This window comes from Lissotriton vulgaris, unplaced genomic scaffold (genome assembly GCF_964263255.1).
Source record: "Lissotriton vulgaris unplaced genomic scaffold, aLisVul1.2 SCAFFOLD_1518, whole genome shotgun sequence".
Lineage (NCBI taxonomy): Eukaryota > Metazoa > Chordata > Amphibia > Caudata > Salamandridae > Lissotriton > Lissotriton vulgaris.
In genome coordinates this window covers 79198-151286 of record NW_028244322.1, presented here as the reverse complement: position 1 = coordinate 151286, position 72089 = coordinate 79198, and the positions used below count along the sequence as shown (strand labels likewise).

Genomic DNA, 72089 nt, shown 5'->3' with positions numbered 1-72089 from the left:
TTACACATATGCCACAAAGGTCCTGAATTACAGCTAAGGGAGACAAGCAGGAGCCAGGCTGGAAGTTAAAATCCATTAATCAGCCCCTAATTCATTATTGTCAGTTGGGGCAGGGCAGGTGTTGTAACTAATTTTGCAACAATGAAAGCACTTAGCAAGTGCAAAAGATCACTAATCAGGGCGCACTAAGGAAGCAGGTGCCAGCTAAAAAAATATTCTGTGACACATTAATCAGCCCCAAATTAATTCAGGTCACTTGAGGCAGGGAAGGTGTGCTTTGCTTTGCCGAAAATAATGTACACTGGACAACCAGAGGGTGTGGTGATGAAACAGAGGGTGGCATGGGTGGGCCAGAGGGTGGCATGAGTAGTCAGAGAGTGGCAGTGGTGACAGAGAGTGGCAGTGATGAAGAAGAGTGTCCCAAACAGGCTGGACACGTAGAAACAACAAGTTCGCAAAACTTGCGACCCGACAGGTAAGTTCGCAAATTGCGAAATTGTAAAAACCCTCGCGAACTGGCAGAAACACGGGCGAACACAAAAAAAAAAAATCCGCAAATTTGCGGGAATTCGCGGATTTTGCGGATTGCGAATCCGCAAATCCGCAAAATTCGCGGATTGCCAATCCGCAAAATCCGCTCATGCTTACACCATACCCAAATTTTTGGAAATCAGTCACTGCATGTTGCAGAGTCTGTGAAACGTACCACCTGGCTTGACATCCAGTCCAAGGTCAATGCCATTGGGGTCATCCACAGGGACTTAGATGACCTCAAAAAAAGATGGTAGGATCTGCGGATCATCACAAAGAAAAAACTTGCAGCACAGAGAAAAGAAGCTGGAGCCACAGGTGGAGGGAAAAACAGAGCACCAAGACTGATAGACCTTGAGGAGCTGGTTGAATCCACCCTGGAGCCGGAAAGTATCCATGGGATTGGGGACGCTGACAGCTCCTCCAGAGCTGCAAGGAAACAAGGTAAGATGCATGGACATTAATCCCCACCCATTTCCCTGTCCCCCTTTCCCACTGTGTGTGTCTGCATCACACTCCAGAACAGGTTTTACTTATGTTCAGCAATGCATCATGGGAGATGTAGTCATAGGTACATACATCAATGCAGTCACCATAGAATTCAGCAAGGCATGCCACACACTACTTCCAGAAGCTGATGAAGACTTGGCAATTGTGTAATAGGAATGTGATTTAATTATGACACACAGGTGAACTACACCACTGACCCAATGTTCATATCTGTCCACAGGAGAGTCATCGCGCAGTACAGCACAGGAGAGGGAGGAGAGGGCACAGAGAACTGAGAGGAGGGAGAAGACAAAAGAAAGAGCAGGTCATAGCGCTGTTCAGCAAGACAAAACCACAGCGCAGGCAGCCACTACACCTGAGCGACCCACCACACCACAGCCTCAGTCACCTTTGTTGTTTGGGACACAAGAGTCGGAACCAGCAGCTCTTTCCCCCACACCAACATCACAGTCATCTGTGCAGGGAAGGGCAAGGAGGCTTGATGTGCCCCCTCTCAGGATTCTGGAAACGTCGGATGAGGAAGATGAGGAGGGTGTCATGCCAAGTAATCCACCTGTGTCTGACAACGCTTGGCAGCAGACTACTTCAGGAGCTGTGCGGGCCAGTGTCCGAGGCCTAAGGGCACGGGAAAGAGGCGAAGGCCAGGATGGTGAGGGGGTCTTCTGCGGCCTTGAGGCCACCATGGTAAAAGTCCAGCGCCTGCAGGCAAAGGCAATTTTAGCAGTTCACAGGCATGTTTGCAGTATAAATTGCAAGATGTCAAAAATAGACCAGGGTATTGGCAACATGACAGAGAGCATGCAGTCCATGGCAAAGGGGATGACGGACATGACCCAGTGCTTGAGTGCTCTCTGTGACAAATTAGATAGAGGCCACTCAGAGAGGCGCAGGGATCGTCAGTGTAAGTGGCAACAGACAAAAGCAATGAACCGCTTTGCTACTGCAACCTCCCTGCTGTGCCGGTGTTCTGTCGCCATGCAGGATGCAATTGTGCACTGTTGCACGGATTTGTCAAGGGGGATGGGGAGAGTCACCTCTGCCATGGAGCTGATGCTCACACAACAGGCAGCCACTGCTGGAGAGACAGGTGTCGGGGAAACAGAAGACTCCACCAGCAGGAGTGTCTCTAGCACTCCTGTCCCTGAAATGCGTAGGAGCAGCAGGCACCAATCTGCTGACCTAGGCACCACCGAAAGCTTTGAGACCCAGCCTTGTGCATCCCGCACTGTAGTGCGTGGACGCAAACATTGAAAATGCCCTCAACCCACAGGACAGGTCACGGTGAGGTTAACTGTGACCACCTAGTCATAATAATAGACATTGTAGTACCATAGTGCGGTATTATTTAAATGCCGTAGTGACAATTAAACTATGTACTTCAAATACTAAGCCTGTCTGTGTCTCCTTACTCACTTAGAAATATCGGCCTGTGATCTCTGCCTGTCTCAGTATCCCATCTGTTGCTGGTGCTGCTCCTGTTGCATAGGGCTCTGCCTGTTCTGTGTCATCATCAATGTCCTCATGATGTGTGATCTCCACCTCTGTGCCTTCCTTGGTGGCAAGATTGTGCAACATGGCACAGGTCGCTATCATTTTGCAGCACAGGATTTGAGTATACTGGTGTGCACCTCCGCTCTTGTGGAGGCAGCGGAACCTGCTCTTGAGGAGTCCAAATGTGCGTTCAACAACGTTGCACGTCGATCTGTGAGCCACATTGTAACGCCTCTCACTCCTTGTAGATGGATTGAGGTAGGGGGTGAGCACAAAGGACCGCAGGGCATATGCGCTAACGCCTAGGTGGAAAAGAGAGTGCCATTAGTTTCATACTCATGATACATTCATCTGCTATGACTATCAGGGTGTGTCACAGTCCTTTATCTAGCAGGTATCAGTCCACAAACTCTCCAGCAACAAGCGTGTGTAAATCCCACTGTTCTGGAATATGTATGAGTCGTGGGTACTCCCAGGGAATTTAGCCACAATGTCTGTAATGATGTTGCCAGCGTTGTATATCACCTGCACATTGATGGAGTGCGTTGACTTCCGGTTCCTGTATATGTGTTCTGTGGCTGCAGGTGGGCAGAGTGGGATGTGGGTGCCATCATTGCAGCCTATCACGTGAGGGAAGTGTGCCAGTTGATATAAATCTGTTTTGGTCTTCGCAAGTTCCGCCGGTGTGTCATCAAACCGAATATAATGATGCATACTCTGCATCATAGCCTCAAGGAACTTCCTGAAGAAACGGGATAGGCAGCTCTGGGACACACCACCTACTGCAGCAATCACACTCTGGTAACTACCAGAGGCAAGCAGGTGTAGGCTACACAGCACCTGCACATGGGGTGGGATGGCATGCGCCCTTGGCGTTGGGTGCTCTAGGAGTGGGTGTAGGTCCCTGATCAGGTCCAGGATGGTGTCGGGGTGTAGCCTGTACCTTTGCAGTATCTCTGGCTCAGTCAGTTGGAAGAGTGTTATCCTCTGCCTGTACACTTGTTCCTCCCTTCTCCATTCCCTCTCTCCTGCTGCCTGTAGCCGCCTTGCTATGATGTAGAATGCTGCCGTTCTGGTTACACTGTTGCCTTTTGGGGCCTTATTTTATAGCCTGCACCTGGTTACCGCCTGCTTTCAATCCATGGAAAATACCGACTCTTAAATACCGAATTTCATGAAATTCTGTATTTTTTTGGTTTCCTAAATCTACATAGACATTTTTTACCATTTCTTATTTACCGGTTCGGTAAATAAGAATTCGGTAACTAAGGATTCGATAAATTCCGATTCGGAAAAATACCGACTCATATTTTCCGAATCAGTAGATTTTTGACTCCTAGATCTCATTTTCAAAATACCGGTCGGTAACGGACGAAAATTACCGAATTTCGGCCGTTACCGACCGGCATTAGGCTACCTACATCTGGCCCTGAGTGTTCCCAGCAGCCGTTTGGTGAGCCTTATTTTGGGAGGCTGCCAAAGATCACTATTTTAGATTTTCCTTATGTTGGCAACCTGCTCATTCTGGGGGTTGTATTTAGCTAGTGCATTAGGAGCTTTTTGAAGTCCGCCTTTCGTGTGATCCATAAGGACTTGGGGCCAGATGTGGGTAGCCTAATACCGGTCGGTAATGGCCAAAATTCGGTAATTTCGGCCATTACCGACCAGTATTTTGAAAATGAGATGTTGGGCGTGCACTCTATGCCATTTATGGGGCAAACCCACCCCCCAATGTTCTCTGTGATACAAGTATAGGATTGTGTTGCACTTGATCTAGCCATCAACATACATAACGATAAACCAATGAAGGAACACTTTCTGTAAAATCCGTCCCATCTGCACCCCATTCAAACACCTTAATACACGGACCAACCGCAGAACTTGGTTTGACCAAACTATGATAACAAGACGCAATAATTCAAAACATAAATCATGTGCTACTGCAATGGGGACATGGCTGAAAGGAACTCCGGGAGCTGCCAATGCTCCAAAAAAAGGGGAACCATACATAAGCAAAGGAGAGAAGGAGCACTGCCGCCCCCGGGCCCCGGTTTCCCAACATTCGCGCCCCAAATCAAGTCTCTGCGGGAACAAGGGAGGGAGTGTGGACACCCGCCCCCACCTGGGGGACTATTATAACTTCCCTGACATATATGAGGTGCACAAGGTGTCCAATAAACAGTCTTACCGCCTTTGGCTGGAAAACCAATGTAATCTCCCCCATCAGAATTATGTTTACTTACAGAGTGTGGCACAGGAAGTCCGCCACAGCAGTATGGACTAACCCATTTCAATACACTGTAGTACAGTTCTTTTAATTGAGGAGTGTACTCCCCGCATGCGAGGACAATGAGGAAATCAGGGGTGGGCTATGTTCCAGTTCCGACTGAACCGCATCTCCTGTGGATGATTTCTTATCTGTCATTGTCCTTGTGTCTCTGAAGGTGGCAGCGGAGATAATAGCCCTTCTTTGCTCTTCCAGTGCTTGTACAGGTGTTGGAGTCGTGTCTTCCTCATATTGCCTAGTTTAGTACACTGTCGCTGAGATTGCTGCCGCCTGAATTGGGACTCCTTGGATTGCCAGCGAGCCGAGCCAATAGGAAAGTCCGGGACGGTGTGCTCGATCCACTCCCATGCTTCTGTTGGGGTATCAAAGAAGTGGCGTTTTTGTTCATGCATTATTATTCAAGTTTTGCTGGATATAAGAGTGCATACTTCACATTCATAGCCTGTAAATGTTGTATAACTCCACTATATTGCGCTCTCTGCTTCTGTACTTGGGGAGTGTAATCAGAAAATAGGGAGATGTGTACATTGTCTTTTATGATTGGTGCTTTTTCCCTTGCAACTTGAAGTATATGGTCCCGGTCCCGGTAATTGAGCACTCTAGCGACAACAGGACGGGGAGGCATACCTGGTACTCTTCTACGTGTAGGGTCCCTATGAGCTCTTTCGATACAAAAGGTGTCAGTCAAATGTCCTGGTGGTATTAGGGATTTGAGCCAGGTTTCAATGTAGAGCGTTGCATTTTGACCCTCTGCGTTCTCTGGTAGGCCAATAATGCTCTAGTTATTTCAACGCCATCGCCCCTCCCCATCTTTTACCCTCTCTTGCAGCACCACGATCTGGTGCTGCATCCGTTCCAGTTCCTTTGAGTTTTATTTTTGCCTTGAGAGTAGTTCCTGCACTGCTGTTTTGTTGGCAGACACCTTTTCAGCAAGTTTCTTGTGGTCATTGTGAATTATGGCAACGTCCGCTGTGGAACATCCTGTAGGATGAGATCCAGCTTGTCTGCTTGTGTGCTCTCCGCTGTGGGCGGCACCATCTCTGTAGAGGCGGCAGTTGAGGCCGAACCGGGCTCCCCGTGTCCCGGTTCTTGCCCTTTGTGTGTGCCATTTTGTTGCAGGTAACGTGACGAGATCTGCTGTAGAATTATCAAGGAAGTATATGTCAGCTGTTATCATCTGTGCCGCTTCAATTGCACAAGTACAGTTACGGTCCCTTAAGTAGTGATCTCTTAGGCCTCTCAAAAGTGAATACCATAAATACATCTGTCCTGATGTAAGGAACCTTCGGAATTGTCAGCCACGCTGTTGCAAGCAGCCGCCTAAGTGAGGAGAACGTCAAGAACCATCTAGGTATATATTTTGACCACTGGGTTCGAGCGCCAGAAATTTGTTTTCTGTAGATCCTGGGCTTTTACCAGCTCCGATCAGTATGTGCCGTAATTGCCAGCAAGGCCCCAGCGGGGGGCAGATCCCCAAATCCAGGCAGTTTCCCCAAACAACCTGTGTCACAGTTCCCCCTTAATATGTGGTCCGCAATTTTAAAGGAGCAGTGGAGGCCCACCGCAGACAGGGTCAAACACACTGCAACATGCCGCCCCTTTTAATAGTTAACCGCAGACCAGCCTGGACTCCCTTAGTCACTTGATCAGGTTGGGCTGCAGCACCTTAGAGTTCATACACCAGCATGCAATCCAGGTCTGCTACTCTCAGTCATCGCAGCACTCAATGGTGGACAGGGGTTGTATCATAGCCAGAGTCCCACGGGGCTGGAGTTCCCCTTTCATGTGTTGTCTGCTCCACCAGGGTTGACTCAGTCTTGGTAGCCTCATATAATCAGCGCCCAATGAACATAGCGAGCCTCAGTATGACTCGTATAATGATGCCTTATACGATTCTTCAATTGCGACCGGGGCAGCCTCGTGCATCAACTCACAGCGCCTGCCTCCGGCATGGAGCCCCCATGGAGCAACTACAACTAGTGGGGCCCGGAGTGCCACTCACATGATAAGCTTTGACAGAACGAAAGACTACCTCAAGAATGTATCCCCCGCCGAGGGCATCGCAGGTTCCACGCCCCAGAGCCGGCCTGGCCCCATGCGCCACCGCCCCACAGGAACTCTGCAGGCACCAGTGCCGGGGCACTCCGGTGCCTGGATCTGCCGCACACAGCACATCTCAGCTCACCTCGCCACCATGCTCATAAGGTACTCAGCTGGGCAGCAATTCCACAGCAGCGGATAGGAAATCTCTAGGGATGGCCTCAGGGCATCCCGAATTACACTGCCACTCCGGCTCGACCCTCCATCTCCCTTCAAGGGAAGATGATGAGGGCCCAGGCAGACCAGTGATCACAAAGCCGCCATGCATGGCGGTAAGCCATGCCCCTCCGTCTTCTCTGACTTGTTTTGAGACGATACGTATTGCTTATTTGCTGGGGCTAATATGTCTTGTAGGAGGCATGGACTCCTGAGCTCCCTTTTCTTCTTATGTTCTTCATGGGACTTATGAGAGAAGCGGGGGCGGTCATCGGCCCCAGCGCGGTTATGGCGGGGCACCAGCACCCCTCCCCCTCACCTGCTAACCATGGTGGGGCTGCCTCTGCATTATGACGCGGTGGGCGCACCTCCCCATCGATTGGCCCAAAGGGCTCCCAGGTGACCCGGAAGTGATTGGATTGCTTCAAGGTCACGGGGGAGCAGGGGTCAGGCTGGTTAGAACTGGCCTGACCAAACAGGGGGTTTAAAAGGGCCGGGGAACGTGGGAGGCGTTATCTTGCCCTGCGCTCCCACGCCTGCCCTCTCAACCTTATAGGTGGCTGTAATCTTTTTCCTTTTGCCCTTTTTGCTTCCTGTTGCAGGTTGGCCCGATGTTCAGAAGCGGAAGAAGACTCGACGGCGGTTGCGGGATCAGAACAGGAAGATGGCGGCTGCCTTTTTTCTGTTTTTTTATTTCCCCTGCAGGTTTCCGTCGTGTTGTGGACTGGGAGCGGAGCTACGGAACAAGGTTTCAGAGCGCCGAGGAGATTCTGGAAAAGGACGGGAGCGGGCGCGGTATCCTGCGTCCCTCGGTCGAGAGCGGTGCAGCGAAAGTGGGGTTTAGGCGCTCGCACGCGCCTCAGGTACTGTGGCCAAGAGGGGACTGTGTGCAGGGAGGCCAAGGAGGATACGCTAGTATATCGTGCATAGCGGTTTACGTTTTAAAGGGCCGGGGAGCCATCGGTGATCGTAAACGAGGTGCGCAGTAGTGTGCATTACACGCGGTTGCCCAGCAGAGGACGCAGTCTTTTATTTGCGCAAGGAACGAGGTGGGGGGGATTTTTCGAGCGATAGAGCTCAGCCACGCTGCACCGCTGTGAGTGCAGCCGCCTGCCGTTACTGAGGAGAAGGGTGGAGCGCGCTTCCCACTAGTCCAGGTGTTCTGTTCAGGCAGATACGAGTGAAGAAACACTGTAAATTAGAAAAGATTGCAGGAGGGCCTATTTGTGGGGCGGTATTACTGTCGCTAGTGCTGTAATATATCAGTGACAATTTGTTCCTCCCTAGTTTTTTTTTCAAAAAGCATCCTGTGATTCTGGGCAAATCTTCCATTAGTCAGTGTTAACAGTGGGGGAACGGGCAATAACTTATGGATGTAAAGAGGAGAATCAATTGAAGGTGGGAGCAGGGTCCGTTTCACGGCAACAACGTTGGCTGGGTTTTGAACAAACAACCCTTGCATCTTCCTCAGAGCTAGGGGGCATTTAAGTGGTGTATAGAGTGACATCATATAGCAGGATAATTGTGTGTGGCACCTAGTAGAGAATTCTGTGAAATATTGTGTTTGTTGGATTTGAACAAAGTTCCACGGTTTGTGTTTCCATATCATACTCTAAACTTGTTTTTTCATCATAGGAGTACATGAAGGGTGCTTTTCATACCAGCAAGAGACAAGGCAGAGGATATCGCACTAAGGGGACACGGATAGGCCTGCATTTCACTGCTTCTCTGGGCCGCCGGGCCAGAGTTCGCTCACCCAACACCAAGGCTAGCTGGTGTGGCACGGTCTCAGTTGCATTGTGGTGCTTACGGCCAGTCTGTGTACCCCCCAATGTCCGCAGATAAGGACCTTGATAGGTCCCATTTAGGTAACAAATAACATTGTGCTCGCAGTGTTATTGCTGGTCAGGTGTAGGTTACCTTTCAATTTGTTTGCTCAGACAAATATGGCCAGTAAATGTGGTGCAAAGCGTTCGCGCATGGAACATACGTTAAAATCTACGATGCGTAGGATGGCGACAATGGATAGGAGATGGGGAAAGGTAGAGCAAATGGGGCATAGTCTGGCGGAGCTCAGGCAGAAGGTAGATGGCCAGAGTGGCCCAGCAGGCAGGCCCAAGCGAACAATAGTGCCCCCAAAACCTAGAGGGGAATTGGACCCACTCCATAAGAGGGTCAGAAACATTAAGGGGAAGAATCAAGATCACACACCAAGGCAGCCGTTGGGGGGGGGGGGGGGGGGGGTTAAATCAGGGGAAGGTCCCTTAGGAGTTCCAGTGACACCAGCGAGTATTATACCTGAGATACGGACAAGTGTTCCAGTGATCCCTGCTCCTTCCAGGCCTGTGCCAACTCCGAGGGGGGGCTTCCAGCATCAATCCTGGTGGTACCAACGATAACCTCTGTAGTGCCCATAGCTAGCCCCATGCCAACCCCGGGTGTTCCGGTCCTGAATCCAGTGGCCCCCACCCCGGTCTTAGCACCATCAGTGGTTAATCCGGTACCACCAGAGTTAGTGGCTCAGATAGCGGCAGTTCTCCCGTGGTTAGGAAAGGGGGGTATGTTGTCGTCCTCAGTGGGAAAAAAGGAGGTAGGGGAAGATCCTTTAGCGGAGGCTCAGAGGATGGTTGCAAGGATTATGGCTGCTCCAAGCGGGGTGTCAGGCCCAGGGCCAAGTACTCTCAGTTTACCTCAAGCAGCGCAACAGGAGAGCGACACTGAAAAAGGCAAGATGGCGGAGCCAGCGGGAGCTGGGGTAATAGGTAAGGAGGTGGCATTGCCATTGCTAGGCGTGGGTGTATTACCCTCTAGGAGGGAGCATTTAGCAAGGCGTGTAACACAGGAGGTGAAGGAATAGATATGGTCTGGTGCGTATGTCAATATGTTTTCTTTGCTTGTGGATATTAGGGAAATGGAGTATGCCAGGAAGCAGAAGGATTGGATGTTACCCAGGGAATGGCGGGTTAAAATGTCTAGATTCAAGGTGGAGGAGACCCTGAACAATTGTATTAGGGCTTTCTCAGTATTTATGGCCATAATAGCGGAACGTTCCCCTAATCTGCAGGCAGAAATGGCGTGTAGGGTTACAATGACCCATGATAAATATGGGGAGGGACGGTTGGAAAGACTGTGACATGAATTTCAGGAAGGCTAAGGAATTTTACTCAGCACTTACCTGGGACCGGGTTGACTCAAGGTCATGTTTTCAGTTTGGCCCAGGACAGCCGGGCAACGCAGTGCAAAGCTGGAACAAGGGTCACACTTCCCAAGCACCTCAGCCCTTTTGGCCATCACAAACCGTGGGCACTGCCACGGGTTCAGGGAACGGGGGGGGGTTGAAAAGGAGTATGCTGGGATTTTAATAGATGGACATGCACCAGGGCCCAAGGCACTTGTAAATTCAGACACGTATGCTCCATATGTATTCACCCCTCTCACCCAGAATCAAAATGCCTCAAGAAAGGGAACTCATTCTCCGGAAATAGAGGGAGGAAGAAACAGGAATAAGGAGAAGGTACGCATGGTAACACATTCACCAATTGACGTTCTGGCTATGACTCCTTGGTTGAACAAGTACCCAGAGCATGCCATAGCTAGGATGTTACAGGAAGGTTTTTTGTAGGGCTTCAGGATTCCGGCAGTTGACTACACAGGGACATCAGAATGTAAAAATCAGCAGTCAGGTCCAACCCGAGGGTAGCAGCAGTTAAAATTGCAAAAGAACTGCGCCTGGGTAGAATAGCGGGTCCTTTTGATCAAATCCCTGTGCCAAATTTCGTCTGCTCACCCCTGGGTGTGGTCCCAAAGAAGGAGGAGGGGGAGTTCAGGTTGATTCATAATTTGTCAGCCCCTAGAGGCAATTCATTAAATGACGCCATTAACGAAGAAATCTGTAGCGTGAAATATACCTCTTTTGACCAGGCGGTGGATATGCTAAGGGTCCTGGGACCACGGGCTTTGCTGGCCAAATCAGATGTTGAATCCACCTTCCGGCTGCTGCTGGTCCATCCTTTAGATCACCACCTTTTTAGGTTTTTCATTTCAGGGCAAATTCTACATGGATATGTGCATGCCCAAGGGTTGTTCTGTTTCCTGCGCTTACTTTGAGAAATTCAGTTCATTTTTGGAATGGGTTTTGAGGCAAGCAACGGGGCACCAATATGTCATGCATTATCTGCATTACTTTCTCTTTCTGGGGTCGGCGGGCTCCGGGGAATGCGCTTGGGCATTGCAGGAATTTTGCGTGCTCATGCGTGCTTTTGGGGTCCCTCTGGCGCTGGGGAAGACTGTGGGTCCAGCGACCGCAATATAATTTTTAGGCATTGAATTGGACTCAGTCCAGGGATGCTTTAGGTTACCTAAGGAAAAGATTTTTAAATTTAGAGAAGCACTCCAGCAATGCTTGGCAAAGGATAAAGTTACCTTACATCAGTTACAACAGACAGTTGGCCAGTTGAACTTTGCACTAAGGGTAATACCTATGGCACGTCCATTTTCCCGTTCCATCTCACAGGCCATGACTGGTCTGCAGCAGAAACACCATCACACAAGACTGTCATCTGAGGTTCGCCAGGAAATGCAGATTTGGATTGCATTTCTGGAGGGTTTCAATGGCAGAGTAGTGTGGCCCGGTCCCCCAACTACGTCGGCGGAGTTAGGTTTATGGACCGACGCCGCGGGCAGTGTGGGATTTAGTGCCATACTCAGGAACGAATGGGTGGCTCAACATTGGCCGGTTTGGTGGGATGAGAGTGGTCTGACAGCCAATATAGGTTTCCTGGAACTCTTTCCCATCTGGGTGGCACTGACTGTGTGGCCTCATCAGCTGCGTAACCAATCTGTAATTTTCTGGTCAGACAACATGACAGTGGTGAAATGCATCAATCAACAAGCTGCCCGGTGTAAAATGTTCCTCAGCCTGTTGAAACAGATTGTGCTGTTATTTATGAAGCTGAACATACAGTTTAAGGCTAAACATGTCCCGGGTGCTAAATAATGCAGCTGATGCACTCTCTTGCTTCAAGATGCAGGTTTTCAGGGAACACTTACCATCTGCAGAGGCAACGCCAACATACTTCCCGGAAGCACTCTGTTAGATTGGTGTCCCCAGCTACAGAACCTCGTGGCAGCTAGCCTAGCGCCCAGGACCAGGAAGGCTTACGAAGGGGCGTTTTGGTCTTTCTGTGCTTTTTTGGGGCAGGACTGGGTGATAGCTGGCATAAGTCAGGGGCATTCCTCCAGTATCTAGACACTTTGAATAAAGAGGGGCATTCTGCGGTAACAGCCAGGTGGCATGTGGCAGCAGTTGCTTTCTTTGCACAGATCAGGGACACCAGTGACCCCACAAATAGTTTCATTGTGAGGAAGGCTCAAGGGGGCCGCCCCAGACACAAGGCAACCGATAGGTTTAGAGCAGTTGGCATCACTGTTAACTGCTCTTGGTGGCATTTGCAGTTCAACAGGAGAGGCATTACTATTCAGAGCTGCCTTGGGGTATTTAGAATAGGGGAACTGGTGGCACGCAACAAACGGGATGTGCTAGGTGGGCTACAGCTGGAGCACACAGGAATACAGGGCAGCACACTTCTAAAAACCATTAAAAACCTAAAACTGATCAAGAAGCCTGTGGCGAAGGGTTGGTACTTCATCGGGCGCAAGCCAACCCATGCTGCCCGGTGATGCACCTAGAAGCCTTCCTCCGACAGAGGAATAGTGCAGTGGGGGGGGACACTATTAATGCATGCTGACGGAACCCCGATTACCAAGTTGCAATTTAAAAGAGTATTGGCCATGGCAATCGACAAGGCTGGTTTTGATCTGAAAGACTTTGGGACACATTCATTCAGAACAGGGGCTGCCACAGAGGCAACATCTAGAGGGTTGCACAGCAACAGTGTGAAGAGAATTGGAAGATGGTCTTCCAATTGTTACAAGCGCTATGTGGGGCTGCGCATGTTGTGAGGGTGGCAAGACAATTGTAGACTGATGTCCTGTTTGTTTGATTATATTTCAGTTTCTCGAACCTGTCACGCAGGGGGAAAACTGCTGTTAGAGCCTCACTAACAAGATTCGTCACAACGGCGGCCACATCCACAGGACAAAAGAGCACATGTTGTATGGATCATTGGTCATTCTTATGTACAGCGTATGAAATCTGTTTTTCTTGCAGGTAATTACAGGCAGCGAGCTGAGCAGGATTGTTTCAAGGTATCTTTCCATGGTAAAGGGGGTCTCTACCTCAGTCAGTTTAGGGGTTTCGTTGCAGATCTGATGAATAGACACAGTCTGCCACCCTCAATAGTTATCTTGCATTTGGGCGGGAACGATCTGGTAAACCTGGGGAGAAGGGTTTTGATATAGGATATAATCTCTGAAGTAAGCTGGTTAGCTAAGGCATGCCAGGGCTGCACCATAGTTTGGTCCCAGAGGATACCCAGAATCAAATGGAGGGGGGAAAATTCTGTGAAAGCGTTGAATCACTCTGTAAAGTGGATCAACAATAAAATAGAAAAATTGTTCCGGTCCCCCCGGTTGCAGAACATAGCGCATGGGTGTGTCAGGGGGAAACTGTGCTTCTTAAAAGACGGGGTCCATCTGACTAGATTAGGTAATGAAATCCTACTGGAAAATATAATAGCTTGGCTAGGGAGTGTAGGGGCTGGGCATGACCTTGCAGTGTAGGAGGATAGGGGGGGCCAGATAGTCGGGCAACTACGCTGGCCTGTGGCGGTAAGGTCATTATTGGTGGCAGTCAATTTAAGGTACTTAGGGGGTGGCGCCATTCTTGAATGGGGTCGCCGTGGGGGAGGGACAAGTGATATCTCCTAGAACTCCAGGGGTGGTACATCCGGTTGGCTGGATGGGTCTGGGGGAGGGGGGAGTCACGCTTTCTTTAGGCTGGTTGGCCACCCCGCACGGGCACAATGACGTCACTAAACAGCGCAGAGTGCAAGGGTCCCCCTTTTTAATGGAATTTATGGAGCGTACGGGGGTAACCGGGGGGGGGACGGGGGAACGACCTTCTCGGTAAACAGGCCCTCTGCGCATGCGCACTCCTACGGGAGGGCGTGGCTAATTGATAAGGATCTGACACCAGTTAGCGACCTTACCGTATGCCCAAATTGGATACACAGAAAAGTCATTAATGTATGATTATGATTCAGAGATTAGACTCGGATAGGAAATATATTTGTATTAGAAGTATGTTAAGGGTAGCCATCTGAGATCTGTACATATGAATTGTAATCAAATGTCAAGCATGTTTTCTGCGTAAATTGTGTAAATATTGTTTATTTCAATTTTAATTGATTTTTATGTTTTAATAAATACCGTCGGGGGGTTGTACGACCCCCCGCCTCCAAAGAAATCCTCTGTCATGTTTAATTTTAATAAATGTGGGTTAAAAGCCAGGCGGAGAGGGGGATGTGCGGTAGTCCCTGGCCATATAATTTGGACATATGTTTTACTGGTCTCTGGTGTGGAGGGACTTTACATGTGCAACCTATTTCTCGGCTGAAATCGAGTTTTCTCTATTTTTTGCCCTGTGAGTTAGATTATTAAGGTATTGCCAGAATTGTTGGGTTTTACTGGGGGCCAGCAGCTCAAACATTTGTTTCCATTTTTCCTCATGTGCTTTCCAATGAAGTTCCCAAATAAGTTGTTTATGTTCCTTTGATGCTGAGTTTAGCTGCTTTTTTGAGGTTTCACTTTTTTATTTTCCTGTCTGCTCTTTGTTTTATCATTAGCAACTGTGTGCTTTGTTTGATCTCTGGGAATATACCAAGGGTATGAGTTACCATATTTGTTTTTGTTCTCGGCCTCTTTCCGCTGAGCATTGTGCCCAATTCTAGTGCAAGCTTTTTCCATGCCTCTATGGTGGCCAGCTTTTTTGTCCCTGGCGGCCAGCCTTCCCAGGTCAATAACCATCTGTCAAATTGGTTGGTAGTCGTTTGTGTCCATTTTATTTTCTTCAGAGGTCTGTGCTGTTCCTCGCCGTTAGCCTTCCTGAGAGGAGAAAGGGTGTTTCTAAGTTGTGGACCTGGAAGAAGATGTTAAACCTCACCATGTCGCCAGCGGCCTTGCCAAGAGTGTTGCGTTCTCATAGCCGGTGCATGTTTCAGTCTTTGAGAAAGGTGATTTCAAGCTTTGTGTGCTGTGCTATTAGTGTTTTGAATTGTTCGATTAGTTGAACCAACTTCTCAGAGGGCCCTGGGAGCTGTGGTATCAGTTAATTATTAGTATGGGGAGGGGGCCAGATGTGCTTTTTTAAAAACTTTTAGGATGCCCACTAAGAGCATGTCGAATGTGTTTTTTAGTTCAGCAAAGCTCGACTTTAGTGAATGTTTAATGTTTATAGAGATGCCTGCAGAAGGGCTCCCAAATAAGTTGGTTTTCCTGTTGGGTTTATGGAATTCCGTGTATCCGGGTACCTTTCAAGAAATGTTGTCGCAGCTGCACTTTGGAAGGTCTTATAGATACCTGCGACATTCCATGCCATGATGTTAAAGAGTTATTTTCTACCTTCCATACTGTTGGGGCAGAGGAGCTCTATACTAGGGGCCGGACTGCATTTTTTTTTGGCTAGGTTGGAGGGGCTCCAGCTCCAGTAGGCTGAGTTGCGGGAAAACGATGGGCGAGCGAGTACGCTGTGTGTGGTAATGGTAGTTACTTGCCTATCCCCATTCTGGCCTCCCAGCCTACATCTAATATTCAGGTTCCCATGTTCAATTGGAGACCTGGCTTGGTTAGTCCCCTTCAAAATACACACCATAGAAGTATTTTTGAGGGGCACTTTTAGGATGAATGGATACTGTTCGTTGTCAATCATCCGGATATCGATCCCCCAATCGGCAAATTGCCCTTTTTCACTGTATATCCTTGCTGATGTATGCATCTTGCTATATCATGACTATCGGCTTCCTCCCTGTGTCTGTGGTCGGGGGTCAAACTGCACCCTAATAATATCCCTGCTGGTGATGTGAGACAGTTATTGGATGTGTTGCAGGAGTTTTAGAATGTAGCTCTATTTAAGATGTCCATTTTACTTTTATATGTGTACAACGGAGACATGCTCACTTTTGACAATGGACTATTTCTGTGGGTATAGTTGCTTGGCCATGGGTGAATGTCACTGTGTGGAGCCATTTGTGTTGATTGGCTTGGAGGAGCAAGTAATTGGGTGCTATTTGGATTTCATAGGTGTCCTTGCAAACGAGATTCTGACCCTTGTTCGGGTCTTGGGAGTTCTGTTAGCCTGAGGTCCTACAGGGGCCCTTGAAGTAGTTCTTTTGTTCTGTCATTGTTGCCCGGGATTCCTTGGTGTGTTGTTTGCTGTGCTGTGTAATTAATTGCCCTTGTTGCTATTGGCATTGGCACTGTGTTTACATAACATCTCTGATTGATCGACAACCTCCTTATCTCGCCTATGGCAGAAGCTTTTTTTATCGGAAGTCCTGTGTGGCCTCCAGGTAAGGCTTGGTTAACAATGGGTGAAGTGTATCAGGGTGCTGGCCTTGTCAAATTTTGCTTCAATCACTGTCAGAGGTGCAAAATTTGTTCCGTTGAGTTGATCATATCTTCATGTTGTGCCATGATGGGACGCTTTGCCTGTTTTCTATTAGGGGCATTTCTTTCCGGTCTGTTGTATGTTGTCCCTTTGTAGGGCTGTGGTCGCCTGACTGATGGTGGCCCCCTGTGCGGCCTGGGCGTATGATTGCATGTTTGGTGTATTTTGTTGTTGTGTGTCCCTGTATTGGTAGGTCCAAGGGTTGCGTGCTCATTTGGAATATAGGGTAAAGTGCTGTAATGAGAGCACTGTTTCTTGCCGGGCTTGTTTGTGTTACTGGTTCCTTATTCCCTGCCATATTACGTGATATGGGGGATGCTGTTTTTTCTGACTGTCGTTTTGAGTGCTTCCGTTGTTTTTTGAGACGTTTCTTTTCTCTCCGAGTCACAGCTGGTGCAGTGTGGCAGGTATCCTCCATCTCTGTGCCCCCCCTGATGTTGTCCTTGTGCCACACAATTTGATTGCTGGACACTACGTGGGGGTGGGTTGTGATAGCGGATCTTTATTTGATTTCATTTGTGGCAGGTTTGACTGTTTGGGAGGTCTATTTCCTGGCTTAATTCAGTGGTCGCCCTAAATCCGTTGTTCGTGGCCGGGTCAGGTATCTGAGTGCCTGGGTGATTTTTATTTATGCGTTTCAATTCCATCACTAATAAGGTAAGTACGGTTGGAAGCAAGGCCAGTTTGTCCACTATCTCTGGTCACAGACAGTCCAGTGGGAGGTCACGCTGTTGTTGACCTTGATGATCTTGTCAACTTTTCTAGCTATGTCTGCATTGTAAGTGCCATTACTTGGAGAATTTCCATCTGCATTTCAGGTTTTTCTGATTTGTTCATTCTGCACTGCTGGCCTTGTACAGTGACCTTGCTCCATGCCGCTCTGCTCTGCCAGAGAATCTGAAGCACTTGTTCAGATCAGCTGACAAGAATGCAGAAAAGAATTCTTACTAGTAACCGGGGTTATAGTCAGAAATAGAAAAGTAAGCAGTAGTTTTACTAATGCTGACAAGTCCCAGAACACGTGGAGACCTCCGTTGGGAATGACTATATTACCAGAAAGTCTCTGGCAAACTTTAGCAATGGATATGTTGCGCTCCATTCTATATCAAGTTGGTGTGCCAACATTTGTCATTGTCCTCATGGATTTCTATTCCAAGTGGCTGAAAGCGGGAGTCAATTCCACAGTGGATGCTGATGTGGTTGTTTCATTTTTAGAAGGGGCTTTTCTGAGGGAGGGCATTCCTTAGAAATTGTTAAATGACAATGGTCCATAGTTCAAGGTGAACAAATTAAAAAACTCCCCTCTCCCGGAATGGAGTGTGGACAGCCCACATGGCAGTAAACCATCCAGAGGGGGATGGTTGTGTGGAGAGATTCAACCATGTTAAAATGGGAAGTGTGCAAGCTCAGTGAGTGGTGGAAGGAATTGAGAAAAGGAAATGAACATATTAATGTGGACTTATAGAATTATTCCATCAGTACTGGTTATAGTCCGTTTCGAGTGTTGAGAGGACATGAACTATTTACTAATGATAATAATGGAAAGTTAATGGTCTCCTATGGTTGTTAAGAAGAACCTAAAGTTGGCGCAAAAGACAAACAAAGATTTCGATGATAAAAAGAAAAGTGTTCTTGGTGCTGAAGGATGAATGGGTGCATATCAAGATTGATCGCAAAGTCAAGAAGGGCAGTACGTTTTCTCTGCCTCTTCAAGTGGGTGAGGTTTTTGCTTGCACAGCTAAACTATCCTATGGTATAGTCTGGAATTGCAGTAAAGTAGCTAAATGTAACAAAGGCGATAAAGGAATGGATATTTGAATGACAATTGGTTATGACAGGATTTGGATGTAAATGGAACAAGTTGTGATGGGGAGGAGATTGTGAGGGCTAGTAGAATGTGTGAGAAAATAGGCGGAAGGACTACTGATCAGAAGGAAGTGTCTAAGAATACTCAAAGGGGAAGGATTATTTCTTGTTCTAAGAAGTTTAAGGATTTCATTGTGAGTTAATAATGTTATTATGTAAGGTTACAAATGCACTTACCTGTGTTATACCACATCGTCATCTTCTGTATAATATGAGAGTACGTAATTATATAGCACTGTTTAGAAATATATCTAAAAGTAGTTGATTCATCTGTGTAATTCTTGTTTTTAGGAATTGTAATTGAAATCTTTATTTTTGTTATATCTTTTGTAATATTTGTTAAAAGGGAAGGATGTGTGGTATCAGGACTACCCTGATACACTTTGGTTGTCCTGGGAATTGTCACCAAGGACGTAAAGGGTTCTAGAATGTGCGGACTGGTAGCTGAAAAAGACCATATGTGTTGCGTCCTATGTAGAAAGACACCAGGAGCCAGGATGTATATTTAGGTCTTCTTTATTAGGTCTTCCAGTTCAGGTTACATCTCTCTTGACTCCAGCCAGCCTAGTGTGGTACCAGTCCCATCAGGAGCAGCCTGCCTAGCTGCTCAGCCCATCTCTAACTGCCAACATTCATCCACTCAGACACCCAGGCATTCCATGCATCACAGGCACACCAACATTCCAAGACCAACTCACACTCTGGCTGTGCAGCTAGAGGCAGCAGGGCTAGAGTACATGTTACACATTTAAGTAGGGTATAACAAGATGTAAACTGGAGATGAAGCATACGTAGATTGCTGCTCTTGTACAATAAATACAAATGACCTTCCTGAGCATCCTATCGTTGTTGGAGGGAACAAAAGCTTGTATTTTTAAAAATGAAGATCCGGCAATTAAGAATAGAAATTGTGTTATAGACTTGAAAATAACACTTTTTTGGGTGAAATCAAGCATATTTATTCAAAATCAAAAGCCTGCATTTGAAGTTAAATTATGAGTATTTTCAGAAACTAGCACAATGTTTGGAGACGCAAAGGTTGCATTTTTAACAACTATTAGATTTGTTATTATAGCAACAATCCATGTTCATAATGTTGTAGGTGTTATTGTTGGCTGGTGTATTGGCATTTTCCTTATTTATATTGATACAACTTTTTATAATATTATCACTTCTGCTGTTTTAGGCCTAAGTCTGTAAGCTTGGTATACATTTTCTAATGTATGATCAGCAGTGTTGCAGGGATTCTGCTGAGTCACAAAACTATGCTTGGGATCATAGAACCTTAATAGGTAGGGACTGAGTTATCCTACGACCTAGGTACCCATGAGCCCGGAACCGACTAGCTATAGTATCTCACTTGCCCTCCTACTCACTCAGAGGAACAAGTGATTAGATACCCCAGAACACAACACTCCTGACTCTCTCAGGAATCGCTGTTGCAGGACACACCCTTTCGCTCTTACACTCGTACCAGTACTCAATCAGCTCTGACAGAGACACAAGAGAAGTTTAAAATGTTTATTTTAACTATCATGCTCTAGAATGCAGTATATGTGCCACAATAAGAAAGAAGATGCTTAACACAAAAATGGTCAGCATAGTAAATAGTCTAGAAATCATAAAAGGAGCTGGCATTATATAAGACAGGGTAGCCTAACCCCTCTCCCCTTCCACAGAAGCAAAATGATTATCTATCAGATCTCTAGGTGTTAGCAGAACAACCCGTAGCTTAGCATACACAGATAAAAAATTCTACATCTTAGGTGCTTTCACAATCCCTTCCCTGGAAAGATCCTGCTCCAAGTGTGTTGTTACCTATCTGTGCATACATATATGACAAAGGTAAATGTTGCCAAACAACAGCTGCATCTGCATGTTTGTCTGACCAGACTACAATATAAAGGGGCATTGTTATTTGACCTTTTCGATGGTGTTCAGACCAAATCCCAGGAGAAAAGAGAACGCAAAACAACAGAAAGGTCTGTGTGAAAGTACAGTGTGGCACAAAGCAAAATAAGTTTGTATAGTAACACGCGCAAAGCAGTGGGCAGTCTGCAATGTGCTCATTCTAACATAGGGGAAATGACAATGGGCCTGCAGGGGACATATAATAGCAAGTTTCTTATAAATTGAGCAGTGGCACTGCTGTTATCAGCTTGTAATTTGTATCTAGCTCTCCTATTCTGGCTGTAAATGTAAGTTTAATAAAACGTTTAACTTTCGTCCATGATCCTTCCAAGTAGGCTATCAGTCAGATGGATACAGGAAAGGCTGAATTTAAAGGTAATAGCCAGGGTAGAAAAGACATGGAATGTATGTTGAAGAAAATTAAAATGTTATACATATTTTGGAAACAAGTTAAGCATTAAGTCATGTTCTGTCGTTTTTCAAAATCTGAATCTCAGTTTAATTCAGTTCAGTAATCCTGAAAGTCGCTGAAACCTCCAAAAGCAACCAGACCACAGGTTAAAAAACTCACACACAGTGCCTTTTAACAGAGGGAGCGGAAGAAAGCCACCTGTCAAAAGATTCTTATTATAGTTGTATATCCATTAGCATCTCATGGTTCAATGAAAGCCTTTGCACAAATGTCTCTTTCTTAAAAATCCTTATTGCAGTTCTCGTTTGAGTAAATAAGTCCCTAACCCATATTGTCATTCAGTAAGTACCACTGCTCCAAATGTTACCTAGCAAAATTTACATGAGAAGTGACAGTGATGTAACAGTACCATCTGAGGAAATGGGTAAAAGATATCCCATATTTGACACATGACCATGGATGTGAGTGAGCACCCCTCCTCACAAACAGCACACACTTGGCTGCTGTGGTGGAAGAACACTGTATACTTCCACTCCACACAGGGTGAGGTATTCCTTGCGGCCTTTGATGACGACACTGACATAGCGGCCCACCATCCCTTTGCAGCAGAGCACAGTAACAGATCCGGCACTAAGGTCAGTGATGGTGCCACACCTGTACAACCAGAGACACAACCAGAAGAACAGAGTTAGGCTGAGCTGTTGTCTTTGAAACCCACCCACCAGTATCGTGCATAAGGAGCGAAGGCAAAGATGGAGTTTGGAGCAATGTATTATGAAGCTTGAGGAAGATCTATTAAGAGTTACATCACAAATCAGCCAATCAAAGAGGAGAGGTATATTGAGTAACTACTGATCAACAAGCTTATTCTAAACACTGTTGGAAAAGCTTCTCCAATATCAGGCTCCCCTTGACTCACAGCAGTCAAGTGCACAATTAGCAGAACTTACACAGGGTTGTTGTTGTTTGTGTTGTCTCCGATCCGAACTTCAGCACCTCTGAGTCGCTCAGGGCAGCAGTCGGCTCTGTTCACCACCACAACAGTTCCAATTGGCTGACTTTGCCCTAAGTCCACTCTCCACCATGGATTCATGTCCCCGTTGGTGGCAGAGCAGTACTTTTCATAGTAGTTCCCATTGCGGTTGTTGTTGAGTGGGTATGACGGCAGCCCGAGGGATGGATACTGGCTGCTTTGTGAAGCTGTTCCTTCCAGTGCCAAATCTTTAGGTAAAAAAAGAAAAGTCAAAAGGGAAAGTAAAATAAAAGTCCAAAAACTAGCTTGATACAAAATATCAACTCAAAAATGTCGACCTGAAGCAACATCGAATGCAAGATATCAGTTTGCACAATATCATCATGGTAGTGGATGTGGATGTGGTGTTGGAATAGTACTATACTTCACTATGCATTCCTGTCTTGACAATGTTGTGCAAGTTAATTTTTCACAACTGGTCAATTTATTTCTGGTTAACCTACAACCCAAGTCAGTTTGTTGAGATTTACCGATTTATAGCACAATGCAGCACAGCCGCCAAAGTTGTCTTGCTAGAGAGTGCAGGGCACTGCCATATATACTAAGATATGGCACTGCAGTTCTTGTGCTCAGCCCTGGCTGCCTAGTGCCACGCACATTCCTTTGCACCTAGTGTGAAGGTGTATTTGTGATGTGAAGCATACGTTTTGCACTGCAAGGGTACCCTTCCTGTACAAAAACTTTTAAGCGTTTCCTTCATTATATGTGTGCTGTATAATGCAACACACCTGCAATATTTGAAAAGTTAGGTGAATAAAAAAAGTTCTCGTTAGCGCCTCCTTCCAGGAGGTGTGCTTTTTTAGTGCTTAGCCCTGTCTACCATTCTTAGTAGATAGTATAGGAACACTCACATACCACTCATGGAATGCCCTCTTCATGCAAAGAAGTGCACTATTATGTTACTTCTAGGGACAAATTCAAATTTTTCATTTGAAAGTAAAAAGTTTATCAACAGTTTGTATCAGTTTGCGTAACTTCTTCTGGATTATGCCAAGCTTTGTTAGAGCTGCCCCTTGATCTTCTAGCCTGTACAACTGTATGGAGATGGTTCCATTAGCAAGTTGAAGCTTTACCCTCTAAAACTCAGTTAATTCCATTACAGGCTAAGGCCTGTTAGTCTCCCAGTAGCTTACCCAGGAAATGCAAGACCACCAGCCCTGAAACTCAAAGCACCACTGCCTGCCTTCTTGCCAAGAGCAATGTGCCTCTTAAGAAAGAGGAGAGCGTTAGAGTGAGTGAGTTCCAGTGGGGAATGCTGGTGGGTCTCCTTGCCCCAGGCAGATTCTTTCAGCAGTACAGCAAACCAGTTCGACCCTGTATGCACACTACCTGGGCGACTGTGCGTTGAGGCCTAAAGACTTGACTTTTGCAGGTTACAACAGTGTTGAAAATATTTACATTTGAAATGGTCCACTAGCTGCATGATGTTTTCATAATATTATTGTTTTTTTTCTTCACAAGCTAATCTGCAGCGTGATAACCAACTTTTTTGGTCCTGATGAATGCCACACACACATCAGTAGGGTATGAGAATAGCATAAAGATGGCGACCTGAGTATCACAACTGGGTTGAAGCCATATCACCCTAATCATTTTTAGTATACTCCTAGGGGAGACTAATAAAATGTTTACTCCATAAAGAGGTATTTTTAATCTTTGTACTGTCTAGTCCACGTTCTGCTAATCTCAACCACATCTGATAGCAAAAATAGGGTATGAAAATAATTTTTAAGAGCTCCTCCCTGAGTGTGAGTTGTAGCCCCTAAGCCCCAACCATTGGATAAAGATGTGAGGAGGAGCCCAATGATGAAGAATGCCATCTAGGGGCAAATTATGTTGTGGATCAGAAAACGTGGGTTTCTGATTAAACCTATGTGATAGGTCCTCATTGACTGGATGTATTCAATGTGTATTTTGGTGGATCCCCTTAGCAAGGTGTGAGGGGACGACTCATACACCGATCAGGTCGTTGCCTTTATGCAGGGAAAGTCGTCAACCCTAGTGTGGCAGAAGAGGGCTGCCATGAATGAACTGTGAACGTTGCTGCACTGATTGGTTCTTGCCCAAGTGCAGTGCGATGCCACATAGGGCTACCATGAAGAGTATTGCCATGTTGAGGGGGCCATAGCCCCTTTACGGATGTAAGCTGGTGGATCCATATGCCAGGAGGGGCTACCGTGAGGAGACTCGCTGTGCTAATCTTGATGGAGCATGTGTACCGTGAAGACGCTGACCCTGTATGCCAGAGGGGGCAACTAGGACCAAGCAAGAAGTGTGACCTGGTCGAGATCATCATCAGAAACGAGAGGCAGCTGTGGTGATGCTAGGGGACCTACACCTTGACTGACAACTAGCGCGAGGACCTTTGCACCACTACCGATAGAAAGAGTGGACTTACACAAATTAGAGGAGCAATGAGAACTCCGTGGCTGCTGCACAACCACATGTGAGGAACTTGAGGACAACCAACTGCAGCCTGTTGGGAGCCTGCAGAATGGGCGGCCGCTCTTTCAAGGTTTTAGGGGCAAAACTTTGGAACTCCCTACCTCTGCATATCCGTACCCTGACCAACCTGACTACCTTTCGAAAGGAACTAAAAACCCACCTCTTCTCCGTCATCTAAAATCTTCTGTGACTTTCCCCCTCCCCTCAGGTACTGTTTAGGTTCAGCGCCGGGACGCTCCGTTGCTGGGGCAGCTGTTTGCGCTTCAACAAATTGTTAACATTAACATTAACAGGTGAAATACTTACCAGAGAAGCTGCTGCTCCAGCGCCTTGTTGAGGGGGTACACTTGGAGAATCAGTTTGTTCCGAAGGACGATGAAACAGCCCTGTAGCGCGTGGTAATATATGTGCGCAGCCGTTGCCAGTGCAGCGCATTGTTGCATTGTGCAGAACGATTATGCATCAATAGTCCGAAAACAGGACCACAATGGCATTTCAGTATCTGTCAGGGAAGCGAGATAACAGGTTTTGAGAAGCCCTCCCTGCATCATCAGACCTTGAAGAAAGCAGCAGACACACAGGTGAGCCTGGGCCACGCCCTGCGCCCTGCCAGTGGCCAGGAATCCGAAGGGACCAGTCTGCGCTCAGCATCCCCCGCACGCCTCAAATGTCTTTGTGGGGGACCGGGCCGCTGGCTCAAGAGGAATGAGACAAAAAATGCTGAGGAACCAGTCGCCCTGGACGTTCTGAGGTGGAGGAGTCACGTACTTTCCGCCGTGCCGCCGTGCCGTTAAGCCGCCGAGGTTGCGAGCTCCCGCCACAGGGCTGGCGAATATTCCAGCTCCCACTCCCGCAAGACCGTCGCATCACCCAACTCACCGACTGATTCACCGGACCGCGGGCTTACAGCTACCTGCGACACCCCACCCGCCAACCCCCGACGGCTGCTGGTCGCTGTGCCTACCCCATTGCCATTGCCTCGCCTCAGCTCGGAGGATTTGGTGGTATCGGCGATTGTGGGCTGGGCACTCAGGAAGCGAGCAGACAAGTTGGGGGGCGGTGTCGGTCCATAGCGGGTCCCTGGTGAAGCGCGAGCATGGTGTGCGGAATAGCCTCAATTGTTGAAGATCCTGAGGCGTGGTGTGCGGAGAGGAGAGGAGCCGGTGTGTGCCGGGGGACAGTTCAACCTCAGTCCAAACACTGTCCAGCGGTGAGCCACGAGGAGTGTGACGCGGTGCGGTGGGGGAGAAACTTCCCTTGCTGTGAGTTGTTGTGGGTTGTTGCGAGGAGCAGCGAGGGGTGAGGCCCTTTGAGGGGGAAGGCTGTGAGTCAGCGTGCAACCGCAGGGGGGGTACGCTCAGGAAAGAAAGGAGAAGTGCGGTGCAGTGGAGAGGAGGCCACGACCAAGTGTCCAAGTGTGCCCTGCGAACTTGTGTCTTACCCTGTGTTCGACCCTGTGTTGGACCCTGCGTCGGTCAGTGTCCCCTGGGAACAGTTTGCATCATGTATTGCCACATATCACCACATATTGCATTAGCCTGAGGCTTATTAGGCTCTCAGGCAGGCACAAAGCCGTGTAGAGTCGTTAAAGCACCCCTGGTCTGTGAATTGTGAATTGTGATCATACGTGCCCTGTCACTGTTGGGTTCTAATGTTTAATTAACCCCAAAATCACGGCTGAAAATCGTGGGCTGCTTCAATATATAAAGAGAGGGTTGGGCTGATCAAAGTTTAAGCAAAGATCGTGTGCCCGTTCATTTCCTTTTTTCTTCTTTTCTTTTGACATAATACAAACCTTGGTCTGTGATCTGTGGATATGAGATCAGGCCGTCAACGTGGGGCTCTGCCTAAACATAACAAAACCACAAAAGCCTGAGGAGTCTGTGGTCGATGAGACCCAAACCAAGCCAGGTGAAGAAAATTAAGAATATCCTGGTGTTTGTGCTCCTTTAAGGGATACAACTGAGCATACAACTGAGCCAGCTGAGGCAGCCACATCAGTCTTTAAAGAGGAGCATTCAAATGAGCAGGCCCAATTGGTGGTTGCCCCCACCACCTCAAGACAAAGACTGTAAGAATTTGCCACATGTCACTCATGTTATTCAGCCATCCATTAAGAGCTTTTTCTTTAAGTATCAACAAAATCAGTCTCAAAAACAACAAAGAAAAAACAATAACAATAGTGGGTCTGTTGATATCTGTGAAGCGCATCCTTTACCTTCCGCGCCATTGGGTAAAAAAGGTGCTCACCCATGTGTATTAATAGAGTCCTCATTAGAAATAGATGAGCTAAAGGAGGACGTAGTTTGCCACAATAAGATTATTTCTAATAAGGGCAAAAAGGGGAATAGTGTTGAAAAAGTTGAAATAGCAGTGTGTTCCGATACTGGTGATTCCACTTAAGCCTGATCTCTGGCTAGTTGGCCCCTGGGGAACTTCCTTCTCATATAGAGCTTTACCGGTTAAACACTTTTGATTTTAATACAGAGTCGAAATGGGTCTCTGACTAGTAGTGGGGCATCACCCAAATAGAGAAGGACCATCGCCACTAGCTTGAGGGAAGTGGGACTTAGGGATCCGCCTATGAAACACTAGAGCCCTGACCTCATCGACTGTGTACATTGTTTGTGAATGTTGTATTTAATTTTGGGGTTGTAGCCATAAATAAAAACTTATTTTTTCATAAAAGCAAGTATTCCCCCCCCCCACTTCTCCTCACTACTTGTACCCACTTGGCTGCTGTGGTGGCAGAACACCGTATACTTCCACTCCGCACAGGGTGAGGTATTCCTGGCGGCCTGTGATGACGACACTGACATAGCGGCCCACCATCCCTTTGCAGCAGAGCGTAGTAATAGATCCGGGACTAAGGTCAGTGATGGTGCCACACCTGTACAACCAGAGACACAACCAGAAGAACAAAGTTAGGCTGACCGGTTTTCATGCAAGCCCACCCATCAGTATCATACATAAGATGCATAGGCAAAGATGGAGTTTGAAACAATGTATTATGAAGCTTGAGGAAGATCTACTAAGGGTTGCATCACAAATCAGCCCATCAAAGAGGAGAGGTATATTGAGTAGATACTGAACAGCACGGTTATGCTAAACACTGTGGTAAAAGCGTCTCCAATATCAAGCTCCCCTCTGTTCACTGCAGTCAAATGCACAATTAGCAGAACTTACACAGGGTTGTTGTTGTTTGTGTTGTCTCCGATCCGAACTTCAGCATCTCTGAGTCGTTCAGGGCAGCAGTCGGCTCTGTTCACCACCACAACAGTTCCAATTGACTGTCTTTGTCCTAAGTCCACTTTCCACCATGGATTCATGTCCCCGTTGGTGGCAGAGCAGTACTTTTCAAAGTAGTTCCCATTGCGGTTGTTGTTGAGTGGGTATGATGGCAGCCCGAGGTATGGATACTGGCTGCTTTGTGAAGCTGTTCCTTCCAGTGCCAAATCTTCAGGTAAAAAAAGAAAAGCAGATGGGTAAGTAGAAGATAGGTTGAAAAACTAGCGTGATACAAAATATCAACCTGCAGCAACATTGAGTGCAAGGTTTTAGTTTGTACAATATCCTCAAGGTAGTGGATGTGGTGTTAGAATAGTAAATTAATACTGCACTATGCATGCTTCCCTTGACAGTGTGGTTCAAGTCACTATTTTGCAGAAGTTTAATATTTTTGTGGTTAACTTAACAACCCAAGTCAGATAGCTCCATTAGTGAACTTGGTGAAGATTTACTGATTTTTAGCACAGCGACCAAAGTTGTCATTCTAGAGAGCACAGGGCACCACCATATGTACTAAAATATGGCACTGCTGTTCTCGTCCTTAGCACTGCCTGCCTAGTGCCATGCACAGACCTTTGCAGCTAGTGCAATGATATATCTGTGATGTCTAGCATATGCTTTGCCCTGCAAGGGTACGTTTCCTCTAGAAAATAATATGCTTAGACAGACTTAAAAGCGTTTCCCACGTTATATGCGTGCTGTCCAGTGCAACACACATGCAATATGTGAAACGTTAGACGAATAAAAAGCATTTCTCCTTGTGATCACCGTCCTCGAGGAGGCATATTGTTTAGTGCATGGCCCTATCTATCTTTGTTAGTAGATAGTGTAAGAACGCTCATGTACCAATCATGGAATGCCTGCTTCATGCAAAGTAGTGTTCAGTTATGTTACTTCTAGGGCACATTTTAAGTTTTGCACGGTAAAGTAAAGTGTTGTCAACACTTTGCACCAGTTTGCATCAATTCTTCTGGCTATCGCCAGTGCAAAGTGTTGATAAAGCTAAATCTTGATGTTATAGTCTGTACAACTGTATTCAGATGGTTTCATTTGCAAGCTTGACGTTTTACCCTGCACAACCCTATACAGTTAATTTCATTAGAGGCCCTAATGTGTAAGGGGAAGTACCCAGGAAATCCAAAACTCATCTGCCCTTGAATATAGAGCACCAGTGCCTGCCTGCTTGCCAAGACCAATGTGCCCTTTAAGGAAGAGGAGAGTGTTGGAGGGAGTGAGGTCCGGTGGGGAATCCTGGTAAGGGTCAGCTTGCTCCAGCCAGATTCTTTCGGAAGACCAGTTTGGCCCTGTAAGCACACTATCTCTGAGACTGTGATTTGAGGCCTGAAAACCTGACTTTTTCAGTTTGCCACAGAGGCGAACATATTCACATTTGAAATAGTCCACTGGTTGTAGGATCTTTTTCAAAATATTATTGTTTTAATCTCCACGGATTTTTCTGCAGAGTAATATCCAACATTTTGGTCCTGATGATGCCTCACACGTTAGTGGGGTATGTGAATGGCATAAACATGTTGGCCTGAGTATCATCACTGGGTTGTAGTCATATCACCCTAATAAGTTTTAGTATACTCCTTGAGGAGACTTAATGAAGAATTTGTTGTGTGTTTTGGTGGATCCCCCTAGCAAGGTGCAAGGAAACAGTTGCTGCACTGACCGGGCCGTTACCCACGTGCAGGTAAATTCGGCAACCCTCGCATGTAAGAGGAGCATTGCTATAAAGTGAATGGTGAACGCCGCTGCATGGAATGAGTTATCGCCCATATGCAGTGCGATGTCGGTGACCTCATACGTCAGATAGGGTCACCATGAAGAGGATTGTTGTGCCAAGTGTGCTGTAGCCCATGTATAGTGGCAAGCTGCTGGGTCATTATGCCAGGAGGGACCACTGTAAGGAAAACCGCTGTGCCTATCTAGATGGAGCTTGTGTACAGTGTAGAGGTGGTGACTCTGAATGCCAGAGGGGAGAACCGGGACCAAGTAAGAAGTGTGATCTGGTTGAGATCGTCAACAGAGGCAAACTGCAGCTGTGGTAACACTAGCGGGCCTGCACCTTGACTGACAACTAGCGCCAGAACCTTCGCATCACCCCCATTACCTATAGGAAGTGGGAATTTACACACTTTGGAGGAGTAATGAGAACCCCACGACCACTGCTGCTGCACAACCGCATGTGAGGACCGCGAGGACAACCGACTGGAGCTGGTCGGCCACAGGTGAAATACTTACCAGAAACAGATGCTGCTCCAGCGCCTGTGGAGAGGGTATGCTCAGAGTGCTGTGGCGGGGTATGCTCAGAGATTCTGGTCAATATGATGCTGCTGGTGCACATAGGACTGATTTTGGGCCAGTCAGCCCTATGGGAACCAGCTTGCCAGATAGTGATTTGGCACTGGAACACTTATGATTTTAATACTGAGTCAGAGTGGGTCTCGGAATAGTAGGGGAGCATAACCTAAATAGGGAATGTCCACTATCGCAAGCTTGAGGGAAGTGGGACTCAGGGATCTACCTATGAAACACTAGAGCCCTGGCATCAGCTGACTGTGTATTGTTTGTGAATGTTGTATTTAATTTTGTGGTGGTAGCTGTAAATAAATGCTTCTTTTTTTCGTAAAAGCAAGTATTCCCCCCCCCCACTTCTCCTCAATACCAGCACACACTTGGCAGCTGTGTCGACACAACACCGTATACTTCCACTCCACACAGGGTGAGGTATTCCTTGCGGCCTTTGATGACGACACTGACGTAGCGGCCCACCATCCCTTTGCAGCAGAGCGTAGTTACGGATCCGGGACTAAGGTCAGTGATGGTGCCGCACCTGTAGAACCAGAGACACAACCAGAAGAACAAAGTTAGGCTGACCGGTTTTCATGCAAGCCCACCCATGAGTATCATACATAAGGTGCAAAGGCAAAGATAGAGTTTGAAACAATGTATTATGAAGCTTGAGGAAGATCTACTAAGGGTTGCATCACAAATCAGACAATCAAAGAGGAGAGGTATATATTGAGTTCCTGCTGAGCAACAAGGTTATGCTAAACACTGTTGTAAAAGTGTCTCCAATATCAGGCTCCCCTTGGCTCACTGTAGTCAAATGCACAATTAACAGAACTTACACAGGGTTGTTGTTGTTATTGCTGTCTCCGACCCGAACTTCAGCACCTCTGAGTCGCTGAGGGCAGCAGTCGGCTCTGTTCACCACCACAATAGATCCAATTGGCTGACTTTGTCCTAAGTCCACTCTCCACCATGGATTCATGTCCCCGTTGGTAGAAGAGCAGTACTTTCCAAAGTAGTTCCCATTGCGCTTGGTGTTGAGTGGGTATGATGGCAGCCCGAGGTATGGATACTGGCTGCTTTGTGTTGCTGTTCCTTTCAGTGCCAAATCTTCAGACAAAAAAGAAAAGCAAATGAGTAGAAGATAGGTTAAAAAACTAGCGTGATACAAAATTCCAACTCAAAAATATCAACCTGCAGCAACATTGAGTGAAAGATTTGAGTTTGTACAATATCTTCAAAGTAGTGGATGTGGTGTTAGAATAATAAATCTATACTCCACTATGCGTGCTTTCCTTGACAATGTTTGCAAGTCACTATTTTGCATCAGGTCAATATATTTGTGGTTTACATACAACCAGCTGCGGCAGGTAAGAGCAGTGGGTGGTGGTGCCGTGTGAGGGTGGGGGGGGGAGTGGGGGAAATTCAAGGGATCACCACTAGGGAAAATTAAATAAATGATTAATTTTCCCTCATGGTCATCTCTCGAACCCCCCCTCCCCCACTGGGCCCTACCGCTCTTACCTGTAGCAGCTGCGGCTGCTTACAACCCAAGTCCGATAGCTCCCTGGATGAACTTGGTGAAGATTTACAAATTTATAGCGCAGCTACCAATGTTGTCCTGCTAGAGAGTGCAGAGCCCCACCATATGTACTAAGATATGGCAGTGAAGTTCACGTGCTCAGCTCTGGCTCCCTAGTGCCATGCATATACATTTGCACATAATGCAATAATGTATGTGTGATGTCTAGCATATGCTTTGCACTGCCATGATACCCTTTCTGTACAAAATACTATGCTTAGACAGACTCTAAAACGTTCTCCACATTATATTTGTGTACTGTACAGTGCAAGACACATGCAATATGTGAAAAGTTAGACAAATAAATAGCATTTCTCCTTGTTAGCCCCTGCCTCGAGAAGGCATTATTTTTTAGTGCATGGACCTGTCTACCTTTGTTACTAGATAGTGTGAGAACGCTATGTACAATTCATGGAACAGTTCCTTTATGCGAAGAGGTGCATCATTATTAAGCCCGGGCATCGTACTCCGCTCTGTCAGCGGAGTTAGCAGAGTTTTACCAACTCTGCGCTCCGTTGGGAACGTGGAGTTGAGGCAAAACTCCGGCTCCATAGCAGAGCCGAGTACACCCCTAAGCTCCCGCTCGCAGCCCATAAAAAGACACAAAACCCACTTACCTGCTCTGGTGTCTGCAGGCAGCCCTCCTCCTTGCCGTGGTTTCTCTCCTCACCGCCGTCCTTGCTGCAAACCCATATGTTTTACTTCTTGGGTTGACTATGGATGCACAGTCCACCAAAGAAGTAAAACGTAGGGGTTTGCAACCGGCACCGAGGAGGAGGATGTTGGCAAGGATGAGACACCGCAGCAAGGTGGAGGGCGGCCCACAGACGCCAGAGAGCAGGTAAGTGGGTTTTTTGTCTTTTTTAAAATTGTTGGTAGAACTACGGTGGAGCGGAGCAGAGTTTATTTTTAACTCCATGGGACTCCGCAGAGTGTCACTCCATGTACTCCACCCACAACCGATTATTACGTTCCTTCTAGGGCAAATTTCCAGTTTTGCACTAGAAAGTAATACGTTTATCAACCCTCTGCACCATTTTGAGTCAATTCCTCTGGCTTGCTCCAGTGCAAAGTGTCAATAAAGCTGAAACTTTTTGTTTTAGTCTGTACAACTGTATGCAGATGGTTCCATTCGCAAGCTTGAAGTTTTACCTTCTACGACCCTATGCAGATAGTTCCATTAGAGGCCAAGGCCTGCTATTCTTCCAGCTGGGTCAGGAGATATTACACAGGAAATCCAAGACCATCTGCCCTGGAACCTAGAGCACCAGCGGCTGCCTGCTTGCCAAGACTAATGTGCCCCGTAAGGAAAATGAGAGCATTAGAGGCAGTGTGGCCTACTGTGAAATCATGGTAAAGGTCTCCGTGCCCCAGGGAGATTCTTTCGGCAGTACAGCAGACCAGTTTGACCCTGTAAGCACACTATCTGTGGGACTAGGAGTTAAGGCCTGAAAACCCGACGTTTGCAGTTTACAACAGCAGTGAACATATTTACATTTGAAATAGTCCACTGGTTGTATGATCTTTTTCATAATCTTATTGTTTTTTTTTCTACACAGATGTTTCTGCAGAGTGATATCCAACTTGTTTGACCAACTTGTTTGGTCCTGATGGATGCAACACACATGATAGTAGGGTATGAGAATGATATAAACATGTTGGCCTGAGTATCACAACTGGGTCATATCACTCTAATCATTTTCAGCATACTCCTTCGGGAGACTTAAAAAATAATTTGTTCATCCACCAAAGGTTTTTAATCTTCACAGTGTTCACACCCCACTCTGCTATTACTACCCACATCCAATAGCTTACATACAGTCTCTGAATAATCTGTAAGAGCTCCTCCCCGAAAGGGAGTTGTAGCCCACACCGCCAACCATTGGGTAAGGTGTGAGGAGGAGCCCTGTGATGAAGCATACCACCTAGGGGAGGGTTTAGGTTCTCGTCCTTAAAACAAAGGTTTTGTTGTGGATCAGAAAAGTTGGGTTTGTGATCAAACCTATGTGATTGCGATAGATCTCCCTTGATTGGATGCATTCATTGTGTGTTTTGGTGGATCCCACTAGCAAGGTGTGAGGAGACAGCTACTGCACTGTTCTGGTTCTTGCCCATGTGCTGGTACATTCAGCAACACTCAAATGCCAGAGGAGGACTGCCATAAAGTGAAACATGAACGCTACTGCACTGAATAGGTTATCGCCCATGTGCAGTGCGAGGTCGGTGACCTCGTATGCCAGATAGGGCCACCATGAGGAGATCCGCTGTGCCAATCTGGATGGCTCTTGTGTACAGTGGAGTGACAATTACTCTGAATTCCAGAGGGGGACAACTGGACCAAGCAAAACAAATGTGATCTGGTCGAGATCGTCAAAAGAGGCAAGTGACAAGTGTGGTATCACTAGTGGGCCTGCACCTTGACTGACAACTTGCGCGGGGACCTTTACACCACCCCTGCTACCTACAGGGAGCTCAGAACTTACCCAGCTTTGAGGAGCAATGAGAACCCCACTGCCAATGCTGCTGCACAACCGCATGTGAGGAACTCGGGACAACCGACTGAAGCCTGTCGGGCTGTGGGTGAAACACTTACCAGAGACAGATGCTGCTCCTGTGCCTGTGGAGGGGTTATGCTCAGAGTGCTGTGGCAGGGGATATGCTCAGAAACTTCGATCACCCTGATCCTGCTGGTGCACGTAAGACTAATGTTGGGCCAGTCAGCCTCAGGGGAACTTGCTTGCCAGATAGTGCTTTCGCGCTGGAACACTGATGATTTTAATCCTGTGTTAGAGTGGGACTCGGACTAGTAGTGGGGATAACCTAAATAGAGAATACCCATTACCTCTAGCTTGAGGGAAGTGGGAATCAGAGATCTGCCTATGAAGCACTAGAGCCTCGACATCAGCTAACTGTGTATTGTTTGTGAATGTTGTATTTAATTTTGTGGTGGTAGCTGTAAATAAATGCTTCTTTTTCCATAAAAGCAAGTATTACCCCCCTCCCACTTCTCCTCACTACCAGCACACACTTGGCTGTTGTTGCGGCACAACACCGTATACTTCCACTCCACACAGCGTGAGGTATTCATTGCGGCCTGTGATAACGACACTGACATAGCGGCCCACCATCCCTTTGCAGCAGAGCGTAGTAACAGATCCGGGACTAAGGTCAGTGATGGTGCCGCACCTGTAGAGCCAGAGACACAACCAGAAGAACAGAGTTAGGCTTACCGATTTTCATGCTAGCCCACCCATGAGTATCAAACGTAAGGTGCAAAGGCAAAGATGGAGTTTGTGACAATGTATTATGAAGCTTGAGGAAGATCTATGAGGCTTGCATCACAAATCAGCCAATCAAAGAGGAGAGGTATATTGAGTACCTACTGAGCAACAAGGTTATGCTAAACACTGTTGGTAAAGATTCTGCAATATCAAGCTTCCCTCTGTTCACTGCAGTCAAATGCACAATTAGCAGAACTTACACAGGGTTGTTGTTGTTCTCATTGTCTCCGACCCGAACTTCAGCACCTCCGAGTCGCTCAGGGCAGCAGTCGGCTCTATTTACCACAACAACAGATCCAATTGGCTGTCTTTGTCCTAAGTCCAGTCTCCACCATGGATTCATGTCCCCGTTGGTGGCAGAGCAGTACTTTCCATAGTAGTTCCCATTGCGCTTGGTGTTGAGTGGGTTTGATGGCAGCCCAAGGTCTGGATTCTGGTCTGGATACTGGGTGCTTTGTGTAGCTGTTCCTTTCAGTGCCAAATCTTCAGGTCAAAAGGAAAAGCAAATAAGCAAGAGGCAGATAAGTAGAAAATCCAGCTTGATAGAAAATATCAACTAAAAAATATCAACCTGCAGCCACCTCGAGTGCAAGATATGAGTTTGTACAATATCTTCAAGGTAGTGGATGTGGTGTTAGAATGTTCAATCTATACTCCACTATGCATGCTTGTCTTAACAATGTTGTGCAAGGCACTACTTTGCAGCAGGTCAATACATTTGTGGTTAACTTACAACCCAAGTCAGATATCTCCATTAGTGAACTTGGCTGAGATTTACTAATTTAGAGTGCTGTTCCCAAGGTTGTCCCACTAGAGAGCGCAGGGCACCCCCATATATAAGATACGGCACTCTTGTTCTAGTCCTCAGCCATGGTTGCCTAGTACCATGCACATACCTTTGCACCTAGTGCAAAGGTGTGTCTGACATCTAGCATAGGCTTTGCATTGTGAGGGTATCTTTCCTGGAGAAAATACTATGATTAGACAGACTCTAAAGTATTTGCCACATTACATATGTGCTGTACAGTGCAACACACCTGTATTATGCGAAAGTAAGATGAATAAAAAACATTTCTCCTTGTTAGCGACTGCCTTGTGGAGGCGTCATTTTTTAGTGCATGGCCTATCTACCATTCTTAGTAGATAGTGTGAGAATGCTCATGTACCTCCCATGGAAAGCCCCCATCATGCAAAGAAGTGCATTAGTATGTTACTCCTAGGGCAAATTTACAATTTTACACCAGTTTGTATCACTTCTAGCTTGCGTCAATGCAAACTGTTGATAAAGCAGCCCCCTGATGTTTTTTCCTCTACAACCCTATGCAGGTGGTTCCATCAGAGGCCAAGGCAGGGTAGTGTCCCAGCTGGCTGAGTGGACGTTATGCAGTAAAATCTAACACCACCTACATTACAAGCTCTCGCCCTGCTACCACTCCAATCCCTCCCCGATCCCACCCTTTTGGGTGGCGGTTTCAACTCTGTCATGGCCCCGCAGCTTGACTCGAGCAACCCTTCTGTGCATCTTACGCATGAACTGGTCTACTGGACTACCTCTTTGGCCCTCTGACTCCTGGCGCCTACTCCATCATCAGGCCAAGGAATACACTTTTTACTCTCACTCCCATGAATCCCACACTATGCCTATGTACAGTGCTTAATTTGTAAAATATGAAGTGCAGGGGTTCAAATGTTTGTCGGCGGCCACACCCACTTTTTTCTGGCTCCACCAACTCCCTCCACTGGCTCCACCCACTTACTCTATTAGCTCCACCCACATCTTCAACTGGCAGTGCAAAAAGTCAAATATAATACCTGATCTGAATTTCAGAAAGGGAGCCTTCCTCATAGTAAGGTTTTGATTGGAGGTTCCCTGTGAACCATTTTGAAAAAGATTAAAGCAAATGTGCATTTAAAGCACAATTTTGGAATAAATTAGCTAAAACCACTATTGTATTGAAAAGGGGCAATTTCAGTGCTCTGTGTGCTGATTTGGGGAAAGGACAATACTGGGGGTAGGGCATGCCATTTTTAACAGAGTCTATGAGTTCCAAGATACAACTTTGACATAGCTTAAGTTATGTGACAAAATAAAACAAAATGTTTTGAAAACACTAGTCCAAACAAATAAACTGAATAAAATCATGCAATACACTTGAATGAGTCAGCCACTGTCACTTTCAGTGGCCGAAGGGGTATGGTGTTAATCAGTATAGTGGAGTATTCCGGTAAAGCGACTGCTTTAGAGAAACAATAAAAAAAAGGATGATTAACAATTGGGCTTGTTACTATAACTTAATCCCCTGGAGCTATATGTGCATTGTGTAGTAAGTCAAGTTAGTCAAATATCACAATTAGGAGGTTGGTGGCTAACACTGAACTTTCATAGTTTCCCCTCCAATACATTTCGGCAGGTAAAACTTGGTGAAATTTGTCAAGTGAAAAATGCCTGATAGTTTCCAGGGCAGAAAGATGTTGGTGCATTAAGCGTAAAAAATCACATGTTATTTCCTATTAATGGGGACAAGATTGGGAGTTATTTAGCAAACCAATAAATTCTGACCCAGTGGAAGCTACGATAAAAATTGACCCAAACACTGGGCCACTGTTAGACCTGTCTGCTTCTGGGAAGACTCTAACCACCATGATTTATTTTTGTCCCCCTTAGCCTCCCAGAGTTTCTATTTTTATTTTTACATGTGTCCATCAGGAGTTTTTTATGCTGTCAGGGGGCTAGGTGTTCCTTGGCGATGACGCCATTTTTCCCTCATCACTTGTGAGGCCTAGTCACCCCCTTGAAACTTTAGAGATCTCCAGAGACCTAAAATGGTGTCCACCAACTGTCATAACGGACACTACTGGAGGATAGGTCCATAGGATAACATTAGGGAACCTTCTGGAATCTGCTAGAGACTTCTGCAGGTCTCAGGCCACCCTATATAAGGCCAGTGACCAGCAGCCATTTTGTGCTGACCAGAGTAGAGGAGTGAGGCAGTGGTGAGAGGAGGTGGACACACTGAGAGCGGCTAGTTTGTCACTGAGGCTGACAGTTACTTCAGAAGATTGTTCCCCCTATAGCCTCTGACCGATCCCTCTCCCAAAGACAACAACTTCTGACAAGGAAATCGAGTTACTGGAGGCAGAAAACCCTTTTATCTCAGAGCCCCAGTAAAACCACTCAGAACACCCTTAATTGGGGGTATTCCTGCATGTCAACTCCCAGCGCTGTGCTTACCGAGTTCGTGGAGTAGCTGGAGTGGAGGCGAGTGTCTGTGGCACCCTGGCGACCTGAGAAGCGAAGGCGCCGTGTGGGGACATCCTTCCTGTGAGGCCAAAGTGAGGAGGGACTGAAGGGAAGCAGCGGCGCTGCTCCGACCGGCATCGGGACCCCGGGGGCACCGGCCGTGTCAAGTGAAGGAGGAGGCGCGTCCGCGCATGTCCAGCACCTAGACGCTTTCGTGAGGCAGGAGGGGCCTAGGTTCGAGCAGGCCCAGGAGAGCAGCGTCTACCTCGGGAGGCGAGGTTCGCGCAGGCGCCAAGGAGCAGAGCGACGTGGGAGGCGGAGTACAGGAGAGCGTCGCGCATGCCCAGTGAGGTGTCGACTCATCACGACAGAAGGTGAGGAGAACCGGCGGGACAGCCTCACACCAGGGGAGCAAGGAGCGAAGGCGCCGATCGGCAGCGAGGCCCCCCCCCCCACCGCCCAGCGCTGGAAAGCGGGGGCACAACGGACAGAGAGAAGCGCACACCGCCCCAGCCACCCGAGTCAGTGCAACGCGCTGACTACCAACCCGGTCCCTTCAGCCCAGCGCTACACCGTGGGAGCGCGCCTGGATCAGAGAAGCTCCTCAAGCCCCACAAGTAAGCCGGGTAGTGGAGGGGGAAGCGGGAGACGGCAGTGTTGAATGCCGAAGGAGCCAGACAGTGGGGAAATAACCCCAGCAAGTAACTGAACAGTGAAAAGCCTAATTGAAGGAAAAAAACAAGCTAGTGAACTGGCCAATAAAGAGTAAAACCGATCCAATAACTGTGTAAGAGGGAGAGAGGTGAAAGTGGTAAAGGGAGCCACAGGGTTCCTGGGCTAAAGCCCTTACAGAGCTTTTGTAGCGGAGGGAGTAGATCCTCTACCAGTTAGGTGTACCTTGCTAATATTATTGTGTCTTTCCTTCTAGTCACATTACTGGTGGGTAATGCTGTGAGGTTCTACAACCAGGTCATTCTGTTGGGCTGAGCAGTGCTTAAAAGCTGTGGGGTAATGTACCTGCAAATATGATTTTAAAAACATATTATTCTGCCAGACTGTATTTTGCCTTCCTGTAAAATTATTAGTGAAGTGTCTTGTGTCCTAAATAACTACAGAACCTAAATGTACCTTTGAGTCTCAAATTCTGAGCAGGAAAAATATTGAAGTGTAATTTGAATCTCATGTAGATGTGTAATTTGATTGTCTTTTATCCCTGACTAAAAAGCATAACAAGAAGAGCATATTATTTTTATAAAAGGTAACGGTATTTTTCCAAACAGAGGTGTTGTGTCTTTATTTTGGTGGTTCATCACTGTGTTACTGTGGGTAAGAATTGTAAGTACTTAGCCAACGCTTGGAGTTAGCTGTAGACCACTACTGTGCCAAGCTACCATATGTAGGCTTGGGTAATCTAGGTCCAACATAATTGGTGTTTCAGCGGTGGGATAGCGGATCTGTACTTACACTTACTTATTAGTAACGCAGTGACAACCACGAGACCCCACCTGGAGTTTTCTCCCTGCGGCCCTCCTAATTTACATTTTTGGTTTTTCTAAATTGACTTCTGGCGGTGGGTGGAGGTTGACCTCAGGTCACTCTGTGGATTTCTCCTGTGTAGCATTTTATACTTCAAACAAGAATGGAGATAAATGTGGAAGAGCTAGACAATTATACTGTGCCTCAATTGAAGGAATGGTGTCAGCAGCAGGGGGTGTTTTTCAAGAAAGGCGCCAGGAAAGTTGAGCTGCTGACCAGTATTCGGGCATGGGTAGAGACTCATTCCGGGGAGGAGGTAGATCCTGAAGAGAGTGACAAGGACACTGTCCTGGAGACCACAACACTGTACCAGGCGGGAGGGGAGAACCTTGTAACAGGTCCTAGAACACCTTCTAGAGTGGGCAGTAGTGTGTCAGAGAGGGGCCTGACCGACGCCGAGTTAGAAGACAGGAGGGAGGAGAGGAGGATGAGAATAGAACTAGCCAGGATGGACATGGTGAGGGAGGAAAAGAGGTTGGAGCATGAGCGGACCATCAAGGAGATGGATTTGCAAGCCCTAAACTTACGTACCCCCAAACCAGAGAATGGTGGCAGCGATAACCAAACCAACACCCGAGAACCTAGACCGTACCTACCAAAAGACATTATGGCTTGTTATGTACCCAGCGACGACATTGCTAAATGGTTAGCCGCCTACGAGGTCTCGCTGAGGGCCCATGGGATTCTGGAAGTCCACTGGGGAGGTGGGTTATACAAATACATGCCCCCCACTGGCAGGGATACTTTGTTGGCCCTTGACATGAGTGAACAGACCTATTATCCGGCTATGAAATTAGCGCTGCTCAAGAAGTTTGGGTTGACCCCTGAGAAATATAGACAAAAGTTCCGGGGCAGCTACAAGCTGGGCACACAAAACTGGGTAGATTTCTTGGACTACTCCAGGAAGGCCCTGGAGGGTTGGGTAAGAGGCAGCGAAGTAGGAGACTATGAGGGACTATATGACCTCATACTCAAGGAACACCTACTCGAGAAGTGTCTTCCCGAGCTAAGACAGCATCTGGTGGACAGCAAGCTGACCAGCCCCAGGAAGCTTGCTGAGGAGGCGGACATCTGGGTTAGTACCCGGGTGTCGACTAAGGGGACTGGAGGGAATTCCCAGAAGCAAGGACAGGGCGCCCCCCAGAAGAAAGAGGGAGGGGAAACTAAGAGGGAGTTCTCAAAAGGGCCACAAAATACTTCGCAAGGAAGGGGCAGAGGATTCATCCCCAAGAGTAACCCCCCTCGCAACCCTACCCCTGGCCAAAGCCAGCAGCCAAGGGTTGTTCATTGTTTTGAGTGTGGTGGTGTGGGACACTATAAAGGAGATGTGAGATGCCCAAAAAGACCACCCCCTCCCACTGGAGGAAAAGTCCCGGGAATCACTAGTGTAGTGCTCGGGGAGGAGATGCCTTTGGTTAATGGAGGGGAGCGGGCGGGTGTCACCTTAGTGTCCCTGGGAGATAAGGAGATGGTTCCCAAGACCCAGCTGCCCTCCAATACTATTAAGTATGAGCAGTGGGTCACCATCAATGGCCGTAGAGGGGAGGCTCTGAGAGACACAGGAGCCAGCATGACTATGGTAAGGAGTCAGCTGGTGTCTCCAGAGCAGGTCATCCCAGACGTACTCCATCCCGCCGTAATGGCTGACGGCAGATTGGGCCACTACCCTGTGGCTGAGGTTCCCTTTGAGTGGGGAGGGGTTGCAGGTCCACTTCGAGTTGCCGTAAGCCCTGCCGTGCCTGTTGACTGCCTGTTAGGGAATGATATGGAGCACAATGCTTGGAGGAGGGTGGAGTACCAGACTCACTCTGCGATGCTGGGACCCCCTGACTGGACTTGTGTCAGCACAAGGTCAGCAACTGCCCGAAGGGGAAGTTTGCTTACGCTGGAGCCTGGAACAATGGCCCAGCCGGCTGCCAGAGAGGAGAAGGACAAGAGGCTGGAGGACCCTGCCTCGACATCTCCACCTCGTGAGACAGCTGGACCACCTGCGGAGGTGGATCTGGAGTCCACAGGGGAGAGTGTTGCTTCCTTGGAGAACCTACCCATCCCTACTGAATGGCATGTGGAGGGAGGTCCTTCCAGGGAAGAATTCTGTGAAGCTCAGAAAGAGTGTCCTACTCTCGAGGGGCTGCGGCAACAGGCCAACGCCCAGGCAGCAGGAAACATTGAAGGGAGTTACCGGATTTACTGGGAGGATGGACTCCTCTACAGTGAGCCCAAGGCACCTGGCCATGGTTCAGCCAGAGCCTTGGTGGTCCCTCAATGCTTTAGAGCCTTTCTACTGGAACTGGCTCATGAGATACCATTGGCAGGACATCTAGGACAGGACAAGATCTTTGCCCGGCTTGTCCCCCACTTCTATTGGCCTCGAATGAAAGTGGCGTCTGACACATACTGTCGGACGTGTGTGTCCTGCCAAGCTAGTGGGAAAACAGGAGTGAAGCTTAAAGCTCCCCTGGAACCACTACCTGTCGTTAGCACCCCCTTTGAGAGGGTGGGCATCGACATTGTAGGGCCATTGGATCCACCAACGTCAGCTGGTCACCGGTTCACACTGGTTTTGGTGGATCATGCCACACGGTACCCAGAGGCAATACCTCTGAGGACCATCACTGCACCTGTGGTGGCAAGGGCCCTGATGGGGATCTTTACCCGAGTGGGTTTCCCCAAGGAGGTTGTGTCCGACAGGGGGACTAACTTCCTTTCAGCGTACATGCGGGCTATGTGGAAGGAGTGTGGAGTTACCTATCGGTTTACCACTCCTTATCACCCACAAACCAATGGTCTTGTGGAAAGGTTTAACAAAACCTTGAAAGGTATGATCAGGAGTCTACCTGAGAGCCTGCGGAGGAAATGGGACATCCTCCTACCCTGTCTCTTGTTTTCTTACAGGGAAGTGCCACAAAAGGGAGTGGGCTTCAGCCCCTTCGAACTTTTGTACGGGCACCCTGTACGGGGACCTCTCAGCCTGGTGAAGGACGGATGGGAACGGACTCCCAGAAAACTTCCCCAGGACGTGGTGAGCTACATGCTGGCCTTCCGGAGCCAAATGGCTAAGTTGTGGAAGCAAGCTTCAGACAACTTGGAGGCCAGCCAAGCAGTGATGAAAGAGTGGTATGACCACAACGCTCACCCAGTGGAACTGGAGCCTGGACAGAAGGTGTGGGTGATGGAACCTGAGCTAAATGCCCTCCAGGACCGTTGGACAGGCCCCTTTGAGGTGTTGGAAAAGAAGGGGAAGTCCACCTACTTGGTGGATCTTAAGGCCCCGAGGCAGCCCCACAGGGTGCTGCATGCCAATCGCCTCAAGCCACATCATGAGAGGCCCGCGGTTGTCTTGATGATGGTAACCGATGGAGCAGAGGAAGAAGAAAGCGAACCTCTCCCTGATCTTCTCTCGTCCCAAGAAAAGGATGGGTCGGTGGAGGGAGTAATTCTCTCGCCATCCCTAACTCCTGAACAGCGGGATGATTGCCGCCAGATCCTGGAGCAATTCTCTTCTCTGTTCTCCCTTGTCCCGGGTAGGACCCACCTGTGTACCCATGACGTGGACACAGGAGACAGCCCACCTGTGAAGTCTAAAATCTACCGGCTGTCGGACAAGGTGAAGGCCAGCATCAAGGGTGAAGTCGCCAAGATGCTGGAACTGGGAGTGATTGAACCTTCTGGAAGCCCTTGGTCTAGCCCGGTGGTTTTGGTACCAAAGGCTGCCCCACCAGGCACCACACCGGAATTGAGGTTCTGTGTGGACTACCGAGGCTTGAACTCAGTGACCAAAACTGATGCCCATCCTATCCCACGGGCGGATGAGCTGATTGACCGGCTGGGAGCTGCTCAATACCTAAGTACCTTTGACCTAACTTCGGGGTACTGGCAGATTTCCCTTACAGAGGAGGCGAAGGAAAGGTCAGCCTTCTCTACACCTGAGGGACACTACCAATTTCGCGTGATGCCCTTTGGGCTCAAGAATGCCCCTGCCACTTTTCAGCGGCTGGTGAACAGGGTCCTTTCTGGAATGGAAGCTTTTTCTGCTGCATACCTGGACGACATTGCTGTCTTCAGTAGCAGCTGGGAGGACCATTTGCAGCATCTGCAAGCTGTTCTACATGCCCTGCAACAGGCTGGATTGACAATCAAGGCCAGCAAGTGTCAGATCGGACAGGGGTCGGTGGTGTACCTAGGTCACTTGGTGGGCAGAGGGACGGTGCAGCCCCTCCAGGCAAAGATTGAGGCTATCATCGCCTGGGAGCCCCCCAAGACTCAAACAGAGGTCCGAGCCTTCCTGGGCCTCACTGGATATTACCGTCGCTTCGTGAAGGGGTATGGCACTATCGTGGCCCCTCTCACTGAGCTTACTTCCAAGAAGCAACCCCGACGGGTAGTCTGGACGGAGGCTTGCCAGCGAGCCTTCCTGACCTTGAAACAAGCATTGTGTTCCGCTCCCATTCTCAAGGCCCCTGATTTTGCTAGAGAATTCATTGTCCAAACAGATGCGTCAGAACATGGCATTGGGGCAGTGTTATCGCAGCTAAATGATGAGGGCTTGGATCAACCCGTGGTCTTCCTGTCCAGGAGACTACTTCCCAGGGAAAGGAGGTGGAGTACAATTGAGAGAGAAGCCTTTGCGGTGGTTTGGGCTCTGAAGAAGCTGCGACCATACCTGTTTGGTTCGCACTTCCTGGTTCAGACTGACCATCGCCCCCTTCGTTGGCTGATGCAAATGAAGGGGGAGAATCCCAAGTTGCTAAGGTGGTCCATCTCCCTACAGGGAATGGACTTTAGGGTGGAACACCAACCTGGGGCAGACCATGCCAATGCAGACGGTCTATCCAGGTATTTCCGCCTTAGTGATGAGGACTCCCAAGGGGTTGGGTAGTTCTCCCCACTTTCAGCTGGGGGGGACGCGTGTTAGACCTGTCTGCTTCTGGGAAGACTCTAACCACCATGATTTATTTTTGTCCCCCTTAGCCTCCCAGAGTTTCTATTTTTATTTTTACATGTGTCCATCAGGAGTTTTTTATGCTGTCAGGGGGCTAGGTGTTCCTTGGCGATGACGCCATTTTTCCCTCATCACTTGTGAGGCCTAGTCACCCCCTTGAAACTTTAGAGATCTCCAGAGACCTAAAATGGTGTCCACCAACTGTCATAACGGACACTACTGGAGGATAGGTCCATAGGATAACATTAGGGAACCTTCTGGAATCTGCTAGAGACTTCTGCAGGTCTCAGGCCACCCTATATAAGGCCAGTGACCAGCAGCCATTTTGTGCTGACCAGAGTAGAGGAGTGAGGCAGTGGTGAGAGGAGGTGGACACACTGAGAGCGGCTAGTTTGTCACTGAGGCTGACAGTTACTTCAGAAGATTGTTCCCCCTATAGCCTCTGACCGATCCCTCTCCCAAAGACAACAACTTCTGACAAGGAAATCGAGTTACTGGAGGCAGAAAACCCTTTTATCTCAGAGCCCCAGTAAAACCACTCAGAACACCCTTAATTGGGGGTATTCCTGCATGTCAACTCCCAGCGCTGTGCTTACCGAGTTCGTGGAGTAGCTGGAGTGGAGGCGAGTGTCTGTGGCACCCTGGCGACCTGAGAAGCGAAGGCGCCGTGTGGGGACATCCTTCCTGTGAGGCCAAAGTGAGGAGGGACTGAAGGGAAGCAGCGGCGCTGCTCCGACCGGCATCGGGACCCCGGGGGCACCGGCCGTGTCAAGTGAAGGAGGAGGCGCGTCCGCGCATGTCCAGCACCTAGACGCTTTCGTGAGGCAGGAGGGGCCTAGGTTCGAGCAGGCCCAGGAGAGCAGCGTCTACCTCGGGAGGCGAGGTTCGCGCAGGCGCCAAGGAGCAGAGCGACGTGGGAGGCGGAGTACAGGAGAGCGTCGCGCATGCCCAGTGAGGTGTCGACTCATCACGACAGAAGGTGAGGAGAACCGGCGGGACAGCCTCACACCAGGGGAGCAAGGAGCGAAGGCGCCGATCGGCAGCGAGGCCCCCCCCCCCACCGCCCAGCGCTGGAAAGCGGGGGCACAACGGACAGAGAGAAGCGCACACCGCCCCAGCCACCCGAGTCAGTGCAACGCGCTGACTACCAACCCGGTCCCTTCAGCCCAGCGCTACACCGTGGGAGCGCGCCTGGATCAGAGAAGCTCCTCAAGCCCCACAAGTAAGCCGGGTAGTGGAGGGGGAAGCGGGAGACGGCAGTGTTGAATGCCGAAGGAGCCAGACAGTGGGGAAATAACCCCAGCAAGTAACTGAACAGTGAAAAGCCTAATTGAAGGAAAAAAACAAGCTAGTGAACTGGCCAATAAAGAGTAAAACCGATCCAATAACTGTGTAAGAGGGAGAGAGGTGAAAGTGGTAAAGGGAGCCACAGGGTTCCTGGGCTAAAGCCCTTACAGAGCTTTTGTAGCGGAGGGAGTAGATCCTCTACCAGTTAGGTGTACCTTGCTAATATTATTGTGTCTTTCCTTCTAGTCACATTACTGGTGGGTAATGCTGTGAGGTTCTACAACCAGGTCATTCTGTTGGGCTGAGCAGTGCTTAAAAGCTGTGGGGTAATGTACCTGCAAATGTGATTTTAAAAACATATTATTCTGCCAGACTGTATTTTGCCTTCCTGTAAAATTATTAGTGAAGTGTCTTGTGTCCTAAATAACTACAGAACCTAAATGTACCTTTGAGTCTCAAATTCTGAGCAGGAAAAATATTGAAGTGTAATTTGAATCTCATGTAGATGTGTAATTTGATTGTCTTTTATCCCTGACTAAAAAGCATAACAAGAAGAGCATATTATTTTTATAAAAGGTAACGGTATTTTTCCAAACAGAGGTGTTGTGTCTTTATTTTGGTGGTTCATCACTGTGTTACTGTGGGTAAGAATTGTAAGTACTTAGCCAACGCTTGGAGTTAGCTGTAGACCACTACTGTGCCAAGCTACCATATGTAGGCTTGGGTAATCTAGGTCCAACAGCCACTCTAGGACTCCTTCATCGATTGGAAAGTCCTGTCCGAGAGAAATGAGTCAATTTAGTTAAAAGTATTTGCTGATGCCCTGGCCATTAAACTGTTGTTGATTCAATGGAGAGCTATGATCAATGGTACAAAACACATCCGAGAGGTCATACAACAGTAGTGCTGCCTCCTCCTGGTCTGCAATCATACAAAAGTGCTCTCTTATATATATATTGAGGAGGGAACTAAACCGATGCTGCAAGTCCTCTAGTAGACCAATGGCTTCCATGTGTGATCATACTTGCTTTATTACCACATTGCCCATATTTTTTTACAAAACAGGGAATATCTAATATTGTCCTATAGAGCTCTACTGGGCTCATTGATGGTTTCTGTAGTAGTGGTGACAGTTGTGTCTGCTTCAAGTATTCAGGAACTCTAACCTCCATGAGGAGCAGTTCATAATTCGTATGATAACAGGAACAGGCTCTTTTAACCCCTTCGCTGCGGGGGATATTCCCCCGCTGTGCTGGGGGAAAGGGGGCGGGCGCAGCGCTCACATGCTCATGACAAGCTGAGCTCGTCATGAGGCACGGCGCTCCTGTGCTCATGACGAGCTCAGCTGGTCACGACCACATCCGTTCCCGTGGAACGCTCAGCACAGCAGGGGAATTATCCCTGCATGCGAGCGTTCCACGGCTCATGACGAGCTGAGCTCGTCATGAGCACTGGAGCGCCGAGGCTCATGATGAGCTCAGCTCGTCATGAGCATTCAAGGGGTTAACAAACCATGCAGGGTGCTGGGTGGAAATCATGGTCTCTGGGATGCCTTCACTTTCCACAAATGTGATGTGATAAATCAAAGGGTCGGGCCACAGGAGATGGGAAAGTCGCTGCCACACAAATAGGGTCAGAGCTCAAAAAGGCAGGCATTCCTCGTCACAACTCCTGCCCAGAATAATTCTCTCTCTGATGGTAGGCATTATATCAACAAAAACTTCTGCACAGTCTGCGTCAGTATTTCATGGGAGGCATTTGAAGATTCAAACCCCTCAACGCCTCCCTTAAGATCTAATCTAATTACAGAGTGTCCACTGCTAATTTAGATGAGTGATACAGGTGTTTTAATAATATAGGAGGAGGAATTGTAATTTTATTGGACACACACATGGTCTGAGTCCAGCACTCGGCAGCGCCGGTGCCGTCCATTTGTAGGAGTCCACTCCCTTTATGATAAATGCACCGATCCGAGCCCAGGACCTGCTGATTGCTAATGCTAATGCATGCTTCCTATCTTAAGTTAAAGCGTACTGCTACGGCCAGAGGGCTACAGGCTACTACAAGGCCAGGCAGTCAGGCAGGCAACAAGGCAAGCACTGGTCTGGCATCAGACAGTGAAACAGAATGAATGAATCAAGTAGATATCGGACTGTGAGGATCATCCTAATAATCGCATAAGTATATATATATCATGGAGTGGTTGGAGCCGACGGAAGTGTAGTAGACAGTACTACTGGCTGCCACCAGACCAGACACAGTTGATCGATGCCTGCACACAGCCCAGCTCTGCCCTTCGGCTTCGTTGTCGTCGTTGGTCGGGTCAGGCCGGGCCGGGGCCGCCGGGCTGACTTAATGTCGTGGATCACTCATGGGGAGCTGCCGCGGTAACTGCGTGGTGGTTATGCTGGGGCGTGGCAACTGGTGGTAGCCAAAGTGAAAAAATCAGCTCGCTCTGCCCCGCGCACAGCCCCTACCCCCATCAGAACCTCCAGCCCGGCCCCACGGTCCGCCCAAATAAATCAGTGTGTGCGTTCTGTGTTCCGAACTTCCGTGGCCCGCCTACCCACCACTGGCAAGTGGCCAACAGAAACTGTCGACAACTCTGCATCTGCACTGACTACTTCACTGAACTAAGAAGGGCCGCGTGGGCCTGCGGCCGCCATGATGATGATGATGACACATATTATATATATATTATATATTTATTATTCAATATATTCTCTCTTGGACTTGGCCTGCGCAGGGGCAGCAGGGCTTAAACCTATGTGATTAGGAAGTGTGAGTCGCGGCGGCACTCACAACTTGCAAGTCGCTCGCAACATTAAACGCCGTGACGGTGACAGTATGACTCACACACTCGGCGGCCGGCGGGATATACATGAAAACATGCTGCGGGCCTGTGGCTGCACCGAGTACAAAAAAGGTATATTTATTTTACAAAACATCAATGTGGGTGTGCACGCAGCAGATGCGTAAAACCCGGTCCTGATATTTAAGTGCCGGTGCTAAGCACCGGAAAGCACCCGCACAAATTTAGCACTTCTTATGTACCTCTTTCTGCCATCCGCTGATGCTGTCATACTGCTCGATGCATATATCCTCCCACGTGCATGGACAGACAGACCATGCCTCTAACACTTTGACCCTCAGACCCTCTAGACACAAACAACTCAGTCATTGGCTCCTAAGCTCATGGTAGCTCACTGAATCCGATTTTGCAGACTTCCTTCAGAGACACATTTCATACTACTTTAAAGATAATGCACAATTTGTCACCTCCTCCACCACAGTCTGGGAAGCCCTGAAGGCAAAAATTCATGCCTTTTTGGGCAAAGGATGAAAGCCCATTTCGCTTGGCCAGAAGGAGGGATTCCAATGATCCACCTTATTTTTTGTGATAATAATCTCAGTTTTATCAAAGTTTAACTTCAGGTGGTTACTGTTCATCCAAACACAAATGAATAGCATCTTGTCATGAAACTGCTATCTAGACGCGGAACTGTTGTTGATCGTAAATAGCAGTTGCATGTCGTCAGCGTAGTTGAATATGTTGATTTCCTCCTTTTTAAAAGAGCTGAACAAGGGGCGGATGTAGATATTTAAAAGATGAACGGACAGAGAGGAACCCTGTGGCACCTCACAGTTAAGTTGAACGGGGTAGTCTAACCGATTGAGCTCTATCACTCAAAATCGAAGTGATCCAGTCGAAGGCTGTGTCCAATAGCCCTGCGGTTCTGACACGGTCAGCCAAAAGGGTGAAGTCCACGTTGTCCAAAGCCTGCAGACAGGTTAAGTAACACCAAAACTTAAGTATTACCACTGTCTACTTCCTTGCACATGTCATCTCTTAACCCCTTCGGTGCTCATGACGGAATGGTTCCAACATGAGCTCCGGTGCTCATGAGGACAGGGGCACAAAATCCCTCTGCTGTAAACAGCAGAGGGATTTCCATTTTTTGGGGGGGCCTCGGGAGGTGGGGATAAGCTTCCCCAACCTCCCGAGGCCCTCCCCCGGTTTTCAAAGTAATGACAATTGCGAGCATGGCGAGCTGTCGTCATTACATTAAAAACAAAAACAGTTTCAGTGCTTGTGGGGCTATCTCAGCCCCGAGCACCCAAAACACTTTGGAGAAGTATCGTTGGAAACGGGAGAATCTCCCCTTTCTAATGGTACCCTTCCTTAGTGAATCCCTCCTTGGTTTCACCCCAGGAGGGCGATCTCCGAGCAGAGATCTACGCACTAGCACCAGGGAGGGGGGAGTGGTCCCTTGGGAAAGGGCCTTTGCTCCCCCATTGCGTTTTGGGCACACCAGTCCTACTGACACCCTGGGGGCAGATGGGGGCTGTAGCCCCCATCAAGGCCCACTAGCGTCAGGGATTTTTTATCCAAAAATGTACTTAGGGTGGGGGCTGCCTACAACGGGCATGCCAATGCCCCCAACCCCTCACCAAAATTACAGCCTTTTTGCTGGGGGGCAAAAAGCCCACTAGATGCCAGGGATTTATTTTGGGCAAATAAAATTAGGGTGGGGGCTGCCCAAAATAGGCATCCCTATGCCCCCCCAAAAATAAAAATTACAGTATATCTGCCCCACCCCTTGGGTAGAAAGCCCACTTTATTTTGTACTCATGTAGGGGTGGGGATCCTCAAAATGGGCATGACAATACCCCCACCTCCCAAGGGTGACGTGGGGGAACGCTGGGTGGTAGGAAATTTGTGTCAGCTCGGTGATGCCACAAGTTTCCCACACAAAAATGTGTTGGAAAAAGTGAATTTTCCAGCCAAATCTAAGGTTTGCAGGGGATTCTGGGTAAGAAAAAGTTGGGGGATCCACGCAAGCCATACCTCCCTATAATCCCCGGGGTGTCTAGTTTTCAGAAATGTGTGGGTTTGATAGGTTTCCCTAGCTGGCCGCTGAGCACAGGCCAAAAACCCAGATAACCCCCCTTGCAAAACCATGTCATTTTGTGATAGGCAATTTTGATGTCGCCTCAATAAGTTTTGGGCCCTTGCTGGTCGTGGGTACTTGGGCCTCCCACTGGAGTGAGGCACCATTTTTATCGGGAGACCTGAGGGAATGCTGGGTGGTAAGAAATTTGTGTCTGCCCGGTGATGCCACAACTTTCACACACAAAAATGTGTGGAAAAAGTGATTTTTTCAGGTAAATTTGAGGTTTGCAGGGGATTCTGGGTAAGAAACCGGTGAGGGATCCACACAAGCCATACCTCCCTGGAATTCCCTTGGGTGTTTTCTGAAATGTGTAGGTTTCCTTAGCTGGCGGCTGAGCACGGGGTCAAAAACACAGGTGACCCTCCTTGCAAATCCAGGTTGTTTTGTGATAGGAAATTTTGATGTCGCCTCAATTCGTTTTGGGCCTTTGCCTGTCGCGGGTTCTCGGGTCACCCACACGAGTGAGGCACCATTTTTATCGGGAGACCTGGGGGAGCGCTGGGTGGTAGGAAATTTGTGTCATCCCAGTGATGCCACAACTTTCCCACACAAAAATGTGAGGAAAAAGTGATTTTTCAGCTAAATTTGAGGTTTGCAGGAGATTCTGGGTAAGAAAAAGTTGTGGGATCAATGCAAGCCATACCTCCCTGGAATCCCCTGGGTGTCTAGTTTTCAGAACTGTGTGGGTTTGGTAGGTTTCCCTAGCTGGCCACTGAGCACAGGCCAAAAACCCAGATAACCCCCCTTGCAAAACCATGTCATTTTGTGATAGGCAATTTTGATGTCGCCTCAATAAGTTTTGGGCCCTTGCTGGTCGTGGGTACTTGGGCCTCCCACTGGAGTGAGGCACCATTTTTATCGGGAGACCTGAGGGAATGCTGGGTGGTAAGAAATTTGTGTCTGCCCGGTGATGCCACAACTTTCACACACAAAAATGTGTGGAAAAAGTGATTTTTTCAGGTAAATTTGAGGTTTGCAGGGGATTCTGGGTAAGAAACCGGTGAGGGATCCACGCAAGCCATACCTCCCTGGAATCCCCTTGGGTGTTTTCTGAAATGTGTAGGTTTCCTTAGCTGGCGGCTGAGCACGGGGTCAAAACCACAGGTGACCCTCCTTGCAAATCCAGGTTGTTTTGTGATAGGAAATTTTGATGTCGCCTCAATACGTTTTGGGCCTTTGCCTGTCACGGGTTCTCGGGTCACCCACACGAGTGAGGCACCATTTTTATCGGGAGACCTGGGGGTGCGCTGGGTGGTAGGAAATTTGTGTCATCCCAGTGATGCCACAACTTTCCCACACAAAAATATGAGGAAAAAGTGATTTTTCAGCTAAATTTGAGGTTTGCAGGAGATTCTGGGTAAGAAAAAGTTGGGGGATCAACGCAAGCCATACCTCCCTGGAATCCCCTGGGTGTCTAGTTTTCAGAACTGTGTGGGTTTGGTAGGTTTCCCTAGCTGGCGGCTGAGCACGGGGTCAAAAACACAGGTGACCCTCCTTGCAAATCCAAGTTGTTTTGTGATAGGCAATTTTGATGTCGCCTCAATACGTTTTGGGCCTTTGCCTGTCGCGGGTACTCGGGGATCCCACCTGAGTGAGGCACCACTTTTATCAGGAGACATGAGGGAACGTTGGGTGGTAGGAAATATGTGTCAGCCCAGTGGTGCCACAACTTTCCCACACAAAAATGTGTGGAAAAAATATTTTTTTTCAGCTAAATTTGAGGTTTGCAGGGGATTCTGGGTGAAAAACACCGGGGCATCTACGCTAGCCATACCTCCCTGGAATCTCCCGGGTGTCTAGTTTTCAGAAATGTGTGGGTTTGGTAGGTTTCCCTAGCTGGCCGCTGAGCACGGGCCAAAAACCCAGGTGACCCCCCTTGCAAAACCATGTCGTTTTGTGATAGGAAATTTTGATGTCGCCTCCATACGTTTTGGGCCCTTGCTGGTCGTGGGTACTTGGGCCTCCCCCAGGAGTGAGGCACCATTTTTGTCGGAAGACCTGAGGGAACGCTGGGTAGTAGGAAATTTGTGTCAGCCCGGTGATGCCACAACTTTGCCACACAAAAATGTGTGGAAAAAGTGATTTTTTCAGGTAAATCTGAGGTTTGCAGGGGATTCTGGGTAAGAAACCGTTGGGGGAGGTATGGCTTGCGGGGAGCCATACCTCCCTGGAATCCCCTTGGGTGTCTAGTTTTCAGAAATGTGTAGGTTTCCCTAGCTGGCCGCCGAGCACGGGCCAAAAACCCAGGTGACCCCCCTTGCAAAACCAGGTCGATTTGTGATAGGCAATTATGATGTCGCCTCAATACGTTTTGGGCCTTTGCTGTCGTGTGTACTTGGGCCTACCACACGAGTGAGGCACCATTTTTATCGGGAGACCTGGTGGAGTGCTGGTTGGTAGGAAATTTTTCAGCCCGGTGATGCCACAACTTTCCTACTCAAAAATGTGTTGCGTGTTTATCTAGGTTCCTGATCGATACTGTGACCTTATGCCCCTATTCGGCTATAAATCCATTTATTCCCTATATTGGCATAACCGTTCAAGTGCGATATTCAGAAAGTCATCTCTGGCCTCACACGAACAGAGCCACATTCCAGCATAGTTCTCTGCTACTCCCTTTGCAACCAATTAGTGCAATGACAGAGCAGAAGTCACTATCTGATATTCCTAGATTAACACTCCGAGTTCTTCAACAAGATAAAAACTCAGCAAACCTGGAAATCCCCGCTTGCTGTGTTTTGATTAGTAATGGAACTCTAATGAGCAACTGATAGCTATCACTTCCTAGTGACATCTTTAATTGACGTCTAATGTCCAGCAAACTTGCGTCAAACCAGGCACCTGTCAGGTATAAATATTACCAACGTTGCCTTAAGCAATTGCCTGTTGCTAGCTGTCTGCAAGACCCCGTGTTGGTGAAGCTAGCACCCGGTTGCTGCAGCCTGCTGCCCCGCTGCTGTTGGTGAAGCTACTGATACCATTATCGCTGCTAAAGCGCGAACGATGGTGTGGTGTAACTAGGAGCTGAACAGCCGTCCCTCTGCGAAGACATCCAGCAGAAGCCAGCTGCCCGCGGACGCTGTCCCCCTCCTCCTCCCGACGCGCTGAAGAGAGCCGCTGCCTTTCTCGTGCAGAGAAATCCAGCTCCAGCGTTTCTAGTCTGCCCTCGCGGGTGACTGGGATATCGAGTTCCTCCTGAAGGAAATACCAGACTTCCATCATTCTATTCAGAGGTATGGTGTTGACTAAACCCTTAGATGAGAATTCTTGAAGCAAACCTTGGCAAAACCAACTTAACTTAAAGCTACTTACTTACTCCCCTTCCACGTGTTAGGCTTAGGTCAGGCACAATGGGGTAGGCTTAGTTAGAAGCACCAGTTGAGTATTTTAGCCTAATGTATATATGACTGTATATATGTTTTATTACTTTTAAACCATTGTATGGCTAAGAAACCATATCAATGCTTTTACAGTATTATTTCGCAATCCTTATCTTACTGTACGTACTTTTTATAATAACAAGTCTTGCAATTGTGGCAATACATTTCTCTTGTACGAGAAGAAAGACTGTTCAATAAATGTTAACCCTTTATTGACAAACGCCCGTCTCTCTATTCTCTACATATCGTGAAAGTAAACTGCACTAATCTGACTGAGTGAAATACATGTCTATTGTTTCACACGACCCTAGAGATTGACTCTTAATCTGAGGAGCAAAGTTGTCATGTTGCACGGTTGTTGGAAAGCTGAATCCCTTCTTGTCTGTGCCAAGGAAGCTGATCACTTCCCATGCAGAGAAGAAAGTTTCCAGTGACCTCTGAGCTAGTTGGTAACACACCCAATTAAGTTTAGCATAGTCAGTGGAGGCCTGGAATATCCGCAGTTCCACGTCGATACTACTCTTTATGTTATTCCAATGCGCAGGGCCTAGTGGGAAACTAGGAACTACACTACAAATGTGTGGAAACAGTGATTTTTTCAGCTAAATTTGAGGTTTGCAGGAGATTCTGGATAAGAAAACGTTGGGGGATCCACGCAAGCCATACCTCCCTCGAATCCCCAGGGTGTCTAGTTTTCAGAAATATGTGGGTTTGGTAGTTTTTTCTAACTGGCCGCCGAGCACTGGGCCGAAAACCCAGGTGAACCTCCCTTGCAAAACCAGGTCGTTTTGTGATAGGCAATTTTGATGTCACCTCAATACGTTTTGGGCCCTTGCCTGTTGCGGGTACTTGGGCCTCCCACACGAGTGAGGCACCATTTTTATTGGGAGACCTGGGGGAATGCTGGGTGGTAGGAACTTTGTGTAAGCCCGGTGATTCCACAACTTTTCCACACAAAAATGTGTGTAAAAAGTGATTTTTTCAGCTAAATTGTAGGTCTGCAGGGGGTTTTGGGTAAGAAAAAGTTGAGGGATCCACGCAAGCTATACCTCCCTGGAATTCCCCTGGTGTCTAGTTTTCAGAACTGTGTGGGTGTGGTACGTTTCCCTAGCTGGCCGCCAAGCAGGGGGTCAGAAACCCAGGTGACCCCCCTTGCAAAAACACAGGTCTTTTTTTGATAGACAATTTTGTCGTTGCCTCAATACGATTTGGGCCTTTACCTGTCACGGGTACTTGGGCCTCCCACACGAGTGAGGCACCATTTTTATTCCCGGGTGTTTTAGTTTTCAAAAATGCATCGGTTTGCCAGGTTTCCCTAAGTGCCGGTTGAGCTAGGGTTCAAAATCTACAGCTAGGCACTTTGCCAAAAAGGGTCAGTTTTCACTGTGTAAATGTGGTGTGTCCATGTTGCGTTTTGGGCCATTTCCTTTCGCCGGCACTAGGTCTACCCACCCAAGTGAGGTACCATTTTTCTCTGAAGACTTTGGGGAATGGTGGGTGGGTGGAATTTTGTGGATCCACGCAGATTCCAGAACTTTCCGCCAGAGAAATGTGATGAAAATTTGTTTTTTGGGACACATTTTGAGATTTGCAAGAGAATCTGGGTAACAGAACATGGTGGGAGCCAGTCAAGTCACCCCATCCTGGATTCCACTGGGTGTCTAATTTAAAAAAATGTATAGGTTTGCTGGTTTTGCCTAGGTGCCGGCAGAGCTAGGGTTCAAAATCTACAGATAGGCACTTTGCAAAAAAGGGTCAGTTTTCACTGTGAAAATGTGGTGTGTCCACGTTGCGCTTTGGGCAGTTTCCTGTCGTGGTCACTAGACCTACCCACACAAGTGAGGTACCATTTTTATCGGGAGACTTATGTTAACAGAGAATTGTAGAGCAATTGTTTTTACCTATTGACTTATGATGCATTTCTGCCTTCCAAATGAAAGACAATGTGTAAAAAAGAAGTCATTTTGAAAAATGTCCTGTAAGTCTCATGCTAGTATGGGTACTCACAATTTCGGAAATGTGAAAATATCTACTGTTTCTAAACTCTATATTTTGTTCCAATTTCAGAAATGCATAGGTGTCTTTCGTACCGATTTTTTCATGTATACATTTTTCCAAATTAATTGCTATATACCCGGAACATAATGAACAACCATTGCATGACGCTGCTCAGTTATTGGCTCTGGGTTCGTCGGGTTCTTGGTGAACCTACAAGTCCTATATATCCCCACAACCAGAATTGTCTAGCGGATCTAATGGTATATTCAAACAGCTGTTGCAATTAGAATAAGTTACAGGTGAAAACGTTGGCACAAATGGTTGTTTTTTCCAACTAATTGTTAATTCTTCCTATATTTAACTGTTAGTTCCTTTAAAGAAACCTTGAAGGATCTATACAAATGACCCCTTGCTGAATTCAGAATGTTGTCTACTTTTCTAAAATGCATAGCTGTCCAGGATCCATTATGACTTTCATACCCATTTCTACCATTAACTGGAAGGAAGTTGAAAGCACAAAAAAATTGCAAAAATAGGTTGTGTCCCAGAAAAATGGCAAAACTGTGTAAAAATGTTTTGTTTTTTTGACAAAAGTCTGCTTGTCCCTGAAATCTGTGGAAATGCTGATTTCAGCACCACAACCCCTCTGTTGATACCATTTGCAGGGGAAAAACCAGACGCTTTCATCTGTAGCCCTTTTTCCCAAAAAAAACTAAATTTACCTGTATTTTGGCTAATTTCTGGGTCCCCTCCAGGGGAATCCACAAACACTGGGTACATTTAGAATCCCCACGATGTTGGAAAATATGGACGCATAATTGGCTTGGATACCTTATGTGGTCAAAAAGTTACAGGGGCATAAGAGCACACTACCCCACATGCCAAAAAAAAGGTTTAGCACAGGGGCGGTAAAGGCCTTGCAGCGAAGGGGTTAAGGACATGATTACTGCTTCTGTGGGATGTGCTGGCCGGAAACCCGCTTGACATGGGACCAAAAAGTCTGACTCCTCTAAAAATGAACAAAGATGGGGAACTACATGGGCCTTAAGTAGTTTTGCCAGATATGGCAGAAGGGAAATAGGCCGATAATGTTTTTTTAAACCTTTATTATCGTATGCACAGTACACAGCGTCTGCCTACAACCCAATCGGGCCGGCCGCTATGACAATCGACAATATTCCAGACCACATTGCGCTGCGGAAAAAGCAAGAAATAACATCACTACGGTGCATTGGCATCAAACATAAGAGGAAGGATAACGTAGGTTTCATTTTATAATTTTGATGAAATTTGAAACAAACACAAACACTCACATGGTGGGAACAGTGTCTAGGACACGGGAGGGGGGGAGGGGGGAGATCAATCTTGAAAGAATAAAGGCATCCTTCTGGGGGGCGGGGAGACGGTGAAGAGGATTATTGGAAAGGCATAGTAGTCAGTCTATAGGAACGTCAATTACGGGGACGAGGGGATGTTAGCAGTAAAATCAAGTGGTGGGGTACAAATGTCTCCACGGTATTCATTCCATTGTGACCAAATTCTACCCCATTTCCTGGGCCGGCCCCGAGCCTCATATACCGTCTTCTCCCGAAACATGCACCAGTCCATGTTTTCTCTCCAAGCACTTATCCCAGGTGGTCTGTGGGAGCCCCAGAGTTGCGATATATCTCTCTTGGCAACCATGTTGCCCAGAGTGATCCAAAAGGTCTGAGCAGCCGTACAATCCGTAGGCTCCCACACATTAAGCAGGCAGCGCCTCGCCTCAGGGAGGAGGGAGACCCCGGTGACTCGCCCCATTACATCATGCACTCTGGACCAGAAAGCGGCGATCACCGGACATTCCCATAGAATGTGAAGAAAGGTGCCATCCATACCACATCCACGCTTACACAGCCCATCAGTCGAAAACCCCATCCGAACCAGACGCGTACCAGTCATGTAAACTCGGTGGAGGATCTTTAACTGCACAAAGCGAAGGCGGGACGGAATAGCCACCTCCCTGGGGGAGGAAATCGCCATTTGCCAGTCCTCGTCATCCAGTTCGAGGCCATCCGCCGTCCAAGAGGTCCTAAGCCTCACCAGAAGATCAGCCCTGGTATTAATAAGTTTTTTATAAATTACAGAAATCGTGCTGTCCGGCACATGGCCGTCCAGAATCCGATCCTCAAGAGGGGATGATTGGGGTATTTCCGTCCCAAGGTGGAAAACAGAGAGCAAGGCGTGACGCACCTGAAGATAACGAAAATATTCCCTGTCATCCAGTTGATACTCCACCTTCAGGGCCTCGAAGGACTTAATTGTGCCTCTGGCCCAAAGATCCTCCACCTTGCTAATACCGATCATTTCCCATCTGTCAAACCCTTTCGTTCGCCACAGGCCACCCAACCGCTCTGAGTCATATAACGGAGTCATTCGCGTCAATTTATCACTCCAACCTGTGGCCACAGTCGCATCTTTCCATGCACGCACGGCGCATTTCGTAGGTCCAGTCAGAAGGCGGATTGGTGCCTTCGAATATAAGGCCCTATTAAAGTTGCCGCCCGGCAACAGGAGCTTATCCATAGCAAAGGCGGGAGTGGGCCCCGGGGAGTACGTCACGTGGTTAATCGCGCTGAGCTGTGAGGCCCAGTAGTAACGTCTGATGTCCGGAAGGGCTATGCCACCATCATACCACGGGAGCGTGAGTTTAGATAGGGAGATGCGAGCTCGTCCGTCCCAAATTAACTGCCTCTGAAGACCTTCAACCTCGCGAAATTAGCGGGAGGGAACAGGATCAAAAACATTTTGCAAGGCATACAAAAATCTGGGAAGGGACATCATTTTGAAAGGTGCTGCGCGTCCCAATGGGGACAGAGGTAAGCCACGCCACCTCCGCACATCCTGTTTGAGGCGACGAAGAGGAGCATAGAGGTTACGGTCATACCGCACAGAGGAATCCATGGAAATGAAAATCCCCAAATATTTGAACCCAGTCTCTGCCACCTGGATCAGGAATCTACGAGGTAGCGGAGGCAGCTCCCCCGCTATAACATACACACACGATTTGGTCCAGTTAATAACGAGCCCCGAGTTCCTCCCAAAAGAGGTAAGAACATCAAAGAGCACGTTGAGGGATTTCTGAGGTGAGGTAAAATAGAGCAGAATATCGTCTGCGTACAGAGAGACGCGATCCTCCAGGTCCGGTGCCCACCGGATCCCCTTAATCTAGGGCTCCCATCGAAGCCACGCAGCCAGTGGTTCCAATGCCAAGGCAAAGAGAAGTGGAGAGAGCGGGCATCCCTGTCGGGTGCCACGCCCCAATGCGAACGGTCTAGAAACTCTGCCGTTAACTACGACTTGGGCCAACGGTTGTTCATACAGGAGCCGCACCCACGCGATAAAGTTAGGGCCAAAACCAAACTTCGAAAGGGCCGCCCACAGATATGGCCACTCAATGGTATCAAAAGCCATCGTGGCATCCAGGGAGGCCACGACAGCGGGTTCAGTAAGGGTCCCAGCTCTCGCGAGAACGCTGTGGAGTCTATGGAGATAAAGCGCCGTATTCCGATGAGGAATGAAACCGGACTGATCCGGATGGATCAAGTCACAGATAACTGTCAGTAAGAGATTAGCAAGGACCTTAGCCAGGATCTTAGGTTTGGCGTTAAGCAACGAGATAGGGCGATATGAAGTGCACCGATCACGAGGCTTGCCGTCTTTGTAAATGACTACTATAGTGGCCAAACGCTGGTCGGAAGGGAGGCTGTCTGCCTCAAAAGCATCAACAAACATAGTGCGCAGATGGGTCGCCATTTTGTCCGGACGCAGCTTGTATAGCTCGATAGGTAAACCGTTGGGCCCCATAGCTTTACCTGATCGCAAGGACTGAATGGCAGTGGCAATCTCATCCACCGTAATAGGCGCATCCAGAGCGGAGCTATCCTCCTCCGACACGCAGGGAAGCGCGATGTCACGCAAAAGCAAGCGGGAGTCAGCCTCGTCTCGATCACTCACCGACCGGTATACTGTTTGAAAATGGTCCACAAAACATTCTCCCCCGGATCAGTCACACACACTCCAGTCTCACGGGTTATCACGGGCACCACACGATTCAGTCGCTCAGATTTATCCAACCACGCCAACAACTTACTTGCCTTATCGCCCACATCATGGAGCCGGCCCAGCTGATTCATACGCATCACTTTAGCAGCGTCAGTCACGAGGGCCCTATAGTCTGCCTGTTTCAGCGCTAAGGAATGCAAAATTGCAGGGGTATCGTCACCACCCAAGCCACTTTCAAGCGAAGTAATTTCTGCCTCAAGAGCTAACACATTTTCTCTCCTGGCCTTCTTATCAGCAGCAATAAAGGACAATGCGGAACCCCGTATGACGGACTTAAAAGCCTCCCACAAGATAGTAGGGGAAGAAACGGATCCCTCATTCTCGTCAAAGTAACAGTCAATGGCCTTAACCAGGTCTGAACGAAGCTGAGGTTTCCTAAAATGCCAGGGATGAAGAGGGGGGACCCTACCTCCAGAACAGTCTCCCACCGAAGCCTCAAGTAACAGGGGGGAATGGTCAGAGATACCCCTGGGAAGATGTCGGATCCCACGCACCAAGGAGGTATTAGCAGTTAACATCAGATAATAATCAATCCCTGAGAGGCTGCCGTGGGCACCTGAGTGGAAAGTGTACTGGGTTTGTGTAGGGTGCAACATCCGCCAGACATCCACTAACCCAAAAGTCTCAATCAACTCAGTCAGCCACAATTGGGACGAAGGCAAAACCCTGGGGGGCAGCCGGTCACATTCACCCGAAACCACCGAATTAAAGTCCCCACCCATTATAAGGACACCGTCCGGAAGCCCTAGGAGGGTCCTACCAAGATCAGCATATGTAGTAGCCTGGAGTCCCGGAGGAACATAAACCGCAACAATTACAATCAGCATTCCCTCCCACCTCCCCGAAACAGCAGCATATCGGCCCCGATCGTCAAGTGTGACTTCGTCTATCTCAAGGGGCAGGGAGGATTTTACCATTATGCCAACCCCCCGGGAACCGGAAGTGAAACCCGCGTGTGCCACCAGTCGGTAACCTCGGCGATCCAGGGCTTTACAAGCGTTCCCTATCAAGTGGGTCTCCTGCAGCAAAACTACATCAGGGGAATGGCGTCTAATAAATTGAAGCACAATACCACGCTTAATCCTGTCTCCCAGACCATTAACGTTCCAAGACAGCACTTTCATATCACCCCCCATCCCCGCAGAACCCCCGAACCACCCCCTCCCGGAACCCCAGAACTAAGGATACAAGCAAATGAAAAAGTACCATGTGAGAAAACATATACAAAACACAAAAAACAGTCAACCCCCCCCCCCCCCCCCTACCCCCAACCAAGAACCCGGTACAACACCCCCCACCCTGCACCCCTGCTGACTTAGAAGCCACCCCAAACTGCAGTGTGCCTGTCGCCCCTTCATCAAACTCTACACAAAGAACCCCTGAGGAGGAAGGGAGAGACAATCCCACCCGCCCCACCCCCGGGCCTAACAGTGAAAGCATATAGACAATACTCTGTAGGTAATACGACCCAGGATTGAACCTCAGGAACTAAAATGTCACTCCTGTGCCGATGCACCTCCGTCCGCGCCTCCGGGGCCTCTGCTCTCGGTGTCCTCCTTGGGCAATGAGTCCAACCAATCGCTAACACTGTCCGGTTGATCAAAAAAGAAAGTACGTTCTCTATACTCGATACGAAGGCGAGCTGGGAACAGCATCGCGTACTTAAGTCCCAAATCCCGCAATCGACGTTTCACACCCAGGAATCCCGATCGTTGCCGCTGCACCTGAGGAGTGAAGTCAGGGTAGATGGAAATGGAGCTGTTCTCAAATTTCAGCGGACCATGTCTACGAGAGGCCTGAAGGATGGCATCCCGGTCCCGAAATTTGAATAGCCTAGCAATGATAGGCCTCGGGGGAGCCCCCGGCTTGGTCTGTCCACCCGGGAAGCGGTACGCGCGCTCGACCGCAAAGAACTTACTGAGGCCTGCGGGAGCAAGTTTGGTCACAATTAATTCTTCGACCAAGAGATCGATAGAAGCAGCACCACTGTCCTCCGGCACCCCGACGAGGTGAATATTGTTCCGTCGGGCCCTGTTATCATACTCCTCCATGCGTCTGGCCAGTAGATTGTGCGATGACCGCAAATTACCGATCTCCGATTGTGCTTCCGCCATGTCGGTAACCAGACTGGTGGCTTTGAGGTCCAAGGCTTTGACCCTCTCATTGGTCTTAGCCAAGTCAGCTCTAATATGGGTAACATCCACCGCCACCATGTCAATCTTGGATACGATGGCCTCATACTGTTGTCCCATGTCCGTCTTGATCCCAGCAATGGCGGCCATGAGGTCTTGAAGGGACACCTCCGATGTAGCTGCCAGGTCCGTCCTCGGGTCCTCAAGACTACGGCTGGCAGCATTGGGGGAGCCTTTTGGTTGAGTGTAGCGGTCCATTACGTTGGATTGGACCGATCCCCCACGGGTAGTCACCTTCGTCCTGCGTTTCTCCGTCTCGGGTTTAGTCGCCATATTGGAATCAGCACCGCCAAGGGTCTTCCTGGACCTGGTGAAAATGGCAGCGATTCGCTGGTCTCCAAAGCAGGACTTAGACGTAGAATCGCATCCTGCTGGCCCAGGGCTACAGTCAGAGAGCACAGCTGGCTAGACTACCGGAGCCAGGAATGCGGATTGCTTCCTAGGTAGTCAGCTCGGAGGCAGAGGGAAACCGAAAGCGAAAGTGACAACGTCACCGGTTGAGCAGATGCCAGGCAACCGTTGTTGTTGAATTACATCTCGGCCATCCAGAGCAGCAGAGACCACGGTCTCGTCCGGGGCTAGGCCAGAAAACGTAGGACGACGTAGAGATGGTTCCCAGAGTCCGATCCCAGCCCTGAAAAGTGCAACAGTATCAGCAAGAGTAGTACTTCAAAAGCCCACCAAAATAATCAGGATATCGAAAGGATAGATCGATGAGGGCGGCGCGGGTCCGGGGAGCTCTCTGCTCACGCAACCATCTTGGATGCCCGCGTAGCTCCTCCCCCAGGCCGATAATTTTTCATATCCAAAGGATCTGCTCCCACTTTCTTTAGAATAGGTGAAATGATTGCTCTTTTGAAGGAATTTGGTATGATCCCGGTATGGATTGATTCGTTGAGAAGTGACAGTGTTAAATCGGCAAAGCAAATTATTACTACTCTCAGGACCTACGAGTGACAATTATAATTTAGGGATCCAGACGTGAGTTTGATTAAAAGATTGGCTAGGTCCAGTGTGTGACTATTAGGATCACGCAAAGATTAATTATTGTTTGTAGGGCAAGAAGGAATGCTGTTTTTGATGGCCTAAATCTTGTTCACAAAAAAAGCATTGAAAGAGTCACGCAAGGTTTGGGTAGTTATAGCCGGGAGTGTTACTCTATCTAAATTAGCGAGGTCGGAGATGATCTTAAATATCTCCTTTATGTGGGCAACCCTGAGACCTCGATCCCCAGTGTCTTACATATGCTACAGATTTATGCTGATGCTTCAGGTGTCATTGTGAACTGGTCAAAATCTATATTTTTATCCCATTCCTGGGCTCCCATAACGATATGCAGGCCATAACCCTGTTTTAATGGTCCTGGGAACATTTCCGCTACCTGGGAATACATATCGCCCTCCCATAACAACAAGCGTGGGACCCCAACATCATACTTCTCGTTACTACAGCTAGGAAGGATACGACCCACTCAGCCACTCTCCCCTTTAACGTAGCCGGCAGAGCTGCACTATTCAAAATTGTCTCATTGCTGAGATTTCTCTACACCCTGCAGAACTAACCCCACCCTATCCCCCTTCTTTTTTCTGCACACTACAAGCCAAGGTAACAAGCTTCATTTATCATGGGGGCCTACCACGTATTTCTTCCGTAAATGTGTGTTACACACCTACGAGGGCAGTTTGAGGTTCTCTGACCTCAAATAATATTACTGGCCACCCACCTGCTCCTCATCACTGAGTGGTAGGTAGACAGGATATCCTACTATGAATCTCTTCTATCCAGGAGGTGAGCTTTCTGATGTATACCTTTCTCCTGCTAATGGTAGGGCATCGCAACGCCAGACTCAATGCAGCTTTATCGTTATTGTATATTGATTTGCTTTTCCTGATTATGTTCTCTAAATAGATATATATATTTAAAAAAATACCACCTGCCCTAGAACCTAGACCACCAATGCGCCGTGTAAGGAAGAAGAGACTGTTACGGGGAACAAGGTCAAGTGGAGAATCCTGGTGTGGGTCTCCTTACAGATTCTTTTGGCAGTGCAGCAGACCAGTTTGGCCCTGTAAGCACACTGTCTGTGGGAGTGTGAGCTGAGGCCTGAAAACCTGACCTTTTCAGGATAAAACAGCGGGTGAACATATTTACTTTTGAAATAGTCCACTGGTTGTAGGATATTTGTCACAATATTATTGTTTTTATCTACGCATACTTTTCTGCAGAGTGATATCCAACGGTTTTGGTCCTGGTGAATGCCATACATACATTAGTAGGGTATGAGAATGTCCTAAACATGTTGACCTCAGATTCACGACTAGGTTGAAGTCATATCACCATAATAATTTTTAGTATATTCCTTGGGTAGACTTATTTAGTAATGTTTTACTAAACCACAAGGTATTTTTAATCTTCATCCTATTCACACCACACTCTGGTATTCTCACCCACATCTGGTATCTCACATAGGGTTTGTGAATAATCTGCAAGAGCTCCTTCCTGAGTGTGAGTTGTAGCCCACACCTCAACCATTGGTTAAGGGTGTGAGGAGCCCTATGGTGAAGCAGCCCACCTAGGCGTTGGTGAGGGTTCTCATACTTAAAACAAATGATTTGTTGTGGATCAGAAAACGTGGGTTCTTGACCAAAGGTATGAGATAGGTCTCCCTTGCCTGGATGCATTCATTGTGTGTTTTGGTGGATCTTATTAGCAAGGTGTAAGGAGACGGCTGCTGCTCCGATCGGCTATTTGCCCGCATGCAGGGAAGGTCGGCAACCCTCGTATGTCAGAGGAGGGCTGCAATTAAGTGGAATGTGAACGTCGCTGACCGAATGGGTCATCGCCTGTGTGCAGAGCGATGTTGGTGACCCCCATATGCCAGATAAGGCTGCCGGGAAGAGTATTGCCATGCCGAGTGGACTGTAGTCCATGTATGGTAGTAAACCGGTAGATTCAAATGCCAGGAGGGGCCACCGTGAGGAGACCCACTGTGCCTATCTGGGGGAGCTTGTGTACAGTGGCGAGACAGTAACCCTGTGTGCCAGAGGAGACAATCGGGACCACCAAGCAATCAGTGTGACATGCTCGAGATCATCATCAGAGATGAGAGGCAGCTTTTGAGGTGAAGCTAGCGGGCCTGCACCTTGACTGATGACAAGCACGAGGACCTTCACATCACCCCACTACCTATATGAAGAGCAAAACTTACGTGCATTGGGGGAGAAGCAAATCCCCCTGCCCCTGCTGCTGTACAACTACATGTGAGGAACTTGAGGACAACCAACTGCAACCCGTCAGGCCATCAGTGAAATACTTACCGGCGACATCTGCTGCTCCAGCGCCTGTAGATTGGATTACACTCAGAGACTCCGAACCTGCTGGTGAAAGTAAGACTGCTTTTGGGCCAGTCCGCCCCGGAGAAACTTGCTTGCCAGCTTGTGCTTTGGCACTAGAACACTTATGATTTTAAAACAGCGTTGGAATGGGTCTCATACTACTAGTGGGGCTTAACCTAAATAGGAAATAACCACTACCGCTAGCTTGAGGGAAGTGGGACTCAAGGATCCGCCTATAAACGCTAGACCCCTAATGTCAGCTGACTGTGTGTCTTGTTTGTGACTGTCAGATTACATTTTTGGGTTGGAGCCACATATAAACGCCCCCCCCCCCCTCCTGAGAAGCCTTAGACTGCTCGGCTTGCTCTACGACTATATGTCAAGTGCTGAAGGGGTACTTGGCCCAGTTGCTTAGGATCCATGGTAGGTCTGGCCCTGGAACATCAGGACTAAAAGTCCCCAAACCCCACGGTTCGGCCCAGTAACCCCTGCTTGCCCCATGGCCCTCTGCACGGGGATCTGACATTCCTCATCCTTCACATATTGTGGGCATTCATGACATTACTGAGGCATGATGATGGCTGTGGTATATTTGTCCCATGTTTGACATATTCGAGGCATCCATGGCATAATTTTGTCTAACCCTGGAATAACGTTGGAGGAAATATCTATGTATTTATTTTATTCATGGTGGATTATAGGCACGGTTGTATCCACTGGAGCAACAACGTGCTTTACATATATCAAGCAAGGTTATAGTATGGCATTAGGTGAACATTTGCTTACCGGTGACTATAAACAGTCCAACAACAAGATAGTCTTAAAAAATTAGGGAGGCTAGGGTAAATAGAGTGATTATTTTCAAAAGGCAAGAAGGTTACAAATAGTTTTTATAGCTTCAGGAATTAGATTGCAGTGTCTTAGTGTTAGGCAAAGGAAGGCCTGATGGGCGGTTTTGGTCTTCTTTGTTTTTTGATATTGGACTGTCTCATTACCTCCTGTTACGTATTAACTTACCCAGGTATGGAACTTTCTATGCAGGTATTTTTAGTAGCCTTGCATTATGCAGGTATTCTTGAAAGAGACGTGAGCTTCGAGGGTAGCCAGTGGAGCTGTTTCAAAATCTGATTCCTTCTTTGTGGTCACCGCTATCAACACTGCAGTCTGTAGGGCATCTCTGAGAGGGAAGATTACGGATTTCTGGGAGACCCGCCAAGATTACTCTGCCGCTGTCTAAATGAGAGTGTATTGGAGCTTGTACCAAGGCTTTTAAAAAAAATAGTTTAGGAGGTGTACTTGGTAAGACTTTGGTTACCTCAGATTGTTGATAGGAAAGTCAGAATTCACCAATCTATGGCAGGCCAACATGGGAGCACTGAAGGAAAATGCAAATTGATATTTTAGGACCAAACATGTATTTTCAAACACGAGGAACTGTAAATAACTTCTTGACATCAACACTGGGTCTCCACGCTAACCCTCTTTCCTCTAAAGTATCAGGCAATACTGCACTGCTAGTGAACCTTCTCACATCACTAGGGCCTAAAACCATTCTCGCAGAGTGGAATCGACACCCCCGAGCCCCCTTGAGAAATGGTGGAGCCTACTATGCTCCATCCAAGATGCTGACAATGTACTTCCCTCCAGATTCCACTCCCCCAACGGGCCCAGGTGGCTATGGGATGCCTTAGACAGATACCTACAAGAGAACAAACCACCCCAAGCTTAGACTAGTACACTAGGATCCACTAAGGTTGTCAATCCCCATGTTGCCATGTGCGTCTACAACCCACAGCAGACCCCCTCTTCCCTACTGCACCCTCCCCACTTTTTCCTTTTTTCTTTCTCTACCTCCTTTCTTTTTCTCTTCCTCTCTTCTTGTCCACCTTTTCTATAGTCTCTCTCTCTCTTGAGCCAACCTTCCTGCCATGTTACACTCTGTCTGATCCAGGTTTTAAACACACATTACTTTTTACTCCTTATATTACACACTACTCGTGGTCTTGACTATATCTTAGAAGGTTTTCGGACATAACCTTTAACCTGGTCTTCCATGTTGTGCTTCGAATGTACTGTAGACGGAGTGTATCACATACTGTTGTTACTTATTATGCTTTTTCTCATATGAAAGTCAAAATTATGTGAAATTAAACAAAATATGAAGATCTGGCAATTAAGAAAAGAAATTGTGTTCTAGACTCAAAATAACACCTTTTTAGTGAATTCAACCCAAAATCAAAAGCCTGTATTTGAAGGTAAATTATGAGTATTTTTAGAAACTAGCTAAATGTTTGGATATGTTATTTTTTGGCTCGTGTATTGGCATTTTCACCATCTATGTAGATATAACTTTTTATAGTATCACTACTGCTGTTTTAGGCCTAAGTGGGTAAGCTTGGTGTAACTTTCTCATTTATTATCAGCAAGTTTCTTATAAATTGAGCAGTAGTACTGCTGTTATCGGCTTGTAATCTGTATCTAGCGCTCCTATTCTGGCTGTGAATGTACGTTTTATAAAACTTTTGACCTTCGTCTATGATCCTTACAAGTAGGTTATCAGTCAGATGGATCCAGGAAAGGCTGACTTTACAGGTAGGAGAGATGGTAGACAAGACGTGGAATTTTGCATTGAAGAGAATTGAAATGCTATACGGATTTTGAAAACAAGGTAAGCATTATTTCATGTTCTGTCATTTTTCAAAATCTCTATATAATTTTAATTCTCTTCAGAAATCCTGAAAGTAACTGAAACCTCCAAGAGCAACCAGACCACAGGTTCACACAGAGCCTTTTAAAGGAGGGAGCTGAAGAAAGCCATCTGAGAAAAGATTCTCATTATAGTTCCAAATCCATAAGCATTTCGTGGTTCAATAAAAGCCTTTGCACAAATGTATCTTTCTTTAAAATCCTTCTCTCAGATCTCGTGTGAGTAAATAAGTCCACAATCTATGCTGTCATTCAGTAAGTACCACTGCTGCAAGATGTAACCTAGCAACAGCAATGTATGTAAAGACAGCCAGACAAAGCAGTGCACAGATCTGAGGCTACTGCATGGAGAGGGTGGACATGATCATAACTTGACATCACTGAACAAGCCGGCATGCAGGACCTGGTGTGGGGGATTTAGACGGATGATGACCAGGGCAAGTCAATTATTTATTTCATCGTCAATCTTCACCCGGGTCCCCCACCCCACTGCTCCTACCTGTACCGGCTGCGGCTGGAGCAAAGTTGGGCTTTTTGAAAGGTTGGTAAACCTGCCTAATGGCAATGGTCTGCATAACAGAGTCACACCCGAACTGCAAAACTCTCAGGGTACCTGGTGGTTTTCGTCTTACTTCCCATTTCCTCTCATTCTCCCATGGAATAAGTGCACTGGCCTCAGAGCACAGAGGCACTTTCAGTGATTTCATCTTCCTCTTCTAAGCATATGGTGCCTTATTATAGACTGCTGCATAATTGGGCAAAAATAACCTTTTTCTTCAAACAGAGACGTGTATTGTTTCTAACAAGCAGAGCAAACATAATGGCTTTCCAGCCACTGCACACATAATAAATGCCCAGGGAACTAATGGTGCATGCTGGGTTGCACAACTCTTGCTGGAATTACAGGTATTTGCTACATAAGAAGTGACTGCAAAGTAACAGAACCATCTAGGGGGAAAGAGGTCCTATATTGGACACATGACCATGAATGTGAGCGAGCGCCCCTCGTGACTACCAGTACACACTCGGCAGCTGTGGTGGCAGAACACCGTATACTTCCACTCCGCACAGGGTGAGGTATTCGTTGCGGCCTGTGATGACAACACTGACGTAGCGGCCCACCATCCCTTTACAGCAGAGCGTAGTTACGGACCCGGCACTTAGGTCAGTGATGGTGCCGCACCTGTAGAACCAGAGACACAACAAGAAGAACAGAGTTAGGTTCACCTGTTGTCATGGAAGCCCACCCACCAGTATCGTACATAAGATGCGAAGACGAAAGTGATGTTTGAGCCAATGTATTATGAAACTTGAGGAAGATCTATGAAGGGTTGCATCACAAATCAGACAATCAAAGATGAGAGGTATATTGAGTACCTGCTGAGCAACAAGCTTATTCTAAACACTGTTGGTAAAGCTTCTCCAATATCAAGCTCCCCTTGGCTCACTGCAGTCAAATGCACAATTAGCAGAACTTACACAGGGTTGTTGTTGTTTGTGTTGTCTCCTACACGAACTTGAGCACCTCTGAGTCTCTCAGGGCAGCAGTCAGCTCTGTTCACCACCACAATAGATCCAATTGACTGTCTTTGTCCTAAGTCCAGTCTCCACCATGGATTCATGCCCCCGTTGGTGGCAGAGCAGTACTTTCCATAGTAGTTCCCATTGCGCTTGGTGTTGAGTGGGTTTGATGGCCGCCCAAGGTCTGGATTCTGGTCTGGATACTGGGTGCTTTGTGTAGCTGTTCCTTGCAGTGCCAAATTTTCAGCTAAAAATGAAACGCAAATGGGTAAGTAGAAGATAAGTCGAAAAACTGGCTCAATAGAAAATATCAACTTAAACATATCTACCTGCAGTAACTTTGAATGCAAGATATTAATTTGCACAATATCATCGTGGTAGTGGATGTGGTGTTAGAATAGTAAATCTACACTCCACTATGCATGCTTGCCTTGACAATGTTGTGAAAGCCAATATTTTCAAGCAGGTCAATATATTTGTGTTTAACCTACAACCCAAGTCAGCTTTATCGGTGAACTTTGTGGAGATTTACTCATTTATAGCACAACGCAGCACAGCCACCAAAGCTGTAACGCTGGAGAGCTCAGGGCACCGCCATATGTACTAAGGTATGGCACCGCTGTTCTCGTCCTCGGCCTGGCGGACTAGTGCCTTGGACATACCTGTGCACCTAGCGAAACGGTGTATGAGTGATGTCTAGCATGGGCTTTGAACGGCAAGGGTACCCTCCCTGTACAAAATACTATGCTTAGACAGACTCTAAAGTGTTTCCCACATTATATGCATGCTGTACAGTGCAACACACATTGAATGTGTGAAAAGTTAGAAGTGAAAACATTTCTCAAAAGGCTTTTTTTTTAGCACATTGCCCTGTCTATCTTTTTTAGTAGATATTGTGAGATCGCACACGTACCATTCATGTACTGCTCCCTTCATGTAAAAAAGTGCACTATTATATTACTTCTAGGGCAAATTTCCAGTTTTGCATTGGAAAGTATAACACTTTTTTGTCTGCTCTTCAGTCTCAGGCTCGAATAATCCCATATAGATCTGGACCACATATATTGAAAATTACTGCTTATGCGGATGATATAGCAATATACTCAACTAATGTCACAGAAGGACTGGCGGGTATAACCATTGAGGCTGACAGATTTAGCGCTGTTTCAGGCTATAAGCTTAACATAAATAAAACACAAATAGTGGTCAACTACAAATTACCGGCCTCGATTTCTGGAATCTGTAAAGCTGCCAATTACCTAGGTGTTAAAATATCTGCTAAAATCAGCGATATCATTACAGTAAACTACGATGCGCTAGTGAAATCAACAGCTCTGTTATTTAAAAAATGGCACAAATTACCCTTAAATATTATAAGCAGAATCAATCTGATAAAAATGAAAGTACTACCGAAGTTTCTTTATCTTTTTCGATCTATACCGCTGGCTTTAAATAAATCTTTTTTTAAGAAGCTTGATGGAATGTTCAGTAGCTTCATCTGGGGCTATAGGAAAGCACACAGATCTCTACTGCTACTTAAAGGCTCTTTAGACTCAGGAGGACTTAACTTTCCAGACTTTAAGTTATACTTTTGGGCTACTTTTAATTGTCGTTTACGTTCTTTGCTTAATCCAGAAATGCAACTTTTCTTTCACACTATTTTGTTAAAATCAGACGCCAGAATGTTTTTGCTAAGATTGAACGACCCTAATTATTTTAAGAGGGTTAGTTTCAAGACTGCAAGGGATATCGCGAAAATATCGTTTAACATTTTGTCTTTCTGTAAAACCTCCTTTTTTTACCCTAAATTAGCGCTCTGGGGAAACCCGGGTCTTCCTGGGATTTAAAATGATGGTCAAGCAAAATTATGGTCTGTTTTTGGAATTGTTACATTAGGGGATCTCTATGGAGTTCAGGGCTTTGTAGATTTTGCAGCACTTAAAAATTTATATAAATTAACTGAGGAAATGAGGTTTAAATATATGTAGATCTATGACTATCTGATACGTAAGATGAAAATCTTGGAGGTTGTAGATTCGGATATATGGAATTACTTACATTCATCCAAAACAAAATCCTTGATCAGTGAAGGGTACAGTTGCTTTGTTTCATATAAGATTGATGACTGCTCTAAATTGG

General features: G+C 47.6%; 1 protein-coding gene across 1 annotated transcript; it reads right to left on the bottom strand.

The window, feature by feature from the left end:
• Positions 1-21308: 21308 nt before the first annotated feature.
• On the bottom strand, positions 21309-69554 carry LOC147667608 (uncharacterized). The gene is made up of 10 exons (XM_086948790.1): positions 69455-69554; positions 34957-35239; positions 34494-34661; positions 32415-32422; positions 30733-31003; positions 30277-30434; positions 27494-27764; positions 27040-27197; positions 21780-22050; positions 21309-21483 (listed from the first exon to the last, which is right to left on the bottom strand). The coding sequence occupies exons 1-10, from the start codon at positions 69552-69554 to the stop codon at positions 21309-21311; spliced, it is 1863 nt and encodes a 620-aa protein (XP_086804916.1).
• Positions 69555-72089: the final 2535 nt, after the last annotated feature.

Excerpts from the sequence above, each read along its gene's own strand:
- LOC147667608 (XM_086948790.1), bottom strand. The coding sequence starts at position 69,554 with ATGGTGGGCCGCTACGTCAGTGTTGTCATCACAGGCCGCAACGAATAC. Across the intron at positions 35,240-69,454 it reads TCTGCCACCACAGCTGCCGA|ATTTGGCACTGAAAGGAACA; the intron begins GTGTGTACTGGT and ends TTTGACCTGAAG. Across the intron at positions 34,662-34,956 it reads GAGAACAACAACAACCCTGT|GTGCGGCACCATCACTGACC; the intron begins GTAAGTTCTGCT and ends CTGGCTCTACAG.